A 72,089-nucleotide genomic window follows, 5' to 3' on the forward strand; every position below is an offset into this window, starting at 1 on the left:
CAAAAAAGGAGCACGTGGCATTTTAGCCACTGAAGTGCCACATGGCATCATATTAGAAATGTATTTAATATGATGCCATGTGGCACTTCAGCGGCCAAAATGCCACGTGGCCTTTTTTTTTGGGGGGGGGAGGCAATCTTCACCGCTCCAAAGCCAAAACTTCGAAGGGGCATAACTTTTGATGCATAACTCGGATTGAGGCAGTTCAAAAAAGGAAAATTACTTAGAATTTCTTTCTTGTTGCGTATTCAAATTTGAGATTTGGCAAAAAATTCAAAGTCTATTTCAAGCTACAAAGCTTTAGACGCATATATGGGAATGATAGTGCAAGATCATTTAAAAGAGGGGTATGTGTGTGTGTGTGTACACACATTCTCTCTCTCTCTCTCTCTCTCTCTCTCTCTCTCTCAACTATCCTTCACCTCCCTTTTTCTCCCTTCTCAATCCCCACGTCTCCCTTCTTACCATCCTCTCTCTCTCTCTCTCTCTCTCTCTCTCTCTCTCTCTCTCTCTCTCTCCCCCCCCCCAAATCTCCCTTCATATTGCTCTCTCTCTCTCTCTCTCCCCCCCCGCCCACAATCTCCCTTCATATTGCTCTCTCTCTCTCTCTCTCTCTCTCTCTCTCTCTCTCTCTCTCCAATCTCCCTTCCTATTGCAACAGTCCATGCCATAGTCGCGCAATTGCCATGTGTCGCTCATGCGATGGCCACACAAAAATCCACCACAATCCTGTGCCAACAGGGAACACCTAATCTAATACCATGTTGGTAGCATGCATGGATGCCACATGTCCTAGGGACATCGCCGAGTGCCGAGGGGCCCAATCCTTTGTCTCCTGGCCACACACACCTATGTCTCCCCAGAAAAGGTCCTAGGAGCAATGAGGGTAATCAAGCCAATATATCCAAGTCCATTAGGGCCGCATTAATTCTTATGGGATTAAATCCCACCAATGCAATGAGTCCTACAACGCGATACGAGCTAATAAACCATGCTCCGCTTGGCTCAATCAAGGTGGGAAGTCCACCACCTCCGACAATTCCTACTTACATAATTGATTAACATAATACTTATAAGCTATTACAATTTCTTAAGCATAATGGAATATTCTTATTTTAGTCTTTTATATATATCCATAGTTAAGACCTTGACCTACTTCACAAGAAAAATATTCAAGAGATTTATTGCACACTTCTCTTGCAATTATGTAAGAGAGAGAGAGAGAGAGAGAGGGAGAGAGAGTGAGAGAGAGAGGGAGGGAGAGAAGGAGGAGGGGGGGGGGGGAGAGAGAGAGAGAGAGAGAGAGGGTGTGAAAGGGGATGAGGAGATAGAGGGAGTTGAAAAGAACCAGAGTACATGCATTAGAAAAAAAGAGAGCTTATTTTGGGGCCTTTTAGAAGAGAGAGAAAATAGGCTCTCAACCAATCAAGAGTGGGCCAACGTAACATTGAAAATTCAACAAAAGAATATGAAAATAAGAAAAAGAAATAGTACTATATGTTCATAGAAGCATGTCACATTAATGAGGTGATCTAATTTGAATCTTTAAAAAATTTATTTTCTGTGCAGAATTTGGTGATTCTGACACTGCAGACGCGTCCGAAACGGCCCAAAATCCCAAGAGCGGCACTGGAAACGCTGAAATCGGACATCCGGAGGCCTGAAAACAGCCAAAAAGGCCGAAAAGTGAGATTTGTTGATAAATGCGATCCGAAACAGCAAATCTCACTTTTCGGATCGCGTTTATCAACAAATCTCACTTTTCGACCTTTTTTGGTCATTTTCGAGCCTCCGGATGTCGGATTTCAGCGTTTCGAGTGCCGTTCTTGGGGTTTTGGGCCGTTCCGGACGCGTCTACGATGTCAGAATCACCAAATTCTACATAGAAAAGTGTTGCTCTTATATGAACATTGAATGTAAAGCATGTGAAAGAATATATTTATTCCTTTTCACACTGACATTTCTCACGCAAGTATCCATATTTTCTTGCTTTTGTAGAGAGAGAAAAGAGAAAATAGTGAATTTCTTACAGGGCCCCAAAATGAGCTTCCATTTTTCCTAATGTGAGATGAGAGCAAGGCAAATAGACAATCAAAGAAATAAGAGAGAGAGGAGGTTTGTGGAGGGATAGAGCCATGGACGGAGGGAGAGAATGTGAAGAGAGAGGGAGAGAGAGAGGGTGTGAAAGGGGATGAGGAAAAAGAGGGGTGTTGAGAACAAGAGCGAGTACATGTGAGATGAGAGCAAGGGAAAGAGACATTAAAAGGAGGGAGAGATAGGTGTGTGGAGGGAGAGAGTCATGAAGGGAGGGAGGGAGGGAGAGAGGGAGAGGGAGGGAGAGAGAGAGAGAGAGGGGAGGGGCAGAGGGAGGAAGTGAAGGATAGAGGGACTGGGAGATGAAGGGAGGGAGGTAGAGAGAGAGAGAGAGAGGAGGGAGGGGAGGGAGGGGGGGGGGGGGGAGAGAGAGAGAGAGAGAGAGAGAGAAGGGGAGGAGGGATGATTGGATAGAGGGGAGTGGAGAAGAGAGAGTACATGAGCGATTAGAAAGAGGAAAACATACATTCAAAGAGAGAAGATAGAAGAGAGAAGAGAGTGCTCGCCATTTTTGAGCAAGCTCACCAAAAGATGCTTGCCAAAAAACATCCCCCTCAACATCTTAGCTTTGCAGGGGCCTTCATGAAAGGTAAATTCGACCTACGAATTTTTCCAACTCATTCCAATCACCATGGATGATTCAATATAATACTAATAACAACTTCTCTCCCTATCCTTTTTTCATTCTAAAAATGTCCATTACTAAAATGGTAGACAAGTCAACACACTTTCAAAGAGACCATTAAAACTAAGAAAGCAATAGCACATATTTATGAATGTTACCATGCTCTTAACAATGAATAATGGAGCAAGGTTTGCCAATGTTCTTGTTCCTAAGGAAATCATCATATTGAATAGCGTTCTACTTAGGCCCGTTAATGCATTATAAATTCCTGCATTTTTTTATAGACTTTTGTGTTGTATGTTCATTGATCCCTAAACGTTTGGTAAGGAATTTGTCTCGAGTAGCCCCAATTAAAAAAAATCTTCTATGGCAAGATGAAACCCAATTGAAGGGCCACCATTTCACTTTAACTGAAGCCAATAATTTGGTTTGGTGTTGGTCAATAGATAACAAAAGAGCATTTGTCACATCTATTTCCCTCTGTGCTTCATATGCTCTTGATCATTGTAGGAAGAAAAAAACTTAGGCATGTCAGATACAATAATGGGGAGCTTGTAAACTATTATGAGAAACCCCAAATACTAATAGGTATGTCACGAATACAATATTGGGGAGCTTGTAAACTAGTATTAGAAACCCCAGAGGCTAATAGGTGCTTTATTCTCGAACTGAGCATGATTGGATTTTAGATATGTTTTGTTGTCACAACACAATTATCACTTGTGTTGTACAAAAGGTTGCAATCTAATAGCATCCACAAATGAGAAAGATTACTATTCTTGCCCTTTTGTGATATAAGATGGATTGAAAGCCAAAGGGTTTGATGAAGATTCTATGACACCCTTCCTCACTTGAACCAAAAGCTCCCGCCATTTAGAATATCTATGGAGGCAAGGAAGCTTGCAAGAGCGAGTGATTAGGAGTTGGATGCAACTAGCAAAAAGTCCAGTGGACACAGTAAAACAATAGAAGCTAAACAAAAGTACCAAAGAAATGACTTGATGTATGTGGAGTACTTAGTAGTTGAGAACAATGTGAATTATGTGACAAGTCTTCTACCATGACAAAAATTTTCATGCAAGCTCATGGACTTTGGAAATACTATCTTGTCACATTATATACACTAACATAGTGCTAAATCTTTGTAACCAACACCTCACGCCCTCATTTATTTTGGCTTCTTCAATCACACTCCTTAGCTTACCTCACAATTCAAAAGGTCAATTGCAAAACCACATTTTGGAGTACCTTCATGCAGAAATAGAAGAATATCTCCAAGATACATCAACTCTATTCACCATTTTCCTTAGCACCATCTTGACACCATTTTCGAATAATTTCTAAATACTTGATAACTCGTTCTAATTAAACTTCTAAACGTATCTTAAGACAAGATTTGAAAGCTTCAACTTATCTTCCTTCAGTGTTCTCTTTTTCCTTTCCTCTTTATATCTTGCTTCCTTTCAACAAAAGTTGACAAAGGAATTACAACTTGATAACAGGTAATGAACAAATGCCACATGTCGGGTGCCAATATTTCAATGTCCCAGCTTTGTCCAAAGACATCCCACATCTCATATTGCAAGCATCAACTTCATTCTCTATAGATTTCCTTTATTTCAACATAATTGCAACCACATATTTCGCTAATGCTTTCTCCCTTGAAGATCGCATGCTCCTCCGTCACAATCCATCGCTCCCCACCTTGCATCGACACGTTTGCAAGGAAACAAGGGCTTCCCCAAGCTGACCATAAAATCCAACACAGCACATAAATTTAAGAGCTTGAGGACAATCTATTATGAGCGTGTCGGAGTGCAGGTGGGGTGCACTCTTCCTATTACCCCCCCCCCCCCTCTCTCCTTTCCAAATATTTATATACATACATACATACCTTCTATTTACGATGTTGTGCACCCTGCACATCCACTGTGCTAGTTCAAGACCAGATCCCACTTGCACCGGATTTGTCCTGTGCAATCAAGAAAGAGATGAGAAAACAAAAGAAATCCTTCAAGGACAAATTGTTCACTTTTGTATTTTTCCTCAATGATATATATTGGCAGCCTCACTGCCCTGTTCTCAATCATTTCTAGACCAGACTCAATTTACGAGAACAAGGTTTGCACATTGCCTAGTTGTTGCAACCATGGCCTTGTCTGGAATTGCTGTCCAGAGATGGCGATGTCTTAATAACAAATGGGACTAACAAAAGACTTTGGAAGAACATGATTTTTTATCATCTTTAAAATAGTACTAACTTGCACACAAGAAGACCAAAAATCATTATTCTTGCCTCACCTTATCTTGTTCACAATAACTTCCTCTAGTTATTGTGGAAACAAAACAAGCCAAATCACTACAAAGCACTAACACTCACTTAAGCACTTCTTTAAAATGATCTGCACATTCTTTGCATGGGTATATTCGTGAAAGTATTGCCATCTGCAAAAATTTAAGCTTAAAAGTTAATATACAAAGAAGCATGGGAGGCTTTATACCTGGAACTGCTTCAACTTGCAGGCTACAAATAACAACAGCCAGAAACTAATCCAAATAGAATATGAAACCTACCAGCTCTTTAACATCCCGTTGTTGCTGTTTCGTTGGCTTGTCAGGAAACTGGACAGAGCCATAAACACATGGGTGAGTAAAGCAACAGGTCAATTCTGTGATCCAACAAAAGAAGATTCGTCGCAGTTCATGTATTTGTTTCCAAAATAGCTTTCCACTGCATTTATTAATATTCAGCACAAATGAATGACACAGGCAATTTCTGAGATTTAAATATGGTGTTTAATGGAAAGCACAGTTCACATACTTCCAAAAAAGGAGTTCTTCCTCCCTTGTGTGTGTGTGTGTCTGGGGTAAAATTTTGCCCACATAAAAACTATGGGACAGTAGTAGACATACTCTAATCTCCTTACATTGAATATTACAGCTTACTAATACCTTCTTTCAGTAGTTTCTTGCAATGCACGTTGTTGCGTCACTAGTAGCCCATGGCCAATCGCAAATCATGGTATTCCTTCCATGCGTCACATTGCCTGGTCATGAAGCCCAAGAGCTATGACTCTCATGGGAGAGTTGAGCTGTGAACCGCCATAGAGTCTCTCAAAGGTGGTAGAGACCACCGCGTAGTATAGTGCCACATGGCACTTGCCTTTCTACCCCTCCATTAGCCTTAATGTTTCTCACCACCCCTTGAAGGTTTACCACGCACACCAACAAATACTAAAAGATAACAAACCCCCCATAAACTGAGAAGGGGTTGCAAACCAAAATTGCAAACAAAATGAGGAAATTCCAATGTCACAATCTACTCCTACTACTACCAGCTGAAACGTGTGTCACTAAAAAGTATAGGCATTGTCCTCCAAGTCAATTACTTCTGTCTTTGCAAAAGTTGTCCCCTTGTCCTTCCTCTTCCACAATGCAGGCCGTCTTATTGGATTCTTTCTACTTCACATCGAATGCTCTCTTATAACAGTATTTCTCTATGTCTCCTTCTCTGCCACAGTAGTCACAAACCAAATCTTTCATCTTGCCTTTTCCCTTATCTTTACCTATGAAAGCCGGTTCACTTGTACGTGTTATGTTAATCTCTGCCCTCCTTCCTTCACTCATAAGCATGGAAACAACATCATGAAAATCAATTGCATCACAATTCCGCTCAAATATGGTGACAATCTCGGAGTACTTAGGTGGAAGACTTGAAATAAAAATTGATTTTGCATCATCACTTTCTACCCAAACATTTAAATCTTGAAGCTGCCTCATAATTGCCCGCATCCTATTTAAGTGAGTTGCTAAGGATTCTTCTTCTCCCATTTGCAAAGAGTATAGCTCTTGCTTTAACATTATGATGGAAAAAATCCACTCCTCAAGCAATTCCAAGAAGCCCTAAAGATTTTTCATTCTTAAGTCCACAAGCTTGCTTTCTCTCTCATTATTGGTAGGTTTCTCTTCTGTACTAGACACAACCCCCTCCAGCCCTTTCTCCATGAACAAAGGACGCAGAAACTGCTGCCAATAATGGAAATTGCATCCATCAAATCTTCCCAAAAATGCCTCAGGCAAGGCGGTCTTGCAAAATTTCTTCCACATATCCATTTCTATTGTTGAAGGATCTGCCCACACAGTTCAGCAAGTACGCCGATGAGCAGTACCTTTCTCCTTCGTGCGCTACGTGACCTTCTGAGAGTGCTAGGTGCCTTGACAATGTCGAATCTTGGAGACCTTCTGCGAATAGTAGTCCTTGCAGCAGCCAGAGTCCTCAGGCGCATGAGATTGTCGCTTGACGATGACCAAGGATGAAGCGTCACTTTCCTTACAGCAGTCACCATGATCAAGTACTTACTGTGATGATCTTCTCGATTGTCAAGGAGACCAGTCATATATTCTTTCGTTTAGAACACCGACTGCTACAAAAATGCCTTAGCCTCTTCAGGTCTGCGCCACGTGTTTGCTATATACGCTTCACGTCTTCTGAGCTGCTCCAAGTCCTCTTCTGACAAAATCTCTTGGACCCTTCTGAACTGAGGGCCAAAATCTGAGGCTGATCAGGGCCAACTTTGGAGGTGTTCAGAGCTGCACACAAGAGGCTGGAGGGGAGCTATTGGAGGACTGAACGCTAGGAGAGCTGGATGAGAAATGAGGGCCTGGAGACCCCCTATTTATAGGGCTGGAGGGCTGAGCCAACCTGCCCAAACTGGCCGACTTTTCAGTCAGCTGTTTGGGGCTGGTTGGCTGGGCCCTTGGCCCCATAAAAGGGTGGCCTAGGGAGGGGTTCGGGGCCCAAAAGGGATCCTATCCTAGGCTGGACCTAGACCTATCTCTAATCCTAAGATGGAAACACTACCCTACTGTTCTCCAGTGGGTACTAGTGAACAAGGACTGATTTGTCTGACTTGACGTAAGACTCGGAGACTGACCTATGTAGCTTATACGTGATTGTCCCTGGACAAGGGCTCACAAATGGGTCACACCATACAACAAAATGTCCTATTAGGGAACTATTATGCACTTGTCGATGTAGCCAGTGTGTCACATTGCACCCAAGTGCAAGGGTGCATGTGACAGGGAGGCCTCGTGGACCTATGGGACAAAGTACAACAGATAGAATGGAAACTCATACAAGCCTCAGAAGGCTGAAGTGAAGGGCATGCTAGGGCCCTTGCTGAGTGCTATGCTAACCTAAGTATAGCTATAGATATCAAAAACTCAAAAAAGCTCAACTAACCCTGGAATTGAAAATGATAGACACCACAAATGATAGCAAACTTTATTGAAAGCTGAAAACACTCCACTACCAGATGCGTATCCCTACGGAGCTTGTTGCATTTGGTTACAAATAGCACCTATGAAAGACACCATGAGCTCCAAACACTCGGAGCATACAACGCTCACACACATTGTGAACTGTTCAGAACAATTCTGAATATAAAGATGTCGATGGAGAGCCACAAGGAGTCATGAAGAGGCACAGATGCGTCGCCGGCAGCCGATGACCAATCCGAATCGTGGTATCCCTTCCATGCGTCACGTTGCCTACTCATGAAGCCCAAGAGCTCCAACTCTCATGGAAGAGTCGAGCTGTGAACCGCCATAGAGTCTCTCAAAGGTGGTAGCGACCACCACGTAGTATAGTGCATGGAATAGCGCCACGTGGCACTTGCCTTTCTACCCCTTGATTAGCCTTAATGTTTCTCACCACCCCTTGGAGGTTTACCACACACACCAACAAATACTAAAAGCTGACAGTTGGAATAGGGTTGGTCACCTCCCCATCTCTCTAAGCCTCCATATTAGGAGAGCATTTGGGGGGGGGAGAGTGAACCATAGGGAAAAACAAAAGAGATGGGGCTGCCACATGGGCAGCACATGGGCTGCCATGTGGGCAGCAAGCCCAAGGACATACCTGGAGGTTTGGGGCCAGCATGAGGACAGCAAAGGTACGGAACTGCCACGTGGCTACCAACGATTGGCAGGGCCAAATCTGCACAGCGAAACAGGCGATGACAGCAGCAACAGTACACGTGTTTGCGCCAGCATGTACAGAACTGTTTGCAGCAGGTTTGGGGGCTGGAAGAGGCCTGACAGGAGGTGAACAGTAGGAAAACACAGTTACCCTGTTTGGAGAGGCCTTCAACTTGGAAGGAGGCCAGAAACAGGTTGGGTATGGGAAGGCCTGCCTAGGGCCAGTGGCAGCCTGCCACGTGGCCAGGCAGGGCCAGCCATGGCTCTACATATGTGCCACCACCAAGGGGAATTCACAGACTACTAGGTCGGTGGGGGGGACTGTTTGGGTCGGCCCAAATCCCCCTACCGCGGCGGCCAGTTTGGGGGGCATCCAGCCCCTATAAAAGGAGGCGATTGGGGCCTCACTTCTCATCCACCAGAGCAACAAAAAGCCCAGCAGATTGGAGCAGTAGATCAGCCTACATGAGGTCTACAGAAGGCTGAAGGGCTGCAAACAAAGAGATAGGTAGGCCTGTACACCTAGGCTGACATTCAGGACACTAAGGTGCAGGGATCACGGCACGAAGACTAGGTCTTCAGAAGCTCAAGAACGAGCATGCAAGCTCAAGGATCTAGAGGTGCCAAGGTGATAGTAGTACAACTTCTGGTAAGATCAGAGGACCAAGGTTTGGTGGGACTCTGGATCTCTCTTTTGTATTGTGTCCATTTGAGGAGTATTCACATGTATTTCACTTATTGCATGTCCTTGTAACATTCATATGCAATCGAGGACGCTTGCCATGTTTCAAGAGAGGGCCATGTCACGAGGGTGTGATTTCTAGCGCATGCATGTTGGCCTGAATGTGGGCAAGACCCCAGGAAAGCAAGGAGCAAGGTCCTGGGTTATTTGATGTGCTAGAACCCCTAGCATTTGTGCCTTGGGGGTGAATTTTGTGGTTTGGAACAAGAAGGGGGCAAATTACCCTAGTTTTCAAGTTACGCCATTGGTAGGCTTCCAAAAAGAGCCCCACCAGAGGGGGCTAGGGGCAAATGAAGGGGGAATGCCACGTGGCATTTCCCCATGCCCAAATGCTTTTGGCAACGTTACCAATGGAAGGATCCAAAGAAAATCATCACGTAAGGTGGTTGATGGGATCGTCTACGGCGAATGGTTCACAGGTAAGGAAAATCGCCGATTGGGAGCACGAAATGATCACCAAGAGAGAGCAAAGGTCGCGACGGGATCCGTGGAGCACTCATGGGCTGACGGGAATTGGCTTCTCGAGAACTTGGGCTGACCTCAAGGCTTTGGTGATGGTCGTGGACAGCGCTTAGGAGCACGGGTGTTGACGGGGAGGACATACGACGAATTGGCCGTGGGCTGAAGGGAATTGTGGGCTGGGTACATTGCACCCAACGGAGGGACAAGCCTGGTGGGCACAGCTGAGTGGCTGGTGATCATGGATCCAACAAAGAGGTCGATGGGCTAGAAATAAGCAGTCCGTATGGGAGAGGGAGCTCGCGGGTCTAGTATGTGGAGCACAGAGTCAGTCGGGGCTGTTAGTTCTTGGCACACGGGTTGTGGACCACGGAGCTGGTTACGAATAACACCTGGGAGCATGGCTTGACGACTGGAGCCTGGTCTGGGCTTGCATTGGGTTTGTTCCCTCAGGCTGTTGTCAAGAGCTTGGACTGTTCGTAGGAGCTGGTTGACGCACAACTCTGGCTGGGCCTCGTTCAATTTGGATTGCAGGCTGGCAGGTCAGGACCCTCCGAGAGGAGCTGCTGCTCTTTCTCTCTTTCTCAACTTGGTTGCGGGCTGGCAAGCCAGAGTACAGCTGCCCCTTATGCTGTGAGCAGCTTAGTGAGGGGATGGCTGAGCATTCCAAAGCTTGGCTGGCCAACGAAGGGCAATTCCTTTGATGTTGGCTGTATTTATATGCTTTATTTCTCTGCTTGGAGCAGATAAATGGCCATGTGGGCCCTGGTAATAATTATGTGGGACTGTGTGGCTTGGTAAGGCCACACAATCCCACATAATTGCCATTTGTTGGATCAGAATTAAATGCTTACTGTTAAGCTTGGTGAGAGCAATGCATAACAAAGTGTAAACAGTTTTGGGCCAAGTGCCATTTGTTGGATCAGAATTAAATGCTTACTGTTAAGCGCAGTGTTTTCCTAGGCAGTGGGCACATGTTTAGTATAGCCTAAGCAAGGGTCAGGAATCCATGCTTGAGATGGGAAATGCCCTGGAACCCAAGAGAGGGATTGTACAGGTCTGACTGCCATAGTGTTTGCTGTATTGTGATGTACATTCTCCTATGGGAAACAAATTGATGTGTCAAGATGTATGCTGCCCATAGGGTGAGAGACTATAGGTAGTGGCAGTCCTAGACAGTGGAGAAAGCTTATGTATGCTTTCTTTCTCTGCATTGAGCAGATGGATGGCTAATCGGGCACTACTGACAGCTATGGGTTACTAGTATGGCCAAGTGTGGTTACTAGTGACAGTTCCAAGCTGTGTGCAACTTCTTGGAATTGGGATGAAGACCTCCTGCCAAGAGTGGTGAGAGCAGTGAACAGTGTATGCAGGGTACATAGAGGATGTGGCCCTCCTCATCCATAGGTGGCAACTTGGGAAGAACATGGACATGCTGTCCCACATGTGGTTTCAGCAAGGACACATGGAAAACATCGTGGATCTTGGAGGTACTAGGTACCTCCAACCAATATGCTGCATCTCCAACGTTGCGGATGATCCTGTAAGGTCCATAATACCTATGAGCAAGCTTTTTGTTGGTATTAAGGCATAACGATTCTTATGGAGACGCAAATGCACATTATCTCCCTCTTTGAAAGACAAATATCTCCTGCGCTCGTCTGCATATTTCTTCTACTTGGCTTGGGCATCTTGCATATTCTTTTTAGCCAACTGCTGAAGGCCATTCATCCTCTTCAAGTCATTCCATGCTTGCTGATTTTTCACAGCCATGTCAGCAATTGAAGAAGGCATCCCGACCTTGCATCCATACATTGCCTCAAACAGGCTCATGCCAATGGAGAGATGCTTGGTACTGTTGTAGCAAAATTCAGCGAGTGCCAACCATTTATACCAAGACTTCTGAGTATCATGACAAAAGTGCTTCAAATATTCCTTCACCCTTTCCAACTGTCCATCAGTGTCAGGATGGTATGCATTACTAGGCAGCTGTAAATAAAACCTGTCAAAAGTGACCCGTAAATGTTGCATCTCTGTCACTGACTATTTCCTAAGGGAAACCATGATGCTTAAAGACATGCTCAACGAATTGCCAAGCAACCCGTGATGCTGAATATGGGTCTTAGTGGGTATGAAATGGGCCTGTTTTGTCATTCTATCCACCACAATGTAGATTCTGTCCCATCCCCTCTCTGTAGAAGGCAATCCTGTGATGAAATCCATTGCTATGTGCGTCCATTTGTCCTCTGAAATGGGTAATGGCTGCAAGAGACCTACGGGTAATTTGCTGTCCACTTTATTATGTTGGCAAGGCAAGCATTCAGACACGCATTTTATGCTTTCTCAGGTAAAGCTCTGCTTGATTCTTTTATATGTTTTAGTGACACCTGCATGTCCAACCATGGGAGAGGAGTGCATTTCTTGCAAAACCAACTGTCTATATTTTTAGTCTGGCACTAAATAAATCATGTCCTTGCACCACAACAGCCCATTATGCAATTTGAATCCCAGATGACTTTGACTAGAAGGCTTTTGCAAATCTGAAAATATGGAGCTGCCTTAGAATTCTGCATATACTCTTCCTGAATGCCATGAATCCACTCCTGATATATCGTAGAGATAGCAGACAAATTGCAAACCCACATCCTGGACAAGGCGTCTGCAACCACATTTTCCTTCCCTTTTCTGCACTCAATGTCAAAATCATAGGATTGGATTACACCACCTCTTCTGCTTATATGACAAATTTGGCTGGGTGAGGAAGAATCTGAATGTCCTATAATCTGTTTTCACTTTAATTTTACTCCCGTACACATAGTGGTGCCATTTCTTGAAAGCATGGAAGATAGCTAACAGGTAATTGAGTTCTTTGGCATCAAACTTCCTGCTTTCAAAGTCTATTACCCCGTCGTTCCTACCTCAGAACAGCCCCCAATCCTTTGCCACTCACAATAAAGGTCATGAAAAATCAGGGCATACCAAGACTAGTGTATGAGTGAGAGCAAATTTCAGGTCTTCAAAGTTGTGTTGTGCTTCCTTTGACCACCGAAAAGCATCCTTCTTCAAGAGGTCAGTAAGAGGGGCTGCCCTCTTGACGAATTTGCATAAAAATCCTCTCAACTGGGTGGGGTTTTGTGGTTGTAGCCAATCTTTGATGCATTTCACCTTTGCGGGATTCACCCGAATGCCATGTCTACTCACAATATGCCCAAGGTACTCAACCTCCTCTGCCATAAAAGTGCATTTGCTGGCTTTTGCATAAAGCTGATGCATCCTCAAAATTTCCAGCACTTGCTACACATGCTTAACGTGCTATCGAAGAAAACAAGCACGCATCTGAAAAGAAGTGGCTACAATATCTTGTTCATTAGTGCCTAGAAGGTGGCCGGAGCATTAGTCAATCCAAGAGGCATCACCTTAAATTCATACATGCCCCATTCTGTGTGGAAGGCCGTCTTGTGCTCATCTCCTTCTTTCACCGTGATTTGATGGTAACCATACCTCACATCTATCTTCATGAAAAACTGAGCACCCTTGAGTTCATCCAACAGGTCATCTATCTTGGGGATTGGAAACCTGTTCTTGATAGTGGCCTTGTTTAGATCCCTGTAATCAATGCACATACGGTACGATCCATCTTTCTTCTTCACCACAAGCACTAGGGAGACAAAAGGAGAAGTGTTATGAGAGACGAAGTCCTTCTCAAGCAATTCCCGCACCTGTACTGCCACTTCCTCCCGCTCGACCTTAGAAAGATGGTACATGGCTTTGTTTATGGGCTTACTGACAGGCTCTAGAACAATGGCATGATCCACATCCTTCTTGGGAGGCAATTGGGATGACATATCAGCAAATACATCAACAAACTCAGAGATGAACTACTCATATCACAATCGTCAACACGAGGAATGCTACCCCCCTTGAGATACTAACAGATTCAATGCATAGAGGGCATGCTCCTTCCTGAGCTCTCTGACCACCTGCCTTGCAGAAATGACCTGCAATTTAGGAGTGGCAATACCATGCAATGCTATAGTTTCTACCCCTGTGGACAAAGTTGAGTGAGAGGGTATTTAAATCCATGCTGATTTTACCCAAAGATTTTAACCAATCACAGCCCAAGACAGCATCTATTGGGCCCATGTCCAGTGCCAAGAGATCCCCAGCAAATTCATAATCCTCACAGAGCTTGATCCTTGCATCTTGGCAACAAAATTTACTGATCAAATGCTGTCCATTTGCCACCTCTACTCTCAGCCCATGATCAATCTGAGTACCAATCAGTCCCACCTTTTGTAAGGTCTTAGGATGGATGAAACTATGAGTGCTACCGCTGTCCACAAGCATGTTAATAGTCTTTCCATCAATTTGCCCTTTCAATCTGATAGTTTCAGCACTTTTGACACCCATCAACACATGAAAAGAGATAGCATAAATTTTTTGTTGCGCATCCCAATAGATCTCCTCGTCATCCACAAGAGCGTTTCCATTTGCATCCTCTCGCGCATGAAAAGGCATAGCAACCTGATGCTCCACATGAAAGACTGTAGGCCAACGGCCTCGCATGCCACAAGTGGGTTGAGTGTCATTTGATTGTGTACCATTTATATTATGTTCAATAGCACCACCAGGATCAAAGAGGAAATCAACCCCCTTTCATGGTTCCAGTAGCTGGAGCTTCTTCTACGTCATGTGCACACACTCATCATGAGTGGCATCCAAGGTCTCAGAAGCATCCATTAAATCCTCACCGTCCGATATCTCAATAATCATGCTGAGTTTTGCAGTGCCACTCATAGTTTGCCAGCCGAAACGTAAAAGGAAGAAATGGAAACGGGAGAAACCGGGGAAACGGAGTTTCAGGCCCTCGCCGAAACGAAAACGGAAGAAGGTACAATTTATGTATAAAATTTTATTTTTTATACATAATACAATTATCAATAGAGTGCAAATTTTACATAATACAATTATCTATACTTGAAGCATCATGCATGCTTCTATGATTCTAAGTTCCTATAATGATTTATCTATCTTGTATCATCTATTATCCATGAATGATGCTTCAACAATCAACATGTGTCATGAACTAAGTTCTAAGTTCTAACTTCTACAACAATCTGAAGTTTGAGAGGGAGGATGGAGAGGTGAGAGGGAGGATAGAGAGGTGAGAAAGGATGGAGAGATAGAAGGAAGATGGGGGAGGTGAAAGAGGATGGAGAGGTAGAAGGATTCGGAGGAGGAGAATGAGAGGTAGGAGGAGGATGGAGAGGTAAGAGAGGAGAGGTAGTGGAGGGATGGAGAGCAACTGCCAACCTGCAGTTGCCAACCTGCAGGATGGAGAGGATGGAGAGTAGGTTGCAGCCTGTAGGGTGGAGAGCAGCCTGCCAGATGGAGGGATGGAGAGGAGAACAAGCTGCGGGCGCCAGGGCCCAAGAATCAAAGATGGAGAGGCTGGAGAGCAGCAGCAAAGGAGGCGGCGGAAACGACGACAGGGGGCGACGAAAAACGGTTTAATTAAAAGAGGGCAAAAAACAGTTTAATCAAAAGAGGGCCAACCACCCCCCAAAAAAAAACAACAAACCCCCTCCCCCACCCCCCTGAAAGAAAAAAAAAAACAGTGATTATGAAACGCCATTTCCGTTTCGCCGTTTCCATTTCCTTGCAAGATCTTGCAACTATGGTGCCACCATTACACATTTTGCAAACTTCTCGATGCTCAGAAGTCCACTTCTCACCACACTTAAAGCATAAGTTTGCCCGCTTTCTGCTGTCCATAATAGCCCTGGTGTGTTGTGTAAATTCTGATTTTTCATTTCCAATGCTTGGCTTAGCTCCTAGCTTAGCATTAGATGACCTATATGGCTTAGCATATGGCATCTTGCTGCCTGTAACAGTGGGAAACCTCAGAAATGGTGCTGATGCTGATTTCCTATCATGCCAATCAGTCACCTTAGGCTTCTTCTCAGTCTCATTTGCAGTCCCGTATGCGCTGCCCACTGCCATCTTATACTTGCTGGCATATTTGGGCTCAAACACCTCTACCAATTGGGCTGCATGCTCAATTGTTTGAGGGTTATGTGCCTTCACATCTGCAGCCAGGGAAGGACTCAATCCTTGGATGAAACGCATAAACTTCCCTTTCTCAAATATGTCCTGTACAAACAAGGAAAGCCTGCAAAAGTGCTGCAAATACTTTGGATTGTACCAGTCTACGACAATGCATAGAATTCAGCCAAGTATTGATCGAAGATGAGGGGGGATACGAAGGTCGTAACCATCATTTCTTTAAATCCCCTCCATGTGGTTGGCCTTCGAGGTGAATCCCTCATATACCACCACCAAGTATGTGCATGGTCTTGCATGTGCATACCCCGCAAAGATTATGCGGTCCTCATCCTGCTTTGGGTAGAAGCGGAAATAATCTTCTTGCAGAATATTTGGGCTCAAACACCTCTGCCAATTGGGCTGCATGCTCAATTGTTTGAGGGTTATGTGCCTTCACATCTGTAGCCAAGGAAGAACTCAATCCCGTGATGAAACGTAGCAACTTCAATTTCTCAGATACGTGCTGTACAAACAAGGAAAGCCTCCAAAAGCGCTACAAATACTCTTGGACTGTACCAATCTGTGACAATGCATAGAATTGTAACCGGCCTTCAGTTTCCTAAAGGGCAATAGACCATAACTTGCATTGCATATTCATTATTCACAGCCACATTGCATCATTTCCAACAACTTAACTTTTAACAATACCACTTAGAAACAATTGGAGAAATAACTGGATGGAGGCTAGAGTGCCCTTGCTCAATGAAACCAAGTACAAGACACCACACTGGCCCCAAACTCTTGGCGCCCCTTCCCGTATTTATTTAGTTCTTTAAGAATGAGATTTTTACATACAACAAGGGCTCACCCTTATGCTCTACCCCACGGGCAATTCCACTGTCCAAGCCAAACCTTTGCTATAACCTGCATTCCATCCTGGTGGACACACTAGTACCCAAGTGCCAAGGCAAGGCTAAGGCATTCACCATTGTCCATGACCAACTGTAAAGGTGTCCAAGCATTCCACAAAGCATCCAACTTACTCAACTAGGACTGGCAATCCCGCAACCCACTGACCAGCCTCTCAGGGTGACCTAGCTTCAACACAGATCTCAAACTGAACAAGTGACCACAATACAGAAAGAAAATCCACACACTGCCCCTTTGATTACACCGTCTATGACTGGGTGCCCAATCACTGCCTGAATGGCCACGAGGGGCTTCCAACAACAAAGGAGCAACAACGAGCTTCCAAAATGACTTCAATACAGCTCCAAAACACCTCTAGAGGCAACAGATCCCAGCAAGCAAGAGGCAGCAAGAGGAATGGGCAGCTAGGAGAGAGAGAGAGAGAGGAAGAGAGAGAATGTTTTGGAATGAGAGAGAGCACAAAAGGATCACGGGCAGGAGAGGAAGAACGTACAGCTAGCAAAGAGCGTTGGGGAGTCTAATGGGCCGTACAAACAGCCAAAACAGCCTTGGGCTGTGTGAAAACAGTCCGTACAGCAATAACCACACCTTGGGATGCATGCTAACTGATCCGCACAGCCAGGAATCAATCTCGGGTGGCATGCAACGATTCTGTACAGCAGCAGCAGCTCCATACACACCCTCGTATAGCGTGCCCGAATGGTCTATACAACCCATATGACTAATCAACACACCTTGGGATGTGTGAGATATCCGTATGACCTTCAAATGAGTGCCAGCAGCCTCAATTTGTGTGCCAATGCTCACGGGGGAGAGAGAGAGAGGCCAGCTGCGTTAAAAAGCCCATACCTTCATCAAAGCCAAGGTGGAAGGAGAGCAAGGGGGGTAGGTGTGCATGAGGGGCTGCACACCACACACACAAACCAATGGAACATTGGTTTGCCCCCTCACATTAAAGTCCTAACCCCTACTAACCAATGAAACATTGGTTTCTCTTTGGGCCCAACATTTAGACCCCTCTAAACCTTGCCTTGCCCCTAGCAAGTAGGCCTAGTGTGTGCACCTAGGGACTTCTGGGAAGTGTTGCTTCCCCTGGGCTAGTCCCCTAAGCCAAGGTTAGTCACGGTTCATAACTTCACGTCCTCGTGACAAAATTCAGCCAAGTACTGATCCAAGATGAATGGGGATATGAAGGTAGTAACCATCATTTCTTTAAAACCCCTCCATGTGGTTGGCCTTTGAGGCGAATCCCTCATATACCGCCACCAAGTATGTGCATAGTCCTACATGTGCATATCTTGCTTTGGGTAGAAGCAGAAATAATCTTTCAACTTCGTAAGCCACTCCTCCAGCTCATTAGGTGCGCGACTGTCCCCTTTGAACTTCTACATTGTGAGTTTGTCCTTGACATCCTTGGCTGCATAATTCCTATTTGTGTAACCTCCAAAAGTATGGGCATCATCACACTTGAGGTTCACATAATCGGAGAAATACATCTCAAGTTTGATGGTCTCAGGTAGGGCCTTATATGAACGCCACGAATCTACCAGCATCTCATCAAAAGTGGCCTATTGCCCACCACTAACCGCCTGCTGCGTAGTAGCTTCTGCCATTTGATGCACTGGCTGCGTCTAGCTGTATGTGCTCACTGGCGGAGCGATAGGTGCATGAACCCCTGTATGGGTCTCTCTGGCAAATGCATCTCTTCGAAATGATGGCATGCCAAAGGGCTGAGAAGAGGACTGACCTCTCTCCCAGTCCACTTCATTTCCTTGCTTGCATTCAAGCTTCTCTCTCCCAAACAGTCACCATGGCACCCAAGCGTGCTCCTCGGGATACATTGCATGATAGTGATGAGGCTGCTCAACATGAGCAATTTCCTTCCACAATGGGTGCATCCACTGGTGGTATAGAGATCCCTACAACTCAGAGTCTCTCTCCTGCATCTCGAGAAGCGCAGGCAGCGCAAACAGTTTTTGGATGCCCTTGCCTCTATACTCCAGGGTGCTTTCCGCCAGATGGGACAGGAGTTCAGCCAGCAACTTGCCATGGCCATGGCCATGGCAAGCTATGTAAGACAAGGGCAAGCAAGCCGCACCCCAGCAAGGGGACCATTCAAACAATCAGGATGTTTTTTCTGCTCCACACAGGGGTTTTATGGTAGATGCTCGCCGTGCCTTTGAGCATCAGTCTTCTGGACTGTTGCATGTATCCTAGCATGGGGATTATTTGGACTTGGATGATGCATTTTCTATGCTGCAAAGCACCTTCTTGTAGGATGTCAGGCCATCTTTTGGGTCACAGTTTTCTGCTTCTATAGAAGCCCAGCCGTCTCTTTTGGGCCGACTTGTTGGTATGCATCCGGTTACTGCTCCTTTTACTGCAACAACGAGCATGCTTGGAGCTGGTCAAAGAAGGAGACAACAAAACCCTGCTGTAATGAGCACCTGATAGTAGAACTACTAAAAAGGCCGATGGTGAAGCTCGCGAGGACAATCGATGAAGAGGCTTCAAAATGGAGTCGAAATTGCTCCCCCAGGGCTGTGAAAGGCCCCTAAAAAGAGGCTGGAAATTCTGCCCTTTTTTTTTGGGGGGGGGGGGGGGCGGGTTCCCTAAGACACCTAGGATAGTTAGTATTGTAATCCTAAGACCTCTAGGACTGTTAGGGCACCTTGGTTAATCAAGGTAAGATTAACTAGACCTTGGTTGGGTTAACTTAACTAATCTAACCTAACCTAGTGCTTAACCTAATCCTAGTTAGCTTCACCCAACCAACCTAACCAGACCTAACTAACCCAACCCAATCGACTAATCTAACCCTAACCTAACGTAGGCTAAGGTTTGCAGGGTGGGAAAAAAGGGCGGCAGCGAGGGCACGTTGCAACCAAACCGGCGGGATAGACCTCACGGCGACGAGCAATGAGACTGGTGACGACGGGCTCTTCTAGCACACGGCTCTTCAAGGCGACACGGGCAGCAACACGACCAAGGCTAGGTCGCGTTGGCGCACAGGCCTAGTATCGATGGAGCAGATGGAATTGCAACCCTTGGGATTAGACAGGCATGCTATCGTTGAGGGATGCTCTTCAGCCCTTGGGATTTGGATGGAGCTCGAATTGCAGTCATGCAACTGTAGGTAGGTTGGGCGATGGTCGCCATAGTCTTTGTACGAATACGCTTGGCATAGGGCTAGACGTTATTTGTGTTGGCGCTCAACTGTTGTTGCGTTGCGGCCAGCAATCCCCGTGGGATTTTCAATTGACGTTGAAGCTGGTCTTCAACGTTGTATTGCTCTATCTTGGAGTTCTCCTTACTTGATGCTAAGACAGCTTATGCTTGCCTGGGGTCAATAGAGAACACTGAGAATGAGAAGAAGTATCGGGAAAGAACGTACAGGGGCTAGGAAGGAGCTCTGATACTAATGCAATGAAAGGCAGGGGCAGATTGGAGGATGTACAGATAGGAAGGGGGAAGATGGAGTGAGAAGAGAAGGAAGGGGGGGGGGAGAGAGAGAGAAGAAGAAGAAGAAGAATGTATTACCGTCCTCTGGGGGCCGAGAAACCGACCCATGGGACCCATGAAAATTACAATACAAGTGTCTCCCTTCTTTTATGGAAGGGGTAGGAAAACAACTATTCTGAAATACATTGAGTAATACAACATTCCCGATATTGAAGAATCTTGGCAATAAAATTGCCCAGAGTGGCTATATGGGTATGTGAAAGCAAGCTTGCGAGGGTGTCGTGTTCCTTTGTAATGTTGTTAAAGTCCCTCCTTATGCATGCATATCGTGGGCATGTAAGGAGGACATGTGCCTCTGTCTCTACTTGTTCTTGGTCACATAACTTGCAAAATCTTTGTTCCCTTGAGACATCTCCCCAAGCACCTTTCTCTACCTCCAAAGTGTGTGATCGGGTGCGGATGAGTGCAATACTTCTTCTTGCATTTGCAGGTATGGGTATAGTTATGTACTTTTGTGCATTATCTTCCTCCTTGGAGTAGGTGTCCCAATAAATGGGATTGATATGTGTACAATAGTACTCATACTTAGCCCTTTTCTCAGCTGATTGCCATTTTTGTTGCAATATTCCCAACAAAGCTTTATGAAATGCCTTCTCATCCATTTCCCCGGATGACATCTCAAGGTAGGATGTTACTCTCCATCTTTGGAACCATCTTTGAATGTCTTGCCACCAACCAGATGATAACATCTTGCTTTTGTTTGTCTTTTGAGGCCTTTTACTTGCTTCCCATGCTTTCATTGGTAATCTCTGCCACCCCATGTTCTTGACCTTCTTCACATATTTGAAAACCCTTCGTAGTGCTCTCAGTTCAATGGGCCTTGTACCAGTCTCAATAAGCATGATTGAGTACGGTGTAGTAATTTTGACTCCTAGATGCCGTCTTAGAAATGATTTCTGTATTTTTTCAATATCATTCCATTTTGATGCTGAGATGCTTCCTCCCCATACTTCTACTGCATATAGCACTGTTTGCACCACATATGCATCAAATAGAATCCGTTTGATGCTCCATCTCTTAGTGTCACTATTTCTGCAGTCATTTTCAAAATGATAATACTTTCCCCACCCAGCATCTATCCTTCTATGGACACAATCATTCCATCTATGATTTGCTGGCACATCTATTCCCAAGTATTTGAATGTGTTTACCCTCTCAATTTCCTGCTCATTGAACATAATACTTGGGGTGTTTGCAGGCTGCTTTGTTTTTACTATCATCATTTTAGTTTTGGTGGCATTTACCATGAGTCCACTCTCTGCACAGAGCTTGTGTAGAATGGGCATCATCCTCTGCATACTTTCTGCTGTGTATGAGAAAAAGACAACATCATCTGCATATAACAACAGTAGTACGGTGTATGCACATATTTCAGGGCCCTCTAGCTGCTGCTCTTGCATCATTTCTTTGACCAACTCCTCCAATCTGTCAATACATAGTCCAAATAATGTTGGTGACAAAGGGCAACCCTGTTTAACCCCCATATTACTGTGGAATGTATTTGACAATCCGTTTCTGCCTTTGAGTTGGCAAGTTACCCTCTCATACAATCTGAAAACTGCTGTTTTTAAGTGGTTTGGCACTCTTAATTGGTCCATTCTTTCCCCCAACTTGTTTCTAGGCACTGTGTCAAATGCCTTCTTGAAATCTATGAAGCAACAATAGAGAGGCTTTCCTTGCAACCGGCTCTCTTCCATTAGAACCCGTAGTGTGACCAAGTGATCCACAGTGCTATGGTTTCTTCGAAAACCAGCTTGTCCGATGGCCCTCTTACCATTTAGTTCTGCCCATATACTAAGTTCTGTCTCAATGATTGTGCCAAAGAGCTTGGCCATGGTGGATCCCACCATGATGGTTCTATAATTGGAAAGCTGGTTACGATCTCCACCTTTATATATTGGTTTTATCCAATTTTCTTGCCACTTTGGGGGGAAGCCATTGGCAATTGCATCATTAAGCAAAGAGACTAGGCATATTCGTGTGTAGTCCCCTGTCCATTTTAGTAGCTCAGCCTTTATATGCAATGTATCATCTGCTTTTCCATTGGCCATTTTCTTCAAGCCCTCATTCACATCGTCCAAAGAGAAAATATGTGGGCTATTGTAGTGAGCTATGTCTGTGAATATAGGTAAGGCATGTGGATGGGTGTAAAGTTGCTTGGCATATTGAAGCATTTCCTCATCTGTGAAGTCTCCCATGATTTCTTTTGATCTCCCTTTAGTTTGTCTCCATGTTCCTCTCGGGTTCTTAGCAAAATCAATGGCATCTTGCCACTCTTTGTCTAACTGATATTTCCTCTTTTTTCTCCGAGTAAGTGCATGGAAGTGCTTTTCAGCCTCTTTACGTTGCAAGTCATTTGGCATCTGTTTAATTTTCAGCCTGACTTTTATGCATTCACCATCAAACCATTTGTTTTGTGGTAAACCCTTTGTGCTTACTCTCTTGATCTTTTTCTGTCCCATGACTGTATGTGCAGCTGAGAGTAAAGCCTGTTTCATTTCACTCCAGTTCAGCCTGCAAACATTCTTAATAAGAGCATCAGTGGTGTCAGCATACTCCTCCCTCTTGTCTATGTCCATCCGAAAAGACCAATTCTTTGCTGCCTGGGCTGTAGTTTCTGCCGAATGAGGTATGTGCATTTTGAGATAAAGGGGGGTATGATCTGATTCTGGATATTTTGGGCCAATTATATAATCATGTACCAAATGTACTGCATCTAGTGAAATTAAGGCGTAGTCTATCACACTTGACCCTCCACTAGCTGGGAAACATGTTGGAACTTTTGTATGTGGAAAGAGGCCTGATCCATTCAGCACTATCATATTAAGCCCATTCACTAGGCTTGTCAATGCCTCTCCATGTGCATTTACTTCCTTGTCCTCCGAGTATCTCTGCCACTTGGGGTCTATCTCAATTTCTTTATCTTTGTCATATTCATGTCCTGTAAGTGACTGAAACTGGGTGTCCCCAATGCGTGCATTCATGTCTCCTAGAATCAATACTCTCCCCTTGGAATTAAATTCCACCAAATCTGAGCATAAGTCTCCGTATGGATCTGATGCATCTCTATCATATCGTTGATAGTATGTTGACCCCGAGTGCGGTATGTAGCATCCAACTATGAAAAATGGTAGGGGCTCTGCTTTCACCATGATCCAGATGAATCGTTTGTAAGGGTCATCTTTGCATATGCTAATACTATCTTGTAAGTGTTCTTTGTATAAGCATGCAACTCCTCCTTGCCCTCTTGTACCAGTGTGTGTTTGGCATATCGAATGTATTATGTATCCATTGATTGGAGGTAGTCTATGCGTATCCCTCTCCCATGTCTCTGCAAGAAAGACTACATCTGCATCCTCAAGCACATCATTAAGCCCTGCTCCCTTCTGCCAGGGGAAACCTCTGCAGTTCCAAAACATTACTTTGAGTTCTTTCTGGGTCCCATGAGCCACGTGTCCCTAGAGGGTGGTGTCCTCTTTTGCCTCGTCTCTTCTTGCGTGCTTCGTAGGACTGGCGTCTTTCTGCTTGTTGCTTGGGCGTTCTATCTTCAGTGATAAAGTAAGATGTTCCTCTTAAGTAGATCCTGCTGCTGTCTAGTATAATTGTTCTTTTCCTTGCATCCATCAATGTGCATACAATTGCACGGTGGTAGAGAGAGAGAGAGAGAGAGAGGGAGAGGGGGGGGGAGAAAGAGATAGAGAGAAATTGGGAGAAAGAAAGAAAGAAAGATATATTAACGTCCACGGGAGACCTCACGGACAAAGTAAGAAAGAAAGATATATTAACGTCCACGGGAGACCTCACGGGCCTATGGGACAAAGTGCACAGAAAAGCGAACTCATACAAGCCTCAGTGGGCTGAAGCAAAGGGTACGCTAGGATCCTTGCTAAGTACTAGTCTATGCTAATAGAATCATAATCATCATAATCATAGACAAAAAATATCAATCAATCTATCCAGGCGCTGGGACGAAACCGGGCCTGGTATAGTGATGGCTCTCTGGTGGGCTGCGAAGATGTCTCGTATCTGCGTCTGTCGAGTTGTCTCGCATTGCGGTGGGGGACGCGGTTTCCTCGCTCTCTGGACTCTCTAGGCTATGTCTAGAGTGACCCCTCGTCTCTGTCGGTCTCTGTCGGTCTCCCCTGAGGAAAGCTGTGATAGGTCAGACCTCAATAGAATGTATTATGGGGGCTCTCTGTCGCACATGTGGCCTCTACGCCCCTCTCCCGATGGTACTGTGCCGGCTGCTCATCCAGACTGCTCTCATATCGGCTAGCTCCTCTTCCTCCACTCCACTGTGTCCCGGGGCCGAATCAAATGTATAGAAGTCTGTGACGTGTCGCTGTGCTCGAACAGTGTCGAAGGCCTTCGAAAGTCTACGAAGCATGTGTAGACTCTCTGATGTCTGGATCTCGCCTCCTCAATGATAGCCCTCAGAGTGAAAATCTGGTCTAGAGTAGAGTGATGCCTCCTGAATCCTGTCAACCCTAGTGTAACCAGATTTTACTATCCTAGTCTCTTGTTCAGATCACGGGAGTAGCACCTTGATCTTCCACCCAGCCAAACTGCCAAAGCTTCCCAGCAAGAGAGAGAGAGCAATCTCTAAATCACGTAAATCCTCTAATTCTCACTTCTCTCACTAGCTTTGACAGACCCCAAATCCCTAGATAGATCTAGATGCCACATGTCATCCATATAGGGCCTTCCTAATGCAACATTTCACCCCTCTCTTGGGATGCATTTAATTCCTTGCCCCTAGGCACATTCTTTGCACTAGGCCCTTGGTCTCAGATCTACCTAGTCTGGTGCTATCAGCCCTCACCTAGGACCTTGACATTAATCCCTCCCGATCATTTACATAAGCACAAACACATATATTACAACAATAGATCCTATAAGGGAAATGTCGACTGATTCTTCCGAGGTCATGCTACCTCGGCTAGAGCGTAACATTCCTTCCCTCTTCAGACATCAGCGTCCTCGATGATAAAGTCTGGGAACACTCTCCGCAACTGATATACGGATTCCCAGGTAGCTTCGGATAGAGGCTGACCATGCCATGCAACCAACACCGTGGGTATCTTCCGATTTCGTATTTGCATTGTTCCTCGGTCCAGGATTCTTGTTGGTTTGCGCCTTGCAATATCCTCTATCTCCTGAAACAAAACCACACCTTCGATTAGTGAGTCACCAGTATGTAAAAATTTCTTTAAACGTGAAACATGAAAAACCGGGTGCACCTTACACCCCTGTGGCAATTCTAATTTATAGGCTACACTGCCTATTCTCTTTAGAATTAACCACGGCCCACAGTATCGAGGTGATAACTTAGCACACTCTCCTGAAGTCAACGACTTCGAGTGCGAAGGAATTCTGAGAAAAACTTTTTCTCCTTCTTCAAATACTCTTATAGACCGATTTTCATCCGCATACACCTTGGCTCTATCCATAGCCTGGCGGATGTTAGCTCTCGCAAGTGCTAGCATCTCCCGCATTTGAACTACAAAGTTCGCGGCACTAGGCACTTTCTGAGGTACTCCAACTATAGTCGGATTGGCTGGTCTATAACCATAGTTCAGCTCAAACGGACTGAACCCAGTAGATGAATGTTTCCTATCATTGTAGGCAAACTCCAACAATGGCAACCATTTGTCCCATGTATGTTGCCTCAATGACACATATGCCCTCAGCATATCCTCTAAAGTCTGGTTGACTCTCTCCGTCTGACCATCCGTCTCAGGATGATCCCCACTACTCATTCCCAACTCAGTCCTTAGTGTCTCAAATACCGCTGTCCAAAAGTGACCGGTAAACCTGACATCTCTGTCTGACACTATGGATCTAGGCAATCCATGCAGACGAAATATATGTCTAATAAACAAATCCGCTACTTGCGGGGCACTAACAGACTCTCTAGTCGGAATGAAGTGAGCCATCTTGGTTAGACGATCAACCACCACAAGGATAGAATTATACCCTCCTTGTGTTGCAGGTAACCCTACAATAAAGTCCATGGAAATGCTCTCCCACTTACTTAGTGGTATTTCCAAGGGCTGTAAAAGTCCGGGTGGCTTCACCCGCTCGGCCTTACTTACCTGACACGAGAAACACCGTGTCACATATTCATGAATATGCTTTTTCATCTTTGGCCAAAAGAAATCTCGCTTTACGAGATCATATGTCTTCTCGACACCTGGATGTCCCGCACACGGGCTATCATGGCATTGTTGAATGACTCTCTGCCTGAGATCATTCTGACCAGGTACTACAACCTTGCCATTTCTAACTAGCATACCATCCCTTATGGTATATCTTGCATAAGTTTGGCCTTTTCTGGATGCCAGGTCATCCTTTTCAGTTTCCCCGGGTTTTAACACATGAGCTTTAGGCCATAAGCTCTGGACAAACTCGTCCACCTTCTGAGTTTCTCTGATCTCGGTCATTAGAGCGCTCTCTAATACCGTGAAACTCAGATTGTGCATAATGCGAGATAACGCATCAGCTACCTTATTGTCTTTTCCTCTTCGGTACCGAATCGTTAAATTAAACTCCTGCATGAGCTCTGCCCACCTAGCTTGGCGGCCCCTCAAGTCAGGCTGTTTACAGAAATGTTTCAGAGTATCATGATCCACATCCACATAAAACTCTGAACCATACAGATAATGCCTCCATGTTTTCAAAGCATGGATAACAGCATACAACTCCAATTCATGAGTTGGCCAATTCCTTTGAGAGGGAGAAAGCTTCTTGCTTTCAAAGGCTACTGGCCTTCCCTCTTGAAGGAGGACTGCTCCTACCGCAATGCCACTTGCATCGGTTTCTAGGAACAACGGTTTCTGGGGATCAACTATTTTTAACACCGGTCCTGAGACCACAGCTTGTTTTATGGTGTTAAAACTTTCTTGTTGATTCTGTCCCCAAATAAAAGGTACTTTATCTGAGGTCAGATCAGTCAATGGCGATACTATTTCGGAATATCCTTTGATATGCCTTCTATAAAACTGGACAAATCCCAAGAATGATCGCAACGCGGTCAGACTCTGAGGGATTGGCCAAGTTAGTATCGCAGCCACTTTCTTCGGATCCATTTCTACCCCCTGTGGAGTAATTATGAATCCTAAGTACTCAAGCCTAACCATACACAGTATAGTTTTCTTTTTATTCACATAAAGACTGGCTTTCCTCAAAGTACTGAACACTATCCTTAAGTGTTCACAATGCTCAGTAATACTTTTACTGAATATCAAGATATCGTCAATAAAATGTACTACGAACTTTCCGATATACGGACGTAGTAAATCGTTCATAAGCATGACGAAGGTCGCTGGAGCATTGGTAAGTCCGAAGGGCATTACCAAAAACTCATAATGACCAAACCTGCTCCTAAAAGCGGTTTTATGCACATCCTCGGCTCTAATCCGGATCTGATGATAGCCGCACTTAAGATCTATCTTGCTGAAAATCACGGCTCCATGTAATGCATCTAGCAAATCATCAATCCGAGCCATCGGATACCTGTGCTTAACAGTGATATTATTCAATGCTCTATAATCTATACAGAGGCGAAACGTATCATCCTTTTTCCTCTTTAATATCACTGGTGAAGCAAAAGGTGAGAAACTCGGTTGAATCTGCCCCAACTTGAGGTATTCTTCCAGTTGCCTACGCACCTCCGCTTCTTCAGTAAAACTCATTCTATAGGGAGGTCTATTTACAGGTTCTGCCCCCGGGATCAGTTCAATCTTATGCTGAACATTCCGCTCTGGAGGTAACCCATAAGGTAGTTCATCCCTAAAACATTCAAAGAACTCCTCTGTTATAAGATTAGCCAGCTTGGCCATTTCACCACTTTGCGTAACATCAGTGCTAGTCGAAGAATCATTCATCGACTCTACCGATGCTGTGCAAAGGTATAAAAACTCTACTTTAGCCTTTCTGATCTCCATCACGGAAACCAACGGTCCCTGAGGTATATCTCTTTCACCTCGCAAGACATAAAGCACATCATTCATCTTGAATTGATATACGTGCTTTTTCCAATTAATGGCTGGATTCTTCCTAGAATGCCACGCCATTCCCAGGGCTATATCCGCATGAGCAAGCTTGGTTATTTCAAAATCAAGCTTCTCAGTATAGTCCTGAATCCGAAGCTCCAACTGGGTAACCCTTTGGTCCCATACTTCAGTTGAACTTCCATCGGCCATCCTGACTGTATACGCATAGTCAGATGGACTTGTCTTTAATTTCAGCCTCTTCACGAGCTTGGAGTTAATCACATTGTGAGTTGACGCTGAGTCAAACAACACAATGACATCATGACTGGCCACTTGCCCTTTCATTTTGATTAACTCCGTATCATTGAAGGCTGTATACCCCGTTGCTGCGGGCTTAGATAGGATGTTATCAGGTGCACTCGTCACTAACTTAGTAACAGACACACAGAACAAACAAGGTACTAACCTCTGAGAAGATCCCGCTAGCTGAATCTGCATCTCTTCCGCTCTGGGACTTCCCTGCATCTCCACGTCGCACTCTGAGATCACCATCTCAGCCATCCGACGATCTTTATTACGTGGACAATCTCTCCACTGATGAGGTTGAAGGCAACCAAAGCATAAGCCTTCTCTCCTCGCTTTTTCCCTTTGTTCCGGGTTCAAGGGAGACTTAGACCAAGCCCGGGCTGCCATTGGAGTTACTTTTCTCTTCACTCCAATGGTGGTACTTGGTTTAGGAGTTTCAGCCGGTCTCGCCTGCTTGGCTTGACCACTCGGCTGCGAACCACTCCCTTTACTAGTCCACTTCTTCTTAAACCCAGATTTCTTCGGATACCCATACTGGGTTCCGACCTGTGCAAACCCACTTGGCTTGCTACCCTTGGCATCCTCGTAGTTCAAGGCTATAGCTATTGCATCATCTAGCGTGTTCGCGTACTTAGCCCGAACTTCCATTTTTATTCGGTCATTCAATCCAAATATGAAATCTTTCACTTGGATTGATTGAGGCAAGGGTTCGTCAACCTTCATTACACTCTCTCGAAACTTATCAGTGTATTCTGCCACTGATAAATTTCTCTGACGCAGGTTCCTATATTGATCCCAAGCTCGGGATGCCTCGTCAGGAGGTAAGAAGTGTTTCCTGAACTCTCTTTTAAACCCCTCCCAGGTAGTGGATGCTATACCGTCTTTTTGTTGTTTAATCCACCACCGATCCGCAGCCTCACTAAACATATGGGTGGCCTCGCGGATCTTTTTGATGTCATTTCTGATCTCACAAATGGCGAACGCCTCGTCCCATTTGTGTAGCCAGGTCTCAATGACATTGGAGCTACGGTCGTTCATCCGACCAGAATACTTTTCCGGTCTATAATTAGCAATGTTTGGCACCTTAGCCTTCCTAGGCTCGACCGTATGGACACTAGACTCCAGTTCCATTGGAGCCTTTCCCTTCTCCTCTCGAGAAGGTCTGGCAGACATACTCTGTAGTGCTCTCCTAAGTTCGGACTGCCCTGCATTGGCTTGTAACTGCTGTGCTAACAACTGTTGCAAGGCATCTTCCAGCAATGCAATCCTGCCAGATAACGTATGAGCTACTGGGCGCGATCCCTGCTGGGTCGGCCGGACTCCTGATTCACCAGGGTCCCTCCTAGAAGCTCCTTCTTCTGCTTCCATTTGTTCAGTAGGTGTTTTGTTTTGGGTTTTTTTTTTTTTTTTTTTTTTTAAACACCCTTAGAACACTGTAATCACAAACTGACACTCTGAACACAATTCCCTATACTAGGGAATTCCTGCAATCTGACATGCACACTAATTACGTATTTGACACAGGCATATATATTCAATCCCGCCTTTCCCTATACTAGGGAAATTTCTGCAGATAACTCAAGTATACCGGCATAGTCTCAAGCACAATCTGTCCTTGTTACAGCATCATATTCTATGCATACTTGTCACTTTTCACGCAAACGGAGCATCAGCAAACCAAATCAGGGAAAAAAACATAGAATCGACAGAAATGACAAAGAGCCTTCCTGGTCTATGAATTCTGATCGAATTTTGTCTGAAGGAACGAATCGAAGGCTGGCACGGGTTGAGGTAGCCAGGTATCCCAAAGCCAATCGTCAGCCACCACGCTCCTTTGCTCTTCAAAGATCACCACGTCTCCGTTAAACCCACGAAGGGTGTCGTGATATGTGTCTGCGCTCCACGCCTACACGACGCAACCAGACGCCGTCACATATCCTGCACGCCTGCACTACGCGACCAGACGCCGTCACCTTTTGGTGTTTCCGTCGTCACGGCACCCCTCTGGTTCGTAGGCCTGTCAATAGTTACTGGAACCGCAAGTCCTCTCGCAGGCTCTTCAACCCATAGTGCCTTTCAAGACCTCCGCCATAGCCAACGGGCTTCGCAGAGACTCCGAACGCTGAAGAAGCCTGTGCACGACTAGTCTGCGTTCCACTCAGAAATCTCACCAAAGACCGATCAATTCCCTATACTATTCGGTGGTCGAAGACCTTCGTCAACGAACCTCCGTCAGGTCCGGTGATACCAACTGTTTCCGTCGGTGACGATCTCCACCCTAGACTAGGACCTGCGCTGACGATCTACTCTCCAGCTAACCCCTCGAACTGCCTTCGTCAAAAAGGTGCTGCACATCGACGTCACGATCGACGCGTTCCGTAAATCCACTCCTTTCCCTTACACAGCCTGGCTCTGATACCAAATGTAACCAGATTTTACTATCCTAGTCTCTTGTTCAGATCACGGGAGTAGCACATTGATCTTCCACCCAGCCAAACTGCCAAAGCTTCCCAGCAAGAGAGAGAGAGCAATCTCTAAATCACGTAAATCCTCTAATTCTCACTTCTCTCACTAGCTTTGACAGACCCCAAATCCCTAGATAGATCTAGATGCCACATGTCATCCATATAGGGCCTTCCTAATGCAACATTTCACCCCTCTCTTGGGATGCATTTAATTCCTTGCCCCTAGGCACATTCTTTGCACTAGGCCCTTGGTCTCAGATCTACCTAGTCTGGTGCTATCAGCCCTCACCTAGGACCTTGACATTAATCCCTCCCGATCATTTACATAAGCACAAACACATATATTACAACAATAGATCCTATAAGGGAAATGTCGACTGATTCTTCCGAGGTCATGCTACCTCGGCTAGAGCGTAACACCTAGTGCTCGCTGCCCCCGTGCCTCTATATGACTTCTGATCTCTCTCTCTAGTACCGATCCATAGATCTTGGCCAATGTGTGGCCAATCATGAGGGTGTGATTGTTCCCGGTGTCCATGAGGTCTCCTGCCTTGTGTATCGGTACGATAGTAGTGGTGCTCCATGCTGGTGGGAAGCCATGACAAACTGCAAGGTTAAACATATGTGCAGCACATAGGAGGAAGGTGGTGAGAGTAGATAGGATTAGATGTCACATCAAAAAGTGTACAATAAGGGGTGGATGGGGACTTATATAGTCCCTCTACATCTCCACGTAAGAGGCCTCTAAGGGTCCTCTAAATTGGCCCCTTTTCCCCCCTTCATTACACCCTGAGTGTCGGCATAGGTGTGCAGCCCCCTTCCAAGCTATGTCTGCAGCTCCTTAGCCCCTCTTTGTCCTCCTGGATTAGCCCCAAGGGCTCCCCTTTTATAGGGGCTGAGAGCCCCCTAAAACAGCCGACCTAGTATAGGGAATTAGGGCCGACCCAAACATCTCCATCAAATGACCCACCCCTAGTCTATAAACCGACCTGGGGAGCACATCTTTTGAGCAGCCCTGCCTGGCCATGCAGCAGGCTTCCACTAGCCCAGGCAGTCCTGCCCATACCCCGACCTATTCCAGGCCCTATTCCCGACCCGTAGCCTCTCCAAGCTTGGTGCAATCCTTCTGCACCCATTCCACCTCTATTCAAAGCTTTTCCAGCCTCTAGATCCCATGCCACAAATCCATACAGCTTGCTGTAATCTCCCGTACAGATCCACACCAGATTGTCTCTGCATTGGGACTGTTCCAGCCATGCCATGCAGCCAGATCTGCTCATAATTGAGCTGTACTACTTGCCTTGGTCATCCATATTGCCAACATCAGCATCCACACATTAGTTCCTGTGCATATCTGTCCCAGCCAGTCCCGGACTGACACGTGGCAAATCCGTATATCATCTGTCCAGAGGATCATCATGCTTCAAAATCAAGCTTCCAACTTGAAGATAGACGAAGGAGAGTCAGCCCACAACTGCCTTATGAAGGTGAAGATTCTCAAGGATCAACTCAAAACAATTGAGGTTCTCTTCTCAGACCTGTGTTAGAGTTTAGCTGGTTACCTCCCTATTTGTAAGCCCCCCATATGAGGAGTGCGTGGGGGTGGTGAACCAGGAGAAATTAGGGCTGCCACATCGGCAGCACATGGACTGCCATGTGGGCAGCAAGCTCACAGGGAAAAGACACAAGAGGGGGCTGCCACAGGGGCAGCACATCTAGATGCATACCTGGCAAGTTGGAGTCTCTAGAAACTTGGGAGTGTATGAAATCGCCACGCGTCAGCCAGAGACAGTACGGAGCAGAAAGCGCAGGGCTGACAGGCTGGAACATGGCGTCAGCATCTCGGGAGCCTGTAAGAATTGTACGGATGGCAGTGCCTGTGTTCGGGCTGCTGCAAACAGCTATACAGAAGGTTTGGAGGCTGGAGCTGGTCAGGGAGAGGTCCAGGAACCAGGTGGAACTTCTGGAGCTGGAAGGGGACTGTTTGGCTGAGCATATCAGCTAGAAAGGAAAGGCCTGGGACAATAGTTGTGTGCCTCTTGACTGGCCATGTCTCCTGCAACCCCTTGCTGAGCTAACCCCCCAACTGGGCTAGGGGTTTCAGACCAGCTTGGGGTTAGGGGACGAAGGAGAGGCTGCTGTCTGACGCTGCTGACGGACGACGGGCTAAGGAGCTAACGAGCTGATGACGATTTGTTGATGAAACTTGCACTGCTGCTGCTGACGGGTCTTACGTTGACGGGCTGAGTGGGTTGTGGCCTGTAACGGGCTAACGAGCTAACGAGCTAACAGGCTGGTGAACTGTAAGGGGCTAACAGGCTAACAAAGGGCTAATGAATGCACGACCGAACGCAGGAACGGAGAGATGACAGATGAACCAGCCACGGAGATCAGCGAGCAACGGAGAGACGGAGAGAGAGAGAGAGAGAGGATTATGCAGGAAAGGGACATGCAAGGGTGGGAAGGACGGGACACAAAGAGAGAGAGAGAGAGAGAGAGAAAGAGAGGATTCTATAGGAAAGGGACATGCAAGGGTGGGAATGTAGGCTCACAAAAGCAAAAGGATGCACAAGAGTGGAGCAAGAAGTGGAAGCTGTCACATCAACTAGAAGAATAGTACAAAGTACTATAAAAGAGAACCCTAGGACCTAGTGTCCTAGTGGTACCTCTAGTACTAGGTGTCATAAGACACTAAAAGCACTAGGTGACCTAAGTGCCAATAACTAAAGCTACATGGCACATACCAGGGCCCAGAGGGCATCAATACGACTGGGAGAAGATGGCCTACAAACCCCCTCCATGGTATGGGCTGAAGTATTCTGGAAACGTCTCAAAATACCTGGTATTTTCTGGTCATGATGGCACATGTTCATCCAAAAGGATATAGCCACCTATGAATGTACAAGGTATGCCAGATCATGTAACAAAGGGAACCAAGTGCAAAGCCTGTCGAAAGACTTTGAACTTGGGACGAGGAAGTGCCTTTGTAAACATATCTACTATGTTGTCCTTTGTGGGAAGGTAGGACAACTCTATGTCTCCTGCTGACAACCGCTCTCGAACATAATGATAGTGAACTTCAATGTGCTTGGTACGCGCATGAAACACTGGATTACGCACAAAGGCCAAAGCACTCTGGCTGTCAGTGTAGACCATAGTGGAGGATGTTTGGCGAATACCAAGATCTGTAAGTAACTATCGAAGCCAAACGCACTAAAAAATCAGATCCACTCCCACGGACATAAAGAGTGGGGCCCTTGTAGGTGATCTATTCAGCACATAGTTGGCACACATCACTGCATCAAGCCAAAATTATTGGGTAAGGACTTGGCCTTAAGCATGCATCTGGCCATCTCCATAGTGGACCTGTTTTTCCTTTTAGGAATAGGATTATGCTAAGGAGTGTAAGGAGTAGTGCATGAGTGAACAATGCCCCGTGAAGACAAAAATGCATCAAACTCCTTTTGACATATACTCTCCCCCCCCTATCTGTGTTGAGGGTGACAAGTTTGCATCCTGATTCATTCTCAATCATATTCAGCCACCTCTGAAAGCCTCAGAACACTTCAGATTTGGCTTTTAAAGCATATATGCAGCAATATCTTGTGAAGTCATCAATTAGAGTCATGAAATATTTGTACCCCCCAATGGCATTTGTCCTCATTGGGCCACAGACATCACTGTGCACTAGCTGCAATTTCCTTTGTGAGAGTTTTGGACAATTCTTTTGAAAAGGAAACTGATACATCTTACCCAAAAGACAACCCTTACACACATGTTTGGAAACTGTGTGAGTTTGAGGTACATCGTTTGCCATGCCTTGTGAATGTAACTTGACAAGAGCTCTATAATTGAGATGACCCATTCTCTCATGCCAAAGATGAGTTTCAGCAAGCTGTGAATCTGAAATAGCAAATGCTTCAATAGAAAGTGCAGTTGAGTGATGATCAAGGTGATAAAGCCCCTTTTGCAAAGTGCCAGTGAGAACTATGGCATTGTCATCACTTCCTGCAAAAGCAAAGTGACTAACTGATCAAAGGAGTAGTGGTCTGGATTACCCATGGCCACTAGTCGAAAGGTTGTAGCAAACCCTTGATATGTATCTGGCAGCCCATTCCATGTGGTACTGACAAGCTGAGAATTTGGCACCACCTCATCAATATTGGCAAGTTATTCCATAAGGTCCTTGACCTTTGTCAAGTACGCATCCATAGAGTCACCTTCATTCATACTGACTTCTTGCAATTGCCTTCTTAAATATGCAACACGTGCCTCATTGCAAATCTGATAAAGAGAAGCCAATTCGTCCCAAGCATCCTTTGCTGTCCTCCATGACCAGATGTGTGGAATAATGATTCTCTTGCATGATAAAGCAATACACGAATGTGCATTTGCATCTCTTGCATCCCATCTTGGTTGTTCCTGAGTTGGAGGAGCAGCAACAAGGGTGCTAGAGGATAAAGCATCAGGAGGAGTATCCTCTGCAGAGGGACCAGCTGTAGGGACAGCCACTGTAGCATTGGCTGGCCTTAGATCAATCCCAGAAACAATGTTCCAAAAATGCCTTGCAACAAGAATATGTTTCATGAGATAAGACCACATCGGATAGTTGGTGCCATCCAACTTATCATCTTCACAAAGAATGCCAAATAAATCATGATTGTTGCTAGCCATTGCAAATGGGACAAGTAAAAAATGCACTGACAAAGTGACCCAAAAGATAGCCTCAAGGCTTGCAACTGCAAAAAATAGGACTTGCTGTCCAAATCTGGAAAAGCCCCAAAATAGGCTGTAATTTGCAAATGTGATCAAATGGCCTGCAATTTCTTGCCAAATTCACTGCAAATCTGAAAGTATTGTGCAATCTGCCTGCAATAGACCCAAAAGCCCCAATTTGTAGAGCGAAACTGAGCTAAAAATGGGGCAAATTCAGGAAAAGCCCCAAATTGTCTGCAAATCTGCAATCTACCTCCAAAATCGTAGCCCGAATGCAGAAGCCCCAAATGTCACCAAAAATTGCAGATTTACTGCAATGTCTGCTCCCAAAAACGAAGCCAAACAATGGCTGAATGCACAGCTGAGCCTGCAAGTACAAAATAGTATGGACGGAACTGTAAGGTCAAATCTGACGTAGAAGTACGGAGTCTATGGACGGCCGTACAGACAGAATTTTCTGACGCGCAGTACGGACGGCCGTACGGAACTATACTAACAGAATTTTCTGGCGCATTGTACAGATTGTACGGACGGTCCTACGGAATTGTACGTACATCTTTTTTGGGACAGCCGACGCGCCGTACGAAAATCTGTACGACTGTATGGGATCGTACGGACAACGGGTCGCGGGGTCGCGTTGGAGCTGTGCGGAACGTCCGGTAGCTGGGCTTGACGATGGAGCTGAAGTGCGGGAGCTAGAGCTGGAAGCTGGAAGCTAGGAGTAGGGAGCAGGTCCGAGAAGGAAGTGCTCTGATAGCACTGTAGGCTCACAGAAGCAAAAGAATGCACAAGAGTGGAGCAAGAAGTGGAAGCCGTCACACCAACTAGAAGAATGAAAATGAAAGTACAAAGTACTATAAAAGAGAACCCTAGGACCTAGTGTCCTAGTGGTACCACTAGTACTAGGTGTCATAAGACACTAAAAGTACTAGGTGACCTAAGTGCCAATAACTAAAGCTACATGGCACATACCACGGCCCAGAGGGCATCAATACGACCGGGAGAAAATTGCCTACAGGAAAGGACGGAATTTATGGATGGAATTTAGGGAAGAGGAAGCAAAAGAAAAAGTGTTTCTATTGTGACGAGCTAGGCCATTTTGCAAGAAAGAAGGTGGCGGATCAAAAGAACAAGGAGTCCGACTTAGATTTAGATGGTGATACAAAATCCAAAGCTACTGTGGTAATTAAAGAACTGTCGTCGGTGACATCTTCATATGTTACTGAGGTAAGATATGCAGACTCAGAAGCCAAAGTGAAGATGTTTGACATGAGATGTGGGCCGACGAGGAGTCAAAGACCTTTGTGAAGGTAAAGGACAGCATGGAATGCTTGGAATCTTCTAGGTGCATGGCTGTTGATACTGACACGAGGGTGGATTACATGGATTGCCCTAGGATTTCAGTTGCAGATGGCTGCTGTAATTGAGAAGGGGGCAATACAGGATTACCCAGGTTATTGGTATGTGCCTCCATGAGGTGCATGGTTTGCTCTCAGAGCAAGCACACACAGGCAGTACGATGTTTTGGTATGTACTTGATGTTATTAATTTATGCCTTCATAGCATGCTCTTGAGAGAATATGCTCCTCATATGTCTCAGGTAATGTGAGATTGGAAGGAATAGGCCTTCTTAGAAAGCAGAATGGGAGGTGTGGGTGCTTCTTCAAATCTCGGACGTAGGTTGCTGGAACGTGATTATGGACAAGGTGTACTGAAGCTAGAAAAGTACTTGCTTGAGAGCTCAGTGAGAGTTCGTGGTCTAGGTTATCTGGAAATATTCTTGGGATTTCATTTCTCGAGATGGTTCTTTTGTTTCGGATCTTGCCAAAGGAAGGACGGATTGAAACAGATCCCGAGAGCATGGTGCCTGGAAGACTCTAGGTTGTTCACTCATTACGAGGGGGACAACTGGAAAATGGTGGTGTCTGGATTGCTCGAGCTCGAAGGGGGAATGTGACTTAAGGTGGTGGTGCCATCAGGTGCTACCTTGGATGGACATGTGTACTAGGATGGTTTGCTTGTGCACGACCAGACCTTGAGGAGCAGGAGCCACTGGTTAAAAAGCTAGGAACCGGAATCGACACTGAATTGTTCCAGAGGCCGAGTCGAATCCGAGTTCAGCACGTACGGTTCCATTATGGGAGCTGCTGGGGCAACATCATCGACGTGTTGGCATTTGGGCCGAGATGTGTTGGTGAGAGGGGGTGTTAGAAAGGTCACCTCCCCATCTGTAAGCGAACATGCCCAGAGAAGAGAGAGAGAGGGGGCTGCCACATGGGCAGCACCTCACAGCAATTAGGGTTTAGTTATCCCAAGATAAAGGCTGCTACAAATGGCGCCAGAAACAGTGCAGATGGCGGGGCATCCAAGGGATGGAACGGGCCTGCAAGAGGGCAGATCTGGAGCAGCAAGTAAGAAGAGTATGCTGGGCCAGAGGCGCCTGGGATGAGCAGTTCTATGGGCAGGTGAAAGGCCTGCAAGAGGGCCTGACAGCAGCACCACAGTGTGCCAAGTACTACAGCAAGGGAGGGGCTGCAAAAGGGCAGCACCCTGCCCTTATATAGGGCCCTACATGCTGGTCGGCTGGGAGTTGGCCAGCACAAGCCCAAAAAGGGCAGCCAACAGCCCCATATATGGGGAGCTGTGGGGGCGGTTTTAGGCAGACCGAGTCGGCCATTTTAGGACAGGCCAGTCGGCTATTTTGGGCCCCTAGAGGCCTATAAAAGTAGCCCATTTCAGGGCATTCAAGCATCCAGCAGGCCAGTAAGTTTGGGAGCAGCAGGAGCAGCGGTTCACACATCCTCAGGCCTACATCCAAGAGGCAGAGGAGTACAATCGAGGCTGCAGACTGAGCTCTACTAGGGCTGGTACCTTGGCTGTCCTAGGGCAGCAAGGAGCTGAGGTCTTTGGACAGAGAGTCTACATACGCTCAAGGTGGAGCACGCGGGCTCAATGTTCTAGAGATATCCGGCAGATATAGAAGTACCTTGTGCTAAGATCAAAGGACCACGCTCTGGTGGGACTTTGGATTGATCTCTTTTGTATTGTGTCCATAGCTTTGGACGGAAATATATAGTTTTGGTCATTTCTATATCTGGCTGGATCATTGTTATTTACTAGTTTGCACATCTATTTGAAGCGCGTAAGTTAAGAAGTTTGTGATTCCACCCCCCACACACACTATGTGAGCTCCTGGGCTATTCTATCAGTCTTCTACTATGTATACCCTCTATTGGTTGATTTCTAACATGGTATCAGAGCCCAAGTAGGAGGCTCACAAGAGTGGGAGCTTATAGGCAAGGACCTTGCTGAAGAATGACCCTGATTCAGAGGCTCTAGGGAATCGACTTCCACAACTTAAGGACTGTGCCCTTGCGAGAAGGAGGGTGATTCAACGTTCAGTTAGGTGCGTACAGAGTTCTGATCTACAGAAGGTTGAGTTTGCCTTTCGATTTTGTTGTGTGGTTTAGCAGCAGAGATGGGGATTCCAGAAGCAGAAGCCTCTTCAGCCCCTTCTTTGTTAGATATGCTCAATGCCCCACCCTCCTGGTATCCACCAGTGGTCCAAGGTGCTCAAGTTGTAAGGCCCCCATATATGGAGAAGCCATGTGTGAGCCCAGGACACTGGATGGAACCCAATTTGCATGTCAGATGAGGTCTATCAATGAGACCATTGATGGTAGAAAGGTGATTGTGTGGGAGCCCCTTACTCTTGCTGGGGCCTAGGGGCCAACGGCCCCCTTGGTGGGGGTTCGGGGATGGTATAGGAAATATTCCCTGAGTATAGCCCCCGAGGCGATGGTATAGGAAATATTCCCTGAATATTCCATGGACGACTAATCGGTTCCACCGACTAGGTTGACTAGTCGGCTCCACCGACTAGGTTGACTGGTCGGTTCCACCGACTACATTGATCCGACTACCGCCCTCATAGCTATAAAGAGGTGACCTCCCTAGTCCATTGTATCAGATCAGTTCAGATCAGATCAGATCTTCCAGCTAGTAGCTCTTCACCTAGTATCTGTCTAGATCGTCATCTAAGCTCCACTGTGAGAGCGCACGGGTGGACGGAGCCATCATTTGTACTACATCAATATTGAAGGAAAATTTTGTTCGTCTCTAGTTTGCTGTGTACTCTCTATTTTTTGTTCCGCTGCGTCGTGTAGTTTAACATGGTATCAGAGCCCTGGCGGCTCTAAGGATTTGATTTTCAAGAATCTTTCACTCCGACTGCCAGAATGACCACTATTCGCACAGTACTATCAGTGGCTGCTCATAAAAAGTGGCCAGTTTATCAAATGGATGTTAAATCAGCATTCTTGAATGGTGACCTCAAGGAGGAGGTATACGTGGTTCAGCCACCAGGGTTTGAGGCCCCCCAATCTGAGAACAAGGTATGTAAGCTCCAAGAGGCTTTGTACGGGCTGAAACAGGCCCCAAGAGCATGGTACCAACGGATAGATTAAACTTCAAAAGATATGCCTCAGATGCTAACTTGTATGTGTATAGAAAAGGTGGAAAATCTGCTATTATTGTTCTATATGTGGATGATCTCCTTATTACAGGTGACTATTAAGACGTGATCCAGCAAACAAGAAAGGCGTTGAGCACTAAGTTTGAGATGACAGACTTAGGCTTGATGCACTACTGTTTGGGGATTGAAGTCTGGCAAGAGCCAGGCAAGATCTTCATCTCTCAACAGAAATATGCAAGGGAGATCTTGAAGGCATTTGGTATGTCCGAGTGCAAGGAGATAGCTACACCTATGGAGGTAAATGCGAGGTTGTCTATGGAGGATGCCTCACCACCAGCAGACATCGAGAGGTACAAGAAGTTGGTCGGCAGTCTCATCTATCTGTGCAACGCCAGACCGGACATCAGTTTTGCTGTTGGCGTTTTGAGCAGGTTCTCCAATAAGCCCCGGGAGAATCATTGGAATGCAGGGATGCGGGTGCTCAAGTATGTGAAGGACACTCTTGATTATGGCATCACCTATGGTACGGGCACTTCCTTGGCTGGTCATTGTGACTCAGATTGGGCTGGAGATGTTGATTCCACGAAATCAGTTTCTAGATATTGTTTCTCTTTAGGTTCAAGTATCTTCTCTTGGATCAGTAAGAAACAACCAACAGTGGCATTGTCTTCTACCGAGGCTGAGTACAAGGCAACATGTTTTGCTGCTTGTGAAGCAGTGTGGCTGAGGAGGATCTTATGGCACATGGGAGTGCAAGAGGATGAGGAAAATGTGCTGAGGTGCGACAATCAAAGTTACACGGCCATTGCTAAAAATCCAGTGTTTCATGCGCGCACAAAACATATAGAGATTCAGTATCACTATGTGTGTGATTTGATCAAGGACGAGATAGTGGAATTACTCTACTGTCCAACAGAGCAAATTGGAGCAAATATCTTCACCAAGGCACTCGAGAAGGATCAGCTTTAGGGTCATCTTCAAAGACTCGACATTGGGCCGAGAAGGTAGTTCACCTCGAGGGCAAGAGTCCCCAAGGCGATGGTATAGGGAATATTCCATGGACGACTAGTCGATTCCACCGACTAGGTTGACTAGTCCGCTCCACCGACTAGGTTGACTGGTCGGTTCCACCGACTACGTTGATCCAACTACCGCCCTCATAGCTATAAAGAGGCGACCTCCCCAGTCCATTGTATCAGATCATTTCAAATCAAATCAGATCTTCCAACTAGTAGCTCTTCACCTAGTATTTGTCTAGATTGCCATCTAAGCTCCACTGTGGGAGCGCACGGGTGGACGGAGCCATCATTTGTACTACATCAGTATTGAAGGAAAATTTTATTCGTCTCCAGTTTGTTGTGTACTCTCTATTCTTTGTTCAGTTTCTGTTCCACTGCGCCGTGTAATTTAACATTCTCTCCCTTCCTCCCACCCCAATCGAGTTCTTTCTTTCACCATCCCTAACTTTGGAGAGTCGGGAAAACTGGATGAGACTAATTATCCTATCTGGAAGGTGAAGATCCAGAGTCATTTAGTGGAGCGGAGGCAAAACCAGGGGATGTGGTAGACAACAAGGGGAGGATACTTATACCAGTAGATAAAGAGGAACTTGAAGCATGGGAAGACATAGATGCCCATGCCCTGGCATCTATTATAAGGACCACGGCATACTCCGTGCTTCCTCACATCCAAATGACCGACACGTCAATAGAGGCGTGGGCCACTCTGAAGGATCTATATGAGACTGATAATACATCCCGGATCTTACTTCTTCAGCATTAGCTCTACAACTTGGAAATGGATGAGGGAGATTTGGTACATGACCACTTAACAAGCATCGGTTAGTCACAATGTAGACTCCGACCAAATGGCCTTGATGGTACTTCGGAGGCTACCACGAAGTTTCAAAAGCTTCGTTACGACTGTGACAACAAGACAGAGGACCAAACCTTTGTGAGGAGTTGGGTCCATTACTACTACAGGAAGAAGCTAGTGAGAATATCTACAACAACGACAACAATGACAAGGCATTGCTGGCAAAGGAAAGGGCAAGCCTAACGGTGGCAAGCACAAGAAGGATGATTTCGGAGATGAAGAGGACACTTCCAAGAAAGAAAGAAAGTCTATTAATGTCCACGGGAGACCAAAGGTCTATGGGACAATTAAAAACCATCCACTACAACAGCTTAGGGAGGGCACATAGCAGCTCAGGAGTGTATAAAGCAACTCCAATTAGTTCTACTTCTAGCTCAAATGATCCGCAGCAGGTACAAAAAAACTATGTGAGCAAGAGGTCTACGATACCTCCTAACTAGTATCGAAAGGCCATTAAGGATCAGCAATGTCTCAAGTGTTCAAGTAAAGATTACATAGCCGCAAATTTCCACAAAGGAATAAAACCTCTTTTAATGACAATAAGAAACCAATGAAGCAAGTTCATATTGCTAATTCTTCAACATTCTTAATACAAGGAAGTCAAAGTCCTTCATGAGGATGAAGAGCATGCTTGCTTCATTAGTTCCAACATGTGGCAATCGAAATTTTTCCCCCCATGATTTGATTAGGATTCATGAGATTCTTAAGGTGAGTAGTGATGGATGGTAGTGCTACTCATAATCTCTCGAGCTACTCGCCTAGAGGGTTCTATTGCACATAAGTATAGAGTCTTGTTGGCCAAGGACTAAGGCAAGAAAGTCTATGACACCATGGTTAGTGATAAAAAGTTAAAAATGCAAGGGGATAAAGATGCTCTTAATTTCCAAATTATGCATCATATGTAATCCTCAGCAAGGAATGGCTCTATGGGTTGGGCCACACCCTATAGAGGATTTAATTAAATAACTTTTTTTTGAGAAAACAAGGTAATTCTTTGTGATGCTTAAAGTTCTTTGCATAGAGTTGAAGCAAATGAAAAGGTTTTATCTACATTTATTCATGTTTTTCCTGAAGACCTTCCTAATGGTTTACCTACGGAGTCGACAATAGATCATAGGATGGAGTTAGTAACAAGAGCTGCTCATCTTTCCAAAGTACTTGCCGTTTAAGTAAAATGAAAGAAGAGGACTTAGAGGGGATATTGTCTGAGTACCTTAGGAAAGGAAGATTCACCCCAGTGGACTGCTCCAATTCTTTCAGTTAAAAAGAAAGATGGATCAATGTGTTTATGCATAGATTATCGTGCCCTTAATAAGGTGACAGTTAAGAATAAGTATCTAATGCCTCGCATTGTTGAGCTCTTTGATCAGTTGCAAGAAGCTCCTTTCTTAACATCCATCCATACATCAATGTTCAGGAAAGGATTTAAGCGACATTGTGACAGAAGCCACCGAAAGGAGAGTTGGTTGCTATATTAATTCAACAGGGCGACAGCATGACAAGGCCAACGTTACAAGTGTCACAAGGTAGGGCCACAATAAGCACAACTTCCCCCCTCATCTTCGTTAGCCTAAAGAAGTCAAACAAGCTGACAGGCAATTCCAGGTAAAATTTATCTTTACAAGCACAGTCGGAAGGGGCATCAGATCAACTCTACCAATATCAAAAACTTTTCAGTGCTTTGCCCACATTAGAAAACAGATGTGCCAAGGGCTTGAACTCTGCACAAGCAGCCGCTTAAACAATGTCAAAACTCAGCCCAAGGCCATGCCTTGATTAGGCCGGTCATTATTGCCATCATCAGTATCCATGGATCACAAAAACTGAGGCATGGAATTCAGAATCTAAGGAATGACAGAGTGTCCTAATTTACTCTGTTATAAACTTCTTACCGTGTCTCAGAAGCACCATGGCCTTGAAAGCATAAAGCACCAATGCGATGTGCTGGGGGACTTTGCAATCAGATGCATGATTCAGCAGGGGAAACCAAAGTCATCACACGTCTTGCACACAAGACCCTGGGTTGATGAGGGAGGTGGTTGCTGAGGTCAGCAGATTCAGGGGATACCTTAGTTGAGCAGGATCTATTGGCCAGAATAAGTAACAGGTGTCGAAACATTTGCATACACTTCAGTTTTTCCCCGACGAAACGTGACTTCCATTCTATGATACATAGGATGGAGACGTAGGGAGACAGGTCCATGGCTATGACAGTGGGATGAAAGAGAGTTTGATGGCTTCACTGACAGGTTGGTTAGCAGGCTGAGGAGAAGGCATGTGGAGCGCTCCCAAAGGTTCAAATGTTTCTGTGGGCAAATCATGAGTTATTTGCAACAACAGTACCTCTAGTAGTTCAGCTAATTAGGCTAACCCCAGCCAAGATCAGCTAGTTATGCTTAACCTAGCCAGCGCAATGAAGACAGATTGCCGTCCACCATACAAGCTGAACCAGCTGGCCATATGATAACTGACAGCGGCCACATGTAGTCAGCCAGGGGAGCTGACACTTTCCCGTGTGCCTATATAATCAGGCCTTTGACTGCCCATTGCATGCAGCAGTTTCCACTACCCATCCAAGCGTAGCCACACTCAACTATCTACACAGCAGTAATAAGGAGAAAAATGGAAGCCAGATACACAAAAAGCAAAAAGTATTCCCATCAGCTTCACAAGGAGACACCATGTAGAACAATGTTGCTCTTCATTTTTGCCATGATCAATTCAACTCAGTAAATACTCCTCACGGGGACAAGGCCACTACTTCTGCAATCGTATAAGAGTAACTTAAAGTGCAAGGGTGTATGATCAGGTGAAGAAGGTCCTTCATATGCTTGTCACAGAGCCTGACTAACCCAACAAGTGGAACAGTATCTCTCCCACTTTAGTTTGGTCCCCTTGAAGCTCGCAGTAAGGAGCTTTTTCTATAAGGAATTAGTTGGCAATTCGTGTCAGAATTCATTTTTCACGTCCAAAGTACAAAAACCTGCGTATAGTACCTGAGCTGCTAGTACGTGAAGGAATGTCCACGTAGCTCGCCCAAGCTCTTCCTTTGATACTGGCCCTGCCCATAACAAAACCTGCAATTATGAACGGGGGCATCACCTATGAACAGCTAGTAAAGCACAGAATATGTTGTGAATATGACAAATGGTTGCGGTCCATTGAAATTACGTATACCAAAAATGATACTACCTTGTTTTCCAATTGGATCTCTGAGCTTTGCTGCTCGGCAGCCCCAGCCCCAAGAAAGGGATCTTTCGAGGGCCCGTTTCCATCGTTGCTTTCATTTATCGTTTCTATATGAAGGCCTGTGTTTGGGTCAAGGACACCACTTTGGGCCTTAGAATTTCTAACTTTCTTACTCGACGGCTTCCCTCTGCTTTCCCGGCTGAATACTAACCCTGCGAAAGGGATTGACAAATGGATGGAAGAGGCTCCATGGAGTGATCCGCGCTTTTTCGTCCCAAGGCCATGCAGAAAGTTGGAGATGTGAACATCACAGCCAAAACCATCGACGAAGCTGGCGCCATAAATAGAAGATGAGTCAGAGTTTGGTTCACAGTGATTAAAGATCGCACTGGTGAGCTGATTCCATTGCTGACAAGCGCCTTGGTGCAACGACTCAAACACCCCTTGAAGGGACCAAGGAGCCATGCAGACCACCAACAAGAAGAGCACCGCCTGCTAGTAATTCGAAATGCTTTTAAAGTGGCCTAGAGTTTAGGAAACGGAGAGAATTGGACGTTGGAACTGGAACTTGAGTTCTTTTGGGACTTCACTCTAGTTGTGTGGGCTTTTGGTCGAGTTTGCTTTTAGTGATTGCTTGCTTTGTGATTGGTTGTATTTTGACGTGCTTTTTTGCACAAGGTGCTTTGCTATTTCCCTCCTCTCCTCCTACATTGTCTCGCCTTGATTGCCAACAATCGATTCCATCCTCGTCTCTAGATCATCTGTGAAGTCAGCTGAGGTGGTTGCCATCTTCGGCTCGTCGTCAGCAAGCTTTGCACGCCATGCGTGCTATCACTGTTCCAAGTAATTCGTATGCCAATCGTTGTTTTGCTTGCTTGGTGCCTCTTTATTCGGATTTGAGTATATGTTTCCATGAACTTGCAAGAGATCTATGGCAAGATGTATAGACATAACGTCGACATAGTAGCACATTCCTCCTAGGTTGTAGGTCCTGATGTTGCCCCACCGCAAACTCTGGAAGGAGGTCTCAAGCATGTAGAATAGGGATTAACATCCCTGAACTGTGAATATTTCGAGACGCTGCCACTCCTCCTACTACATTTTTTGAACCTATTGCGCACCGATAGAGGTGCACTACTACCAAAAAGCTTTTGCCAAAGTCAAGACGAGCCATGGATGCATGCTTTTAAAGAGGTGAGGTCCTCAGTGAGTAGAGATTGATAAGTCAAAGCGTCTTTATTAGTAGTAATGACATGAGATAATCATGCTCGGTAGAAGACTTTTGATACCGTCTTCTACAATTGAGCTCACACTAGCGCTAAGAAGAAGCTCCAATCGATTTACCTATACTTGAAAAGCTAGATTGGCTACTACGCACTATTTCGGCTAGCTTTGGCTATTCTCTTGGGCTCCATCGCATCTTGAGTCCATTAGTATAGCACGATTGCTCCTTCCTCACTGACAAACCCTCATATCGAGTTTTCCACGCTTGCAAACCTTCAGTGTAGCCAAATTCTTTTATAGGTCTCTCTCTCTCTCAATCCCTCTCTCTGCAACACAATAGGACCTAGGACAACATGTCAGATAGGAAGGCCTAAACAACTCTGATGTAGTGCGAGCAATTTGCTTCACTCCTCCCGTCACCATCTTGAATACCAATACAACCAATTTAGTCCCTGAGTTATTTACATTAATTAATGGGGTGCTTAATTATATTAATTAATCTAGTTTGAGTAAATATAATTAATTGGTTAATAAGATTGATTATACTAATTAATCTTATTGATTACATTAGTTAATTAGTTTAATTGGATTAATTGAAAATTTCAATTGTTTTACTTCATTAAATCAATTTAGTTAATTAGAAGGTAATTAGATAAATAGATTTGATTACTTGAGCACTTAGGGGAGTGGGAGCATCGGTGTTTTGAAGCAAGAAAACTTTTTTGGGAACGTTGGGGAACTTCTTATGAAGCTCAACAAATCTAAGACTAAGACTTAAGGACCTAGTCCCATTCATTCACCAAGCACATGCGCTACTAAGGTTCAAGCCACCACGAGTGATAATGAGCTTGTCCTAGAATTATGCTCCTCTCTACTTGAGAAACCTTTACACAGGCATGACAAATATTTTAAGAAAGACATGTTAACATGGTCAATGCCTTTCCAAGTCTCCATATTAACCAAGGCCCTTATCAACATCCTTTTTCTCCCCTCTTAATTTGTATTTTTGATTGAGGCAATCATCGCTTAGAGGTATGTCCATGATCGGCCAATTTTTAATACCTTAGAGGAATGAAAAAGGGAAAGTGGGGAGTGTACATGAACTATTTGTATAATGAAGGACTAGTATGCAACCCGCGCGTTGCTGCAGGATAAAGAGAGAGAGAGAGAGAGAGAGAGAGAGAAGCTCCTTGCATTAATCGATTCTTAAATTGCTAATCAATTCACCTTACATACTTGGATTGGTTTTTAAATTTTTGGCTAAGTCTTAACCAATGGCTTTATCTCCTACTTTCCTTCCATTGACCTTCCATCTCCTTCCCAAAGCTAAACTTCCATCTCCTCCATTCTATTGACCTTCTATCTCTTCCTCCCTCTTAGAGTTGCCTCTTGGCTTTCCACCTCCTCCCCACTAAAAGCCTACCTCTTGTCTTTCCTCCTCCTCCCCTCTCTGAGCCTCCATCCAAGAGACACATGGCAAGCTCTTCTCCTCGAAGTTGCCGCGTGTCCTCATTTTGCATAACCTATCTATGATGGGTTAGGGACCCGCTTTGCTAGGTCTCAAGGTCTTAAATGTCAATAAACAAAAATTCAGATTTCATGTAAACCAATTTACTCAACAAATGCAATTCAATTTGTTTTGGAAGCTCTATGTAAATCTATTGTATCTTTTTGAAGTTGTTGTCTTTGCTCTATAGTCAACAAACACAATTCACTTGTTAGGGGAGCTCTATGTGGATCTATTGGATCTTTTTATATATGGCTTTAGAGGCTTTAAGAATTTCTTTTGTATCATTGTGTTCTTTTGGACATCCTTGTGATGAGGACTCTCTCTCTCTCTCTCTCTCTCTCTCTCTCTCTCTCTCTCTCTCTCTCTCTCTCTCTCTCTCTCTCACACACACACACACACACACATATATATATTCATTTCTCTCTCATAGCATACATTCACGTAAGCATGTGTGCACATATGTCATACACAAATGCATATATATGTGCACATACGCACTTATATGCATATGCATATAGCAAGTGCCCCTCCCTCCCCCCACCCCACCCCCCTCGAACACACACGCAAAGTACACACACACACACACACACAAATAGAGAGAGTCTACATTGTGATGAGGACTCTCTCTCTCTCTCTAGATAGATAGAGAGAGAGAGAGAGAGAGAGAGAGAGCCCTCATCACAATGAGCACTCTCTCTCTCTCTAATATATATATATATATATATATATATATATATATATATCTTTATTTCTCTCTCATATCATACATACACGTGAGCATGTGTGTGCCGCACATATGTCATGCACAAATGTATATATATGTGCATTTACACACGTATATGCATATGCATATAGCAAGTGTCCCCCCCCCCCCCCCGAACACACATGCAGAGGTGTGTATATATACATAGAGAGAGAGACACACACACACACACACACACACAGGGGGAGAGAGAGAGAGAGAGAGAGAGAGAGAGAGAGAGAGAGAGAGGCTCCTTTTGGCACATGCATTGAATGGTTCTTAAATTGCTAATCAATTCACCTTGCATACTTGGATTGGTTTTTGAAATTTTGGCTAATCAATTCACCTTGTATACTTGGATTGGCTTTTGAAATTTTGGCTAACCAATTCACCTTGCACACTTGGATTGGCTTTGAGACCTTCCATCTCCTTCTTTCATTCTATTGACCTTCCATATCCTCCTTCCTCCCAAAGGTGAACTTTCATCTCCTCCATTCCATTGACCTTCTATCTCCTCCTTCCTCCCAAAGCTACCTTTTGTCTTTTCACGTCCTCCCCACTCAAAACCTGCCTCTTGTCATTGCACCTCCTCCCCTCTCCAAGCCTCCATCCAAGAGCTGCCACGTGTCCTCTCTTTTTGTTCCTAGTGTCTGTGGTGGTTAATAGGTTAAATAATGAAGGATATATTGGATCATCTTGAAGAAAGTTTAGGATCTTAAATGTCAATAAACAAAAATTCAAGTTTCATGTAAACCAATTTACTCAACAAATGCAATTCAATTTATTTTGGAAGCTCTATGTAAATCTATTGTATCTTTTTGAAGTTGTTGTCTTTGCTCTATAGTCAACAAACACAATTTAACTTGTTAGTGGAGCTCTATGTGGATCTATTGGATCCTTTTGTATATGGCCTTGGAGGCTTTAAGAATTTCTTTTGTATCATTGTGTTCTTTTGGACATCCTTGTGATGAGGACTCTCTCTCTCTCTCTCTCTCTCTCTCTCTCTCTCTCTCTCATATATATATATATATATATATATATATATTCATTTCTCTCTCATAGCATACATTCACGTGAGCATGTGTGCACATATGTCATACACAAATGTATATATATGTGCACATACACACTTATATGCATATGCATATAGCAAGTGCCCCTACCTCCCCACACCCTGCCCCCCTCAAACACACACACACACACACACAGAGTCCTCATATTATATATATATATATATATATAGAGAGAGAGAGAGAGAGAGAGAGAGAGTCCTCATTGTGATGAGCACTCTCTCTCTCTCTCTATAATATATATATATATATATCTTTATTTCTCTTTCATATCATACATAACGTGAGCATTGTGCACATATGTAATAAACAAATGTATATATATGTGCATATCCACATGTATATGCATATGCATATAGCAAGTGTCCCCCCCCCCCCCCCCCCCCGAGCACACATGTAGAGGGGTGTGTGTGTGTGTGTGTGTGTGTGTGTGTATAAATAGATAGATAGATAGATAGATAGATAGATAGAGAGAGAGAGAGAGAGAGACACACACACACACACAAGGGGGGAGAGAGAGAGAGAGAGACACACACACACACACACAGAGGCTCCTTTTGGCAAATGCATTGAGCGGTTCTTAAATTGCTAATCAGTTCACCTTGCATAATTGGATTGGTTGTTGAAATTTTGGCTAATTAATTCACCTTGTATACTTGGATTGGCTTTTGAAAATTTGGCTAACCAATTCACCTTGCACACTTGGATTGGCTTTGAGATCTTCCATCTCCTCCTTTCATTCCATTGACCTTCCATATCCTCCTTCCTCCCAAAGGTGAACTTCCATCTCCTCCATTCCATTGACCTTCTATCTCCTCCTTCCTCCCAAAGCTGCCTCTTGTATTTCCACGTCCTCCCCACTCAAGGCCTGCCTCTTGTCATTGCACCTCCTCCTCTCTCCAAGCCTCCATCCAAGAGCTGCCACGTGTCCTCTCTTTTTGTTCCTAGTGTCCATGGTGGTTAATAGGTTAAATAATGAAGGATACATTGGATCATCTTGAAGAGTGTCTATCAGCCTTCTTCTTCCTCAAGTTATTGTCCATTTTGTAAAAAAGAAGAAAGTTGTGAATTCTTCCTGTGTGTGCTTGTTTGATGCCATGCTTTATAACATGTCCCTTAGCCTTCTTCTTTCTCAAGACATTTGCCATTTTGCAAAATGGGAGAGCTCTTGGTTGCTTTTAATTTGATTAGGTTAACTAACAAGCTTTAGTTGTTGCTAATATATTGCAAGATTGAAGGCACATGAAATCCACAAGCCTATGTAAATAAAACCTTAGATGAACTCGTCTAGTAGCTGTCAATGAACTGAGCTTCATCATATACTTCAAACTTCTAGACCACTTTTGGCTCATGGAGTAGAAAACAAAAAAGACTCATTAATTTATATCTAATTAATTCAATTAATTAGATTAATTAATGGGTTGCTTAATAAGATTAATTGATCTAGTTTGAGTAAATATAAATAATTGATTACTTAGATTGATTAGATTAATTGATCTTATTAATTATATTCATTGATTATTTTAAATATATTCATTGATTAATTTAATTTCTTTACTTCATTAAATCAATTTTGTTAATCAGAAGGTAATTACTAAAATTTAATTTGATCACGTTAGCTAGTTTGATTTAATTGATTAATATAATGATTTATTTGTCTAGTTTACTTGAGCACAAGTTCATTTGTCATTTGCCATCATGTACTCTTCCTATGCTTTGGAGTATTTCTTCAAAGATTTGCTCAAATGGCACATGGAAATTGTATGGTGCACGTGTATTTGTTGTACGTTCCTTTTAAAATCTTAAAATTTGGTATATGCTTTAGGGGGAGAAAGGGGTGGGAAGAGAATATCATTTCCATGCTGTCTAGTTAAGTAAATTGGGGGACATGCCCATGTGTTTGATTGGAGTGAGTGCGTGTGCGTTTCCCGACTGACACCATGGCCATCGTGTATTCTTCCTATGCTTTGGAGTATTCCTTCAAGGGTTTGCTCAAAGGGCACATGGAATTTGCATGGTGCTTGTGCACAGTTTTGTTGGTCATGTGCCATCATGTACTCTTCCTGTGCCTTGGGGTATTCCTTTAAAGGTTTGCTCAAATGGCACATGGGATTTGCATGGTGCATGTGTGTCTGTTCTTACATTCTTATTAAATTCTTAAAATTTGGTATAAAGGGTTTAAAAATAAGAAGCTCTGTGTGCTTAAAAAAGGTTGTTGGGCCTTTTATGGGGTGGGATGCTTTTGTTTTGGTGGAGTTGCAATTTACAGAATGATTTTACATTTGCATATTAATTAATATAACGCTTTATTTGTGCAGTTTACTCGAGCACAAGTTCATTTGTCATGTGCCATCATGTACTCTTCCTATGCTTTGGAGTATTCCTTTAAAGGCTTGGTCAAACAGCACATGGAAATTGCATGGTGTACGTGTGTTCAGTTACAGTTTTATTAAAATCTTAAAATTTGGGTATATGCTTTAGGGAGAGAGAGAGAGCTGGGAAGAGAAGATCATTTCCATGCTACTTAATTTAATGCTTTGTGCTTCTGAGTTTGATGGAGTTGAAAATTGCAAAATGAATTTACGTTTGCATGTTAATTCATGTAACACTCTGTTTGTCTAGTTAAGTAAATAGGGGGACATGCCCACATGTTTCATATGCTTCGGAGGGAGAGAGAGCTAGAAAGAGAAAGAATAATAGATATTTTATTCGAATGTTGGTGGGGGTGATCGAAACCTAATTAAACATGCAATTTGTTTGTGGGGTTTTGATTGGAGTGAGTGTTGGGATATCTCAAGGTGTATGCCTCAGGCACACCTTATGTTTCTATGTGTGAGTGCTAGAGGCACAGCTAGGTGCCCACAAGCACAGTTAGGTGGTGGAGAGCCACATAGGATGATTGAGAGAATCTAAGAGTAGATTGAGGAGATGATTGTGGAGCTCTGAGATCATCAGTGATGTCAGTGAGCATGTATGAGGTGCCTACTTAAGGACCTCACTCTTCTTCATTCTACAAGCAAGTAATGCAAGTATTCTAAGTTTGTGTCCACTCTTTGCTTTCCTTTCAGCTTTCCAACATGGTATCAGAGCCCTTTGATCCCCCTTGAGCCCATTTCTGCCACATCATCTTCTTCTTCTTCATCTTCTTCTTCTCCATTTTCCTCTTTCTTCCCAAAATCTTTGAGAGCTTGGTTCTCCACCTACAGACGACCATTGCCCAAACCCTCTGAGCTGGAAACTCCTCTAGTATGGGCAAACTTCCACCTGCAAGTAATTGAAGAAAAAACGTCTGTGGTGGCTGCCATTCCCCAAACAGCGCATTTTTCGCCATTTCTTCTACTGCTCAATACTCCCTGCCTGCTCCGCCATTGCCTGAGCCCTCTTAGGAGTAGATGGGCGACCTCAAGACGAAGATTTTGAGCCATTTTTCAGGTCATTTGGTTTAGTAACGAGGGAGAAATCATCAAAACTCAGTTTCAGCCTGTAGCAACTCTCTCGGGCAAAAGTGCGCACCATTTCATCCAACCTCTGTGCTGGACCCTCTCTGGTATATGAGCTTTCTTTTGCTTCAGAAAACCCTCTTTAACTTGCTTTGAAGAGTGAGCTACAAGCCCTCCAAGTTCAGCTTTTCAGTTTTGACAGTTTTAGACAAGTTTTTGAAGATGATGCTACATAAAATGCTACTCTAGCATTTCTGGTTTTTTGAAGCTTTCAATAACTTCAGTACAAGTGTGGCTTCAGTTTTGTTTTGAATTACTAGACCTGGTTTTGATTGGAAAGTATTTATTTCACCCACTTCTATGAAGCATGTAAGAAGAAGCATCATTGTTTGAATATTGGTCACTAGTCTTCGCTACATCAAGTGCTCATATTTTGGAAGTCTTTCAGTTATTTTTGCCTGGTAAGAGAGATAGACACTGCCCAATATCTGGGTTAGACCCTCTCATGGCTACCCTATTTAATCTTGAGAAGTTCAATGGAAAGGGCTTCCACACATGGCAGATGAAGGTGAAATTTGCATTGATGAGGGAGAACTTATGGGGACTTGTCAAACCTACTCCTACCGCTTCTTCTACGGCCTCCAATGCTGGAGAATCCTCAACTCCGACACGACCGGCAAGCGATCCAGCTAGAGAAGAAAAAGCATACGGTATCATTGCTCTTGCTTTAGGAGATGATTATATTCACCATATCTCTAACTTGGAGTCTCCTTCGGAAGCTTGGCAGAAGCTTGACATGATTTTTGGTGCTAGCTCTCACATCTCTAAACTATCACTTAAAATCTCTTTCTTTGAATTGAAGATGGCTAGTGGTACTACTTTAGCAGCTCATGTCAACTATATGCGGAGTCTTATGACTCAATTAGCTTCTATCAACTCTCCTATTACTCCAGATGATGCTATGGCAGTGTTACTTAAGAGTATGCCTGAAGATTATGATCACATTGTTAGCACTTTGAAAAATCTTCTTAATCCTAATCTTGAAGGTATTATCTCTGCTCTCCAAGAAGAAGAAAGGCATATGGAGCTCAAGAAAGGCAATGACACTGTTTATGCTGTAAAAGTCCAGAAGGGCAAGTATACCCCTTGCAATCACTGTGGAAAGACAAATCACCTTTCAAAGGACTGCTTCAAAATTAATCCATGCAAGCACTGTGGCAAGAACAACCATAATGAGAAGTTTTGCAAAGCCAAAGCAAAGACAGAAAATGCAAATCTACTTACAGTTAATGAGCCTCCACAAGATGAGGCATCCTTTGAAGATTATGCATTTTAAACACATCTCTATGTATGCTCCAGATCTCTCTTTATGTCAAGGTACTCAGCCTGGATAGTCCTCCAAAATGAATGAAAATAAACTATTGTGTTTTGTGTGTTTTGTAAACACCTCTGGTCACCTTATGATGTAGGCCATGTGTATGTTTTGTTCCATGGTACCTCCTGCAAACATTGTGTGCATGTACATGCAGGGGAGATAACCATTGGAAGGTCTTTTTGTATCCCTTTTGTTTACCTTACACCCAAGGGAACCCTTGCTAGCATGAGAACCTAGCCATAGATTTATCCTTGACCACCATGAGATGGCATGAGAAACTATGAGACTAGATGTATCCTTGACATAGCCTAAGGCATTTCCTTGAGGGGGGGTTTGTTGGGATATCTCAAGGTGTATGCCTCAGGCACACCTTATGTTTCTATGTGTGAGTGCTAGAGGCACAGTTAGGTGCCCACAAGCACAATTAGGTGGTGGAGAGCCACATAGGATGATTGAGAGAATCTAGGAGCAGATTGAGGAGATGATTGTGGAGCTCTGAGGTCATCAGTGATGTCAGTGAGCATGTATGAGGTGCCTACTTAAGGACCTCACTCTTCTTCATTCTACAAGCAAGTAATGCAAGTATTATGAGTTTGTGTCCACTCTTTGCTTTCCTTTCAGCTTTCCAACAGTGAGTGTGTGTGGTTTTCCTTAATTAACATCATAGTCATCATATATTCTTCTTGTGATTTGGAGTATTCCTTCAAGGGTTTGCTCAAATGGCACATGGAATTTGCATGGTGTATGTGTGTTGATTCGTTAGGCGGTCTCACTTACCAGTTCCATCATGTACTCTTCATGTGCTTTGGAGTATTCCTTTAACATTTACTCATGCGAGGAATCATTTGCCGCACTATTTCGTGCGTCGTCTGCTATAGGTTACTCAATCTTTATTTTCCTAATTAAGTAAATTTGGAAGCATGTCCATATGTTTCGCATGATATATTTTGTTTGACATGTTGGCATGGATCATTGAAACTTAGTTTGAACATGCAATTTGTATATGTGATGTTGATTTTGCATGGTGTACGCCGGGGGTTTCCATTTTCCGAGCAAAAACCCCCGAGCAACGAGCGGACAAAAGGTGGGAGGGGTTAAAATATATAGGCTCAAGTCATTTTTGGGGAGCAAAAAATTCCAAATTATTTCAAGGAATATGTAAGTAAATATGAAACATTGATAAATAGATATAGATATAAATATACCTTTACATAATATACATATATAATGTCCAAGTGGTGACTTATTTTATGACTTTCAAAAATCCTTTCTTTTCCTTTCACCATTGCTCGGATCATGAAATTTTGAGCAAATATCCTCTTTATGGTTCCTCGGGATGACCTAAGAAAAATAAATAGTACCTTTTTAATAGACCCTCTAAGTGTATTTTGCTAGAGGAATATGGTTTGAAGAGCTTGCCCCAACCTTATTCTGTCGGTGAAATACCCTTGGAGAGCCTACGCAGAAGGGGTCATAACTTTTTCTCCTTAGCTCAGATTGAGGAGCTTTAAAAAGGAAAAATGTCCAAAATTTAATGATCTATGCAATGGTAGGCTTAAAATTATACTTTTTATAGTTATAAAAGAGAAAAATTAAAAATTTCCAGATGTATATGAGAGTTACAACTTCTCCCTAATTCATATTATGGTAAGAAGGAGTTTAGTAGAGACCACATTTCCTTAAAAGTACTTAGGTTTAGAGAATTGGGAATATTTTTAAAATCCCTACCTTGCCTTCCCATATTTGATAATGTATTAGAGATTAATTTATGATCGATTATAATGGCTTCAAGTATGAGGTTTCTAATATATTTTTCCTACTCATTCAAGGAATATGGTATACATTGTTATATGAGAGCTTCAAATATGGGATTGCTAAAGATTAGGGAAAGTCTTTTAAATTGATTGAATTACCATAATACTCAAAAGACAGTATGGTAGGGAGGCATTTATAGGAGTTTCTAAAGTGTTCACTATTTGTTCATATATAGATGATGTTCTCTAAAATGAGGGTTATAATGAAAAATAAGTAAGTATATGGTTCCATAAATGAGAAATTAAGAAAGAATTTTATATTCCTTTGAGAAATATACAAGCATGGTTGGTGTCAAAAACTATCGCTCGGACTTTTCTGCTCGTAGGTTTTTGCTCGAAAACTGTGCACATCCTATGCCTATCGTGTGTGATTTGGATATTCTTGGCTGTAAGTTTCTCAATGTTGAGAGAGAGATATGTGGGTTGTATTTTCCGTGTGCTTTGGGGTATTCTTACAAGTATTTGCTCGAATGGCACTTGGCGTACTTTTAATTTAAAATTACATGTGCGCAATTGAAGTTCAAATTCAAGTTTCAGGATTTTTATGCATGCATTTCATGTGCTTTGAAGAAAGAGAAGTGTGGGAGGAGAAAGAAGAAAGGATATATGGGTTTGCAACCATGGTGTGAAGCATTGTGGCCACCGTGTACTTCTCTTGTGCTTTGGGGTATTGGAAAGAATTGTTTGGGTGGGGTGTAATGGTCCATAGGGTTTTCATATAGATTTACTTGTAGACTACATAAGTGGAAATAGCAATTTGGTATGGGTTAAAGTTTATGTGATTGAATTGCAAGCGACGTGTGGAATTTATATAACAAATATTTCTTCAGGTACATTGGTGTCCTTTGAGTTATTCTTAGGAAAGTCCAGTTAACTGCTGCAAGAGTTGAAGCACCCATCCATTAGTACCTTGCATTGCCTTCTTGTTTGTTCAGCCAACAAGCAGACATGGTTCGAGTGGAAGTGCCAACTCCATTCAATAGGCCATGGTGGAGCGTTGCAATTATTTCAATGCTCTACTTTATAGAAGATTTGTCCCATCTTTGATACCAGCCAAGAGATTTGTCTTTTCATGGTGGTGATGAGGTTGCTTGGGGTGAAGTGACAGCTCCATACTTAAATGCTATGGCTATTATTTGCTCTATGGGTATCGTGAAGTGGGTAGATGTACATTACTTATACATGGACTGGCATGGCCTTTCTTGGTACATTGCCAAAATTTATTTGTTGGGTACCATATGTGAATATGAGTTTAGCTACTAGATGCTCGACCAATCTTCATTGCGGTATCCTACTTTCCCCTAGACACACCGTCATATATGACCATAAGGTCACCATAGATGGACACATCCCCTTTGAGACAATACATGATGACATCATAGAGTTCTCTAGGTAGGAAAACACCCTCCTTCTGAAGACTTCAATGCAAGGAAAAAAGATAGACAAGTGGGCTTACTAGACTTTGCACACATGAGAGATCCCCGCATGGTTCCAGAGCTAGATGTAGCAAAGCTAGGGACCCTGAGACATTCTGCAGATGCCTCATATGATGTGATAGTATACAGGCAATTCTTACTTAAATTGGGAGCAGACCTCATCATCTACAATGGCCTTCAAAGATGGCCATCATCTGGGGGTTTCACTTGTTTCCCACATGGTGGTGGGAAAAGAATAGTGGACTACCTACTGGGCCCAATAGCTTTTACTTCATGGATACATGACCTCATAATACCCCCTCCCACACTTGGAGCTAACGACTCATATCTGGCCTTTTGTATCTCTACTACTATGGCAGTCCTCATAGAGAGAGCTCCTGGCACACCTGCTCATAACCAGATCCACTTTGATTGTGCCCTTGACCCTGTATATGTGAGTCACCTAGCCAGAGAGCTTACAACCCTATTGGGAGATGATATAGACCTCACCGACACCTAGGACACTCTTGCCTCCATAGTACAGGATGTTGTGGTAGTTCCTTCCCTATGACCCGATCCACATGAGCCTCAAAATGGGAAAATGCCTCAAAATCCTTGGTTTGACAATGAGTGCAAAGAGGCATGATCCCACCTCACACAGGAGCAAACCCTCGGTTAGTTGACATCATCTGAGGCACAATAGATCTTATGATGGTTGACACGCCACAAGAGATAGGCCTTCCTTACACTTAGGATGAATGAGATCATTAGATCTTTTTTGAGGAGGAGACCCAACCATTGGATGGGGGCTTCTTTTGGAGGGGAAGCCACCCATTCCCATCACTAATCCGGGAGTGTGGCACACTTATGCATGCTCCTTGTATGATGTTCTGATGTAGGTGCCACCAATAGGCATGTGCTCTCTGCCCAGGCTCACTACTTGTCACCTATTCACCACACAAAATATATGGGTTGTGCTCCACCAGTTACATAACCAAAAAGCACAAGATCATGAGGGCCTATGGATTGAGAATTTTGCACATGGGTAGGAGGTCTTAGCCTTGGTTCTAGCATAGATGTTCAACCATGCTGTATGCCATGGCTTCCGATCGATGTGGAGCACCACCACTATTGTACCAATACACAAAGTAGGAGACCCCATGGATACTAAGAACTACTACATCATCATGATTGGCCACACACTGTTGTCCAAGGTTTATGTATTGGTACTATAGAGGGAGATTAGTAGTCATACAAAGACATGGGAGTAGCAGGCACTATGGCAAGCAAGATTTAAGAGGCAGCACTCTACTCTAGATCTAGCCTTAGATCAAGGGGTAGATCTTAGGGATAGCATTAAGGGATAGAGAGCACTTCTAGCCATTAGATCAATGGGTAGATCTAAGGGATAGCATCAAAGGGTAGAGGGATCAAATATTGTCCCTTGATCAAGATCAAGATCTAATGGATGAGATCAAAAGAGGATGCAAGTCAATATAAGCCCTTGATCAAGACAAAGATCCAAGGGAGGAGATGAGTGCAAAAAGTGCTCCCAATCTAGGCCATAAATTGGCAAGGGGATCAAGGGAGGAGGTTAGTACCAAAGGCGCTCAAATTCGAGCTGTCGTCACTTTGAGGGCTATAATTGAGGAGGCAAGGTCTAGACACCAGAAAGCCTACACATGCTTCATAGACTTTCAAAAGGCCTTTGAAAGTCCCACAATCTTGCATGATCAAGAGACTACATATGAGATGCGGATTCCAAAGACATTGATTTGGGGTGTGATGAGCCTATATGAGTCAGAGGTAGAGTTTGTGCCCCAGGTGTGATGAGCCTATATGAGTTAGTCAGAGGCAGAGTTTGTGCCCCAGGTGGTCTCTCAAATCGGGTCAAAAGCACAACTGGGGTGAAGCAAGGCTGCCCGTCTCATAGACTCTCTTTGGGCTTTATATCAATGAGATCCCATCCTTCATAGACAGCCTAAAAGGTGAGGGATCATTATTGGCCAACCTCCTGATTCAGATATTACTATATGCTAATGATTAGTCCTTATATAATCTTCAATAGGCGGTGAGAGGACTGCGGAGACATCTGAAAGCCCTAGATGTGTTTTGCAAAGAGAGAGACATGACAACAATCAATCTTGGGAAGACCAAGGTTATGGTCTTCAACACCTCACATGCAATGATCCATTTTCATGATGACCCATGCAACCTAGGCACGACTCACATGAGGGCAGAATGCTTTAGCATGACTAGATCAATAGAGCTTTCAAGCATAATTCCAATATTCCATCGACGAAGGGCTAAGTTTTCGATATACTAGTGCGGCCAACTACCATGTATGCAGCACCCTTTTGTGAATGCAATCTCCAAAAGATAGACTAGAGGAAATTTGAGCAACCTATAGGTGATTATGGGTCTAGGATGGTTCAATGTAAGCCATCAGTCCCACATGAGATAGTGCACGCAAAGTTCACCATGACACCTCTCTAGTTTGATGCCATCTTTTTGATAGTGACATTCATCCACCCACAAATTCTAGGACTTACCTCACTTGGGACTTCCAAGGCTGGCCCTGGAGTCCATCCACACGACAAGTAAAGGATAGGGCAAGACACATGGTATGCTTGTATATCCACATGGTTTGCTAGGCATGCTATCTAGATGGATAGATCCCCCCCTTTTGGTACAACATGGACGTGTCTCCTGAGTCAATCCCATGAGATGAGATCAACCATATCATTGTTGTATGTGGAGCTTGATCTTTTTATAGAGATTATTTTTGGCCATGCTTTGGACCTAGGTGTGCTTATACCCATTCCATGAAGGGGAGGTAGGGGGGGGCAATGCCCCCCTAGGACATCATTAGCAAGTTCCAAGGGGGTTTACCAACATGCATTAGGCCACCCCTTGGTAGGGGTTCAGAGGCAGCACCCCCAAAGAAAAAAACTGGTGCATAATTTGCTTATGAGTTGTGTGGTCAAAATTGTAAATAAGGGTGTGAATCACATAGTAGAAAAGTAGTGGATATACTCCTTGTATCTTGTATCTTCTTGCTTTGATGGATAAGAAAGATAGAGGACTAGCTATTTCTCTGTGGTGGACATAGCCCACATTGGGTGAACCACATATTTCAATGTCTCTTTGTATCTTCCATTTTGTGTGCTTCCTGTATTGTTTATTTTATGCATTCTGCATCTTGCATTGTTGCTCTGTTATCATGTTGCTCCTAATAATTGGTATCATAGCTTAAAAATTGAGAAGTTCAATGGAAAGAACTACCAGCATTGGAAGATGAAGATTGAGGATTATCTATATTAGAAGGATCTTTTCTTGCCATTAGGTGGGATCGCAAAGAAGCCTCCAAGTATGTCAGCCAAAGACTGAGAGGTTCTTGATAAAAAGGCATTAAGAATGATACAATTGTGTTTAGGAGCATCAGTGGCTTTCAACATTCTTGTACAAAACACAACAAAGGAATTGATGAGTACACTGGATACATTATATGAAAAACCATCAGTTTCTAACAAGGTATTTCTTATGAAGCATCTATTCAATCTGAAGATGTCAAAAGGTGGTCTATTGCTGATCATTTGAATCAATTCAATATAAATGCAAGCCAACTAAGGTCTATAGGAGTAAACTTTGAGGATGAGTTTTGAGATCTCTTGATTTTGTACTCATTGCTAGAAAGTTGGGATAGCTTGGTTATGGCTATGAGTAACTCAGTTTTTGGGCCAAACACTTTAAGGTTTGATAATATTGTGGGTGTTCTCCTTAGCAAGGAAATGCGATGGAAAAGCACATGTGAAACATTAGGTAATGCTTTGACTCTTGAAAATGGGAAAGACAAAGGGAGAGAGGAAAGAGCCCAAGACATCACAACAAGTTAAGAAGAAGCAAATCCAAATCCAAAGGCAACATGGAGTACTGGCATTGTGGAAAGAAAGGACACCTAAAGAAAGACCGTTGGTCATCAAAAAAGAAAAAGGAAGGAGATGGAAAACAAGATAATATGCAAGGTTCAATTGCAGTAGGTAGTGTGTTGCAAGATGCCTTAGTTCTTTCACTGGATAGTATCACTGATGCATGGCTAGTGGACTCAAGGGATTCATTTCATGCTACACCTCATAGGAAATATTTTCAAGACTATGTGCAAGGTGATCTTGGAGTTGTTCATTTAGGTGCATTGAAGGTTGTTGGAAAGGGAAAGGTGTTGATAAAATTATAGAGTAGAAACCAATGGTTGCTAAAGGAGGGAAGGCATGTTACTAATTTAAAAAGAAACTTAATTTCAGTAGGACAATTGGATGATCAAGGATGCACAATCACATTTGTAGAAAATTTGTGGAATCGCAAAAGGGTCAATGGTATAGCAAAAGGACCCAAGGAAGGTAAATTATATTTTATGTACCGGTAATGCTTCTATTATTTATAGATCTTTGGAATCATAGGCTTGGACACATGAGTGAGAAGAGGATGCAGATTCATCACTTAAGAAAGTTATTGCCAGGTTTGAAGCAAGATTGATTTGGATTTTTGTGACAATTGCATTTATGGAAAAGAGAAGAGAGTTAGATTTCTCAAAGTTGGAAATAGAAAGAAGAGAGAAAAGTTAGAGCTTGTGCATACAAATGTATGGGGTCTTGCTAATGTACCATCTATTGATGGTTCTCACTATTTTGTTACTTTTATTGATGATGTAACTAGAAAAAATTAGGTTTATTGCATTCAAAGAAAATCCGATGTCTTTGAAAATTTTAAGAAATGGAAAGCTTTGGCTAAGAATGAGGCAAGAAAGAAGTTGAAGACTCTTAGATCTGATAAGGGAGGTGAATACCACAATAAAGAGTTTGATAGTTAGTGTTCATACAATGGAATTCATAGAGAGAAGACAACTCCAAGAATGCCACAATAAAATCTTGTGTCAGAGAGGATGAAAAAAACAATCATGGAGCGTGCAAGGAGCATGAGACTAACGTATGGTTGCCCTTATAACTTTGGGCTGAAGTAGTGAATACAACTATTTACTTAATAAACGGGTCCGCCTCGAAGTTCCATAGATGGTGGCATTCCAGAAGAGGAATGGATAGGTAAAAAGGTTAATTGTTCTTTTTTGAAGGTTTTTGGTTGTGAAGCATTTGCCCATGTTGATAAGGAATTAAGAACAAAGCTTGATGCAAAATCCAAGAAGTGCTTATGAAGGTAGTGAGTTTGGTTATTAGTTGTAGGATTATGAAAGTAACAAAATCATTAGGAGCTGAGATGTTGTATTCGATGAGATGGTTATGTATAAAGATCACTTGCAAAAAAGGAACAAAGAAAATATAGACTCAAAATACACAACTCTTGATGAAATTACAAGAGATGAAATTCCAAAGGTTGCAAAAAGTGAGAATGTGCAATAGTAGCAACAACAGCAAGAATCTCAAAATCCTCTAAGTAAACTTAGAAGGACTACAAGGGTAAGTAGACCACCTGAGCAATTTTCTCCTTCTTTCAGTTCTGTTTTGTTGAGACTGATTCTGTGAACCAGAAACATATGAAGAAGCAATGTAAGCAGAATCCAAAAAGGAGTGGAAGCAAGGCATGGAACAGGAAATGGATCTTTGCTACAAAACCATACTTGGGATTTGGTTTGCTTGCCTATGGGAAAATAGTGTTGCAGAATAAATGGGTTTACAGGGTGAAGGAAGAAGATGGAGGTACAAGGCAAGGCTAGTTGTAAAGGGATTTGCACAGAAGAAAGGTATAAACTTTGATGAAGTATTCTCTCATGTTGTTAAAATGACTTCCATTAGAACTATTGTGAGTCTTGTGGCTATAGACTTGCATCTTGCATGATTAGATGTGAAGATAGCTTTTCTTCATGGGGATCTAGAGGAAGAGATTTATATGTAGTAGCCACAGGGATATGAGATCAAAGGAAAGAAGGAATTGGTAGGCAGGTTGAATGGTTTAAAGCAAGCTCCAAAGTATTTGAAGTTTGATAGGTTTATGGCAAAACAAGTCTTTAGTAGTGTCATTCAAACCACTGTGTTTATTCTCCGAAACTATAAAATGGCAGATACGTGATCTTGTTATTGTATGTTGATGACATGCTTATTATAGGGTCTAACATGTAGGATATAAATTTGCCCAAGAAGAAGTTGGCAAAAACTTTTGCAATGAAGGATTTGGGTGCTGCAAAGCAAATCCTTGGCATGAGAATAACAAGAGATAGAAAAAACCACAAGTTGACATTGTCTCAAAATGAGCACATTGAAAAGGAGGCAGTCGATCAAGCGAGTGATGTCGAGCGAGCAAGACCAAATAAGCGAGCGAGGAAAAGAGAGCAAAGTAGAAATGGTTGGGCTACAAACACATAATCTCATTGTATGTATGTACTCATCATTAATAAAAATTTATAGTGCTTTCTCAACATTGAACAGGATTATAACATAATATTGCAAGTGCACATTAGTAATAGTGTTCAATATTCTATGAGATGAGCTTAAATAAAAAAGGTTTGGCTATCAACAACAAGTACTATATAGTTGAACTGCATTACTTGAGCTATATGTATGTACTCATCGTTAATAAATATTTATAGTATCACCATTTTTTTGGAGATGATTATAACATAAGCTTGTTAGTCTACATTAGCAATAGTGCTATTTATTCCCATGAGATGAACTTGCATACAAATTCTTTGGCTACCAACAAGTAGTATATAGTTAAAGTGCATTATTCAATAAAAACTTCAACATCAAACATGATCATAACATGTTATTGAAAGTATATCTTGGTAAAAATGTTCTACATATTTTCATCGAAGAACTTTCATAGAAAACATTTGATTGTTTTTGTCCCAATATATATATAGAGTTCTAACATGCTCCTATTATGAGTGGCCTTGCTCTAAATTTGGTGCAAGAAACTGGCAAAAATTCCATTAAATTCACATTTCGATGCATGAAATCTTGCTAAATGGTACAAAAGGTCATGATAATCATCTAAATCATGCCTTGCCATTCGTTAACATGACCCCGTTTGGATTTGTAAGTCAAAAGATATAGGACGTTGAAATTCTCATCTTTTGGGGCAAAACAGGCAGCGCATTAACATTTGGGGCCAAAACAGGCAGCGCATTAACGCGCTCCCTCTTTTGGTCCAAAAGATGAGAATTTCGACATCCTGTATCTTTTGATTTACAAATCCAAATGGGGTCATGTTACATATCAAAACAAATGGCAAGCATGATTTAGATGATTATCATGAACTTTTGCACCGTTAAGATTTCATGCATCAAAATGTGAATTTAATAAATATTTAGCCGATTTGTTGCATTAGATCTAGAGGAAAGTTTACCTAATCGGGACCATATCGATATGTTATCTATTTTGGCTTCTACTATCAACTTCTATAAGCAAAGATTGATTTGTTTTGGAATTTAATTCATTTGAAAGAAAGAAATGTACTTACTCTTTAGATTTTGGTGGACTGGTAGGATGTAAGAGTGATTCATTAGGGAGGGATTTTTTGCAAACAGAAAGACATGGGTTTTGTTCCAAGAGTGAATAGAGTTTGAAAAACCAAGCATTTGCTCATGCATGTAATGTGGACTATTCCATTCAAGGAGTCCTATGAAACTTTTTACTTGTGTGGAAGATTTCATTTGTGATCTCACTTATGTTGGTGATGAGAGAGAGCTTGCTTATGGAGGATTACAAAAAATTAGATGAGTAAAAATGAGCGAAGATAGGGTGTGTCTTTACTAATGATGCCTTGGCAATGACATAGGTTCAGCTCTCTCATGGACTTTTGAAGAACATAGATAGTTTTGCTACTAAAATAAGGGATTTGCCAATCTATTATTGTTTTGTTTTGATTATTTTTTTTGGCTCGCTCACTTTTTTTGGTTCACTCACTTTTCCTCACTCGCTTTTTGGTAATCCTCATTGAAAAGTATTGTAAAGGTTTGAAATGCAAAATGCAAAACCTATTTCTACACCTTTGGCTAATCATTTCATATTATGCAAGGATGTGTCCCAAGACATAGGACAACATTGAATATATGTCAAGGGTTCCATATGCATAAGCAATTGGAAGCTTGATGTATGCAATGGTATGCACAAGGTCAGATATTGCACATATAGTGGGAGTTGTGAGTAGATTTATGAATAATACAGGTAAAGAACATTGGATATCCAAGATGTAAAGGGGATTCTCAGATATTTGAGAGCTACGACTGCTCATGCATCATGTTCTAAAGGTTCAAACATTTATCTACAAGGATATGTTGATTCAAATATGGCAGGTGGTAAAGATGGAAGAAGGAGCACCACCGGGTATATTTTCACTATAGGTGGAACAGCAGTAACCCAGGTTTCAAAGTTGCAAGAGGTTGTTGCACTTTCTACAATAGAAACAAAATATGTTGCAGTTACAGAGGCTAGTAAAGAGATGATTTGGTTGCATAGGTTTATGGAGGAGCTTGGGAAGAAGCAAGAAAATTGCAGCTTATATAGTGATAGCCAGAGTGCTCATCTCGCAAATAATTCAGCCTTCCAATCAAGAACCAACCATATACAGATCGGATATCATTTCATCCGATCTCTTTTGGAGGATGGATAGTTGAAGTTGGAAAAGATACACACTAGCCAAAATCCTATAGATATGTTGACTAAGGTGGTATCCGAGGAGAAGTTGAGATCTTGCTCAATTTCAATTGGTCTTTAAGAATGAGGAACAATATGAGGGACAACCAGATCCAAAGAATTTTAGTGAGTGTAGTAATAATGGAGTTTCCATGATCAATCTCAACGTGGGTCCCCCTTGGCAAGGGTTTGGGGGCAATGCCCCCGAAGCCAAAAATACATGAAAATTGGTGTATGAGTTGCTTATGAGTTGTGTGGTTAAAATTTTGAGATAATGATATGGCTCACATAACAGAAAAGTAGTAGATATACTGCTTGTATCTTGTATCTTCTCACTTTGTTGGATAAGAAAGACGCAGGACTAGATGTTTCTCCAATGCAGCCCACACTGGGTGAACCATGTATATCAATTTCTCTTTGTCTCCTCCATTTTGTGCGATTTCTATATTGTGTATTTTATGCATTCCACCTCTTGCATTGTTGCTCCTAACAATCATTCGATTAGATCTCCTCTATGTATTAGGACTTTGGGAGGGGACCAAGAGCTCCCCACCAACATGCGGTTCTATCATGACAACTTCCTATCATCATCAGGTCCAAAGGTGTCTCACATGCACTAAGGATTACCATTGGATAGATGTAGGTTTCATCCCATCAGTTTAGGATTGAGGCAAGGAGAGTGCTCCCATGCTATGCACACTGAGGGCGATTGAGATAGAGGATCATTTTCTTTGTACTTGCCTAGCCTAATATGAGATCTGGGGATACTACCATTGTCTTTCAAGACATGGTCTTGCATCTGCAGGGTGCCCTTGTGGATATGTACATCGAGGAACTCAATGGTCTCTTGCCCAATTTGAATCTTCTTTGCGGAGAGGGATAGACCTTTTGCTTTCAATAGCTCATACACAATTGTTAGATGCTTAAGGTGGGAAGAGGCATCCTTGCTATACACCAAACTATAATCTATATACACCAAGCAAAAAGAGTGATGAATACCGAAAATAGAGTCCATAAACTTTTGGAACTCTATCAGAGCAGTTTTAAGACCAAAGGGCTTGCAAGACATTCCACTGATAGAAGCCTTGCAGTACCACAAATTCAATTTTATGTCGATCTTGATCTTCGGGTCGAAGGCCAATTTGCCAAAATCCTGCTTTTAAGTCAAATTTAGAGAAAATGGTGGAGCCAAAGATTTTCTGCATTAGATATTCCTTGTTAGGAATGGGATAGGAAACTAAAACAAGGCATTTGTTGAGGGCTTATAATTAATGACCAAACGCTTTTTCCCTTGTTTCTACTATGAGTGCTTATTTACATAAAAAGCAACAGCAGCCCATTTGGAACGAGAAGTGGAAATAAGACCCATATCAAGGAGTTATTGAATTTCCGGATTGCAAAGAAGGTGATCTGCTTGAGTAAACCCATATGGGATTTCTTTGAAGGGCTTGGAACCTTCACGTAATGGCAGCTCAACCTGGTGCTGAAAAATATGCTTAAAGGCCATAGGAGACTCACTACTACAATCACAAATGAATTTATCATGCATCTCATGAACTACAGTGAGAGAGTGTAGAGTATGTACAATAGTGCGAAGATTTTTAGCTTTGTCAGCACAGAGGAGGCCTTGAATGTAGTCATCCAGATCAGATTCTTGGAGAGGCTACTGTTGAGCATCTTCAGGAGAGAGGGGGGGATTGAAGGAGACTGCTGGATTTGGAGAGGCTTCGGGCATAGGTTCAAACTTTGAAGGAGGCTTGATGAAATGTGATCCTGTCGGAGAGGCACACTGGTGGACAATGGTTAGATCTTCCTCAAGGGGCTTGAGGACACGCTTGATGGGTTTGCGACAAGCAGGGAGATGTATCAACATGTCATTGACGGTTAGCACCATTTCTTTGGTAGAAAATCCAAAAGGTGGATGCTGGTTGAGGAAGGCATTGTCGATCACTAGATCTACACCTTGGGGCTCAAGCTGGTAGAAATCAATAACTATGGGATGTCCAGCAAGGGAAATAGCAATGTCTGAAGCATACCTTTTGCAAGCTACGAGTCCACCACCCATCGTGGAGCCTTTCATTTGATCACAGGGCTCAAGGGACTACCAGCAAGAAGAAGGGAGAGCACGCCTTATCTCAGAATCAAGGTCCAAATGGGCAGCCGCAGCCTTCTATGTAAATAAGCACTCTGAGTAGAAGCACGATAAGAAGAGATTGGTCATCAACTACAAGCCGCTCAATAAATGTTTGATATCTCTTTCTCATCCCATTCCTAATAAGGAATATCTGATGCAAAAAATCGCTGGTGCTAAGGTGTTTTCAAAGTTTGATTTAAAAACTGCATTCTGGCAAGTCGGTCTTCTCCCTTTAGATCGACACAAAATAGGGTTTGTAGTCCCTCAAGGCTTTTGTGAGTGGAATGTCTTACCTTTCGGCCGAAATTCATGGACTCCATTTTCAGTCCATACCACTCATTTTGTTTAGTGTATATAGATGACATTCTTGTATATAGCAAAGATGAGGCCTCCCATCTGAAGCATTTGCAAGTTGTCTATGATCTCCTCAAATCCAACGGACTCGCCCTCTCAGTGAAGAAGATTATGGTTGGTCAACCAACCATCGACTTTCTTGGAGTCCAAATTCATAAAGGAGCATTACAAATGCAAGATCATGTTCTAAAGGCTCTTCTTGCTTTTCCTAATGAAATCAAGGACCGAATGCAGCTACAACGCTTCATTGGTTGTCTGAATCACATTTCTCCCTTCTATGAGTAGCTTGCAAAAGACTGCTACCAGCTCCAGCTCTGTTTACGCAAAGGTGGTCCAACATGGCGTCCACCACAAACTGCAGTGGTTCAACATATCAAGGAGAAAGTCCAATAGCTACCCAGTCTTACCATCCCCTCTACAAATGGTAACCTCATCATCGAAACCGATGCCTTCGAACAATTTTGGGGAGCCATTCTACTTGAGAAAACTCCTTCACATGAAGTAATATGTGCATTCCGCTCAGGCACATTCCAAGGCACTGAGCTTAACTATCACTTAATCGAAAAGGAGATCCTTGCTATCAAGCGTGCTATTCAAAAGCTTGAGCTGTTTATTCAGAATAAGAGTTTACAATCCGTATGGACAACCAGAACTTCAAAACCTTCTGCACCCAACAGATAGATAAGCCAATTGGCCGAGGACATCTTGCTCGCTGGCAAGAGTTCTTCACCATGTACGATTTCTCGGTGGAATGGAAAAAAGGGAGTACCAATGCCATTCCAGATATGCTCTCTCGAGAAGGTGCTCTCTACTGGGCCCAACACAACCATGGATTACTATTGCTCACAAGCAATGATCCGGGAAGTACATAATACGACTCTCCCATCATGATGATCAGACACTGCCCTTGAAAGGATAAGACCTTCATCATGATTCTTGTAATATATATATATTCTCTGGTGATTAGACACTGCCTGTCATCCCAGGTAAGACCTTCACCTTTATGTCTTATCACTGTATAAAGATTCCATGATGGTGATTAGACACTGCCTGTAGTCCCAAGTAAGACCTTCACCTTTATGTCTTGTCACCCTATGGTACTCCACTGAGATAGTGCACTCCAGCTGAAAAGATGCTACCTATCACACTCCACTCAATTGATGGGATACTGACAGCCACCTGGAAGTCACTCACTCACTCCTATATAATGGCTTCTATGGCTCATTTGCAGGGCAGAGTTTGCCTGAGCTCCAAGTTTGTCTTCCAAAGCTTGTATCCTCTTGCTCCCTAATATACTCAAGCTTCCAAGCCTCCAAGTCTCCTGATTTCTGCTCTCTTAGTTTTGTTCTTCATGCCCTCACCTTACTTCTTGCTTCCCACTGCAAACATTCTGTTTCGCATCACCTACAAACTCTTCTATGCTTCAAGTCTTTCTTCTCGCACATATCGCACCTCTCCTGCACCCCATATCCTATCTTTGTGTGTTTTATTCACGCTTCTTCTCCTGATTTCTAGTTTTCTCTTCCTCTTGGTATCATCTAAGGATCCTGCACTTGGTCTGCTTAGTTCACCCCATTCATTTCCTCTTTCAGTTTAGTTCACCCCATTCATTTTCGCTTTCAGTTTTGAGTTCCACCGATCAGTTTCAATCCCGAACCCATTTGCTAAACCCTATACCCTAAACCCCTAAACCCTAAACCCTAAACCATAAACCCAAAATCCCTAAATCCTAAACCCTAAACCCTAAATCCTAAACCGGTTTGTAGGCACGTTTGTAGGCAAGTTTATGGTTTAGGGTTTAGGGTTTAGGAGCTTGTTTCATAAACAAGAACGGTGATAGAGTAGAAGACTTGACACAACACATACTAGGAGACATGGGACGGAGAGTGTCAGTAGGAGGTGCAGGAATACTAGTAGGAGGTGCAGGAGTGGGTCGTGAGACTGTAGGCAGCTCAGGAGTGATATAGGGAAAGAACACATCCCTCCGTCCACTCCTCCAGAACCAACTCAGCTTTTCATAGACTTTGATGTTTTTGCAAGACAAATGCGCCTTCGATGGTTTTTTTGCTCCAATTTGGATAGGCCTGCTCCACTCTTCAGAGTACCCAATCCTAATTGGAACCCTCGAGAGACTTTCCAACCTCTCGAAGATATTATCACCATCGGCAGATAGCTTCTCCATGAGTCTATCTCCTGTTGCTCCAATCTCTCCAAATGTCACCTTCCTCATGCCTTGAGAATGGCTCTCAAAAGATTGCAGAATAACTCAAATATTGTTATCAAACCAGCTGACAAAAATCTCGGTCTAGCCATCTTGGATAAGTCTTGGTATCTCAAAGAGGGAGAAAGGCAATTGACAGATGCAATAGTATATGAACCAATTTGGGAGGTTCCCTTAGAGGAGCTATTTTTTCAGTTGCAACAAGTTTCCAAGATCCTCTCGTTAGAAGAGGTCAGATACATCCTCCAGAAGCCCAGTTCAGGTTTTCGAGTTTGTGCCCTGTACTTCCTCCTGAAGATCCACAAACCCACTTTGGTAGGCAGACCGATCTGCTCTTACAATGGTTTTGTATTTGAGCATGCTTCTATTTGGTTGCACCACAAACTTTTTCCGATCTTCCTTCGACAGAAACAACACCTCAAGGACTCTATCACTCTGTTGAAAGAAATCTCTGAGCTGCATTTACCAAAAGATGTCATTCTCTTTACCTTTGATGTGGAGTCTCTATATCCTAGTATTCCCATGGATGAAGGTCTCACAGCCTTGTAGCAAATGATCAGGAATGACTTCAAGACAATGGAACTGAACCTCATCATGTCTCTTGCCACTTTGATTTTGAAAAATCACTATTTAGAATTTGACGGCAGATTCTGGCATCAGATAAGAGGAACAACTATGGGAAGCAACTTTGCCATGGTTTATGCTTGCCTTTTCCTTTGTCACATGGAGAACA

At 43.5% G+C, this 72,089-nt stretch overlaps 1 protein-coding gene across 1 annotated transcript; it reads right to left on the bottom strand.

The window, feature by feature from the left end:
- Window positions 1-4,072: 4,072 nt before the first annotated feature.
- Window positions 4,073-45,939, bottom strand: ERV1 (Erv1/Alr family protein). The gene is made up of 6 exons (XM_087399829.1): window positions 45,419-45,939; window positions 45,223-45,303; window positions 5,294-5,341; window positions 5,100-5,164; window positions 4,614-4,691; window positions 4,073-4,465 (listed from the first exon to the last, which is right to left on the bottom strand). Exons 1-6 carry the CDS (start codon window positions 45,878-45,880, stop codon window positions 4,366-4,368), a joined length of 834 nt encoding a protein of 277 aa, XP_087255955.1. The 5' UTR covers window positions 45,881-45,939; the 3' UTR covers window positions 4,073-4,365.
- Between the last annotated feature and the right edge of the window lie 26,150 nt (window positions 45,940-72,089).

This window comes from Dipteris shenzhenensis, chromosome 28 (assembly GCF_047967505.1).
Source record: "Dipteris shenzhenensis isolate YYH24624 ecotype China chromosome 28, Dip_SZ_1.0, whole genome shotgun sequence".
Taxonomy (NCBI): domain Eukaryota; kingdom Viridiplantae; phylum Streptophyta; class Polypodiopsida; order Gleicheniales; family Dipteridaceae; genus Dipteris; species Dipteris shenzhenensis.

What these genes read in the sequence shown, in the direction of transcription:
- ERV1 (XM_087399829.1), bottom strand. Translation starts at nt 45,880, where the DNA reads ATGGCTCCTTGGTCCCTTCAAGGGGTGTTTGAGTCGTTGCACCAAGGC. An exon ending in TTCACGTACTAGCAGCTCAG is followed by an intron (nt 5,342 to 45,222) that starts GTACTATACGCA and finishes GGCTCTGTCCAG; the next exon opens with TTTCCTGACAAGCCAACGAA. An exon ending in AACGGGATGTTAAAGAGCTG is followed by an intron (nt 5,165 to 5,293) that starts GTAGGTTTCATA and finishes AAATTTTTGCAG; the next exon opens with ATGGCAATACTTTCACGAAT.